Below are 72,089 nucleotides of genomic sequence, written 5' to 3'. Positions count from 1 at the left end.
ATATATAATAGTTATTATGCAGCAACATTATACAAGCACATTGTGTCATTGATTAGGAGTAGAATGTCTGCTATTTCAAACTGGTATGTACAATCATTTACACATTATTTTTTTGTGCTGTGTGACAGGTTTAATTTGTTTAATTTGATCTTAATTTGAATCAGTATAAACACACTGTGTGGAATGGCTTTATTTGCCGAAGCTATCCAAGTGAATTAAAGAATCAGTTCCTCATTCGTACTTTCACTGGACTTTGGATCTAATCTAAACAATGTGCATGTTGCAAGCAGCATTTGTAATATATATAAATACATTAAGTCATTACATATTACATAGCAAATGCTTTTATCCAAAGCGACTTACAAATGCGGATACCAAAAGAACAACAATATGTACTGTAAGTGCAGATGTCAAGTCTCTGTTAGCCTAACACAGTACACGTAGCAAGGTATTATACGTAGCAAGGTACACACACACACACACACACACACACAAATAAAACAAGTATATAGAAAAGAGAAAAAAAAACTAGAAAGCTAGTAGTTTTTTTAATTAAAAATAAGATAAATGGATGAAGTATAGAAGGGTCAAATAAAGATGGAACAGATGTGTTTTTAGTCGTTTCTTGAAGATGGACTCAGTTGCTGGGATTGAGTCGGACAGGTCATCCCATCAGGAGGGAACAGTTAATGAAAAAGTCAGTGAAAGTGATTTTGTGCCTCTTTGAGATGCCACAATAATGCATAGTTTACTTGTGCAAGCTTCTAGAGGGAACATAAGTCTGAAGTAATGAATTTAGGTGAAGGGGTGCAGAGCCAGTGGAGGGCAGCGGGGTGAGTTGAGCCAGTTTTTAAAGTGAGCACATAGTAATCGGTGCTACTTAAATATGTATATAAATTTCAGGATTTGGTGAATCTTTACGTTCTAAAATAAACTAATTACACAATATTGTTTTCCAAATAACGAGCTAACTCTCGACTCTCGACTCTTGGCTAAAGGAGCCACAAGTTAAACTGTGCCACTGATTATCCTGAAGTAAAACTGAACATTTTCACTTAATGTGACAGGGAAATACAATTTCATAAAATTTTCAATGGCCAATTTTCGTAAACAAGGCCTGTTAAAGAAAATTTACATTTCCAGAACAAAACCAAGTTTAAAACAGAACAAAATTTTAAATGTTTAAAATGAATAAAGTATAATGTAGAATAACAGTAAAATAATACATTATAATCATAAGCAGGGGTAAGCCACTGGCTCAACTTACCCCAGGACTTTTTGCTCAAATTACCCCACTCCTACAATTTTAACAAACTTGTATCATCCAGCAGTTTAGAACTAAAATTCTAGACTCGTATTATAACCTCCTAAAGTACAGATTTGTCTGTAATTTTTCATACACTAGAAGCATGAGTCCTTGGACATACAAAAATCACTTTTTACAGTATATACTGTATATAACAAACAAGTGGTCGCTCAACTCCCCCACAAGCTCAAATCACATTCTCCCCTAGATAGATAGATAGATAGATAGATAGATAGATAGACAGATAGACAGACACACATGCACGCACGCACACACACACACACACAGACAAGCAAGCCCAAAACAGTGTCTAATGATTACAATAAATATGTTTGAAACACTCTGCAAATGTCAGATGTCTAATAAAATTAAATATCAATCAACTTATGAAGTTTCTGATCTAGTATTCCCATCACTGATTTAGCCTTAAGTTGTTTAATCAAGATTAATTGGCCACTTAGTTTAGTATACTCTTGTGAAAAAGATGTGTGCTTAATTGTATTGAATGTGAGCTTGCAGTGTATTTAACTATATAGTATTCAGAGTAAAAAAAAAAAAACCTTCCTTGTGGATAATATATTAAAGAAAAAAAAAGGCCGCTTAAGTAAGGTTTAAAAGAGTTCACTTCCATATGTTTCTTAACACACTTAAGTGCATTTTTGCCCTTCATAATTATGTCAAATGAAAGATGTAAAGTAAATATTAAGCTTTCTTTAAATCTTTTTTTTTTTTTTTTTTCATGCTTTATTTTGGGTGTGTCGTCTAACATACTAAAGTACATAAAGTACTCGACTATTATTTAAACTCTTGTCTGTTATTAAATATTACATTTCAAGTTAATATATTTTAAATGTTCTAAATTACAAGTTCATTGATTCAATATTTATTATACAATCAAATACATGACACACAAGTTTGACCATGGATGACATTAAAGTACATTTTTTCGTTTACCAGAAATGCTTGTCAGTACATTCAACAGCACACTTTAACCATATTTTTAAAAAAAAATAATTTATGATATAACATATAAAGATATGTTTAAGTCCTTTTTAAGGAGGTCAAAAAAGTACTAATTGCATTTATTATACATTTAAACTATATTATTTTATTTTATTGCAATTATTCAGTTCACACTTAAATCTTTTAAAAGATTATTTCTGTGCTCTTGTACATATGCTAAAGTGTACTTCTTTTTAACAAATTAAACATGGTTAATTATACATATAAATATCTTTATCATCTTTATGTTTTTATACTTTTTCTTGTGAAATACTTGTTGCTTGCTTATTACCTACATTGTACAGCCTGCCATAACTTGCTGCTATTGTCCTGTCCCGGATGACAACCACATTCTTGCAGTTCTCCTCATAGCTGTAATTTGGTGACATAATGCCACACAAGGTGCAAAAAAGTAGTTCACTCTGAAGGTTTTGTGAAAGGACACATAGAAGACATAACAAAGACATGTCAAACCCCGACAGTCTATGGCACAAACTCATGTATTGAATGTTATGAAGTCAAAGGACCAGGTCAAGTGCATCATTTGAGACATGGCTTGAGTTCTCACTGATGATATCAAGCTTGATTTTAATCGATTATGTCCTGACTGTGTAGCTCTGTTACAGCTGAGTCCTGAGAGACACACTGCTCTTAATCATTTATTAAGAACAGCACTCATCAAAACATAGCACTGATAGCACATTATCTATAGCATTTGTTGACTTTGCACACACAAGTTTATTCTTGTTGATTGTGTTTTGCTAAAACGGTCCATGTTGGTCTTAAAGCCTGACTGAGTGTTATATGTTTTAACTATACTAGCTTGAGTTTCTCAAAAGCATGTTCGCATAGAGAGTGAAAGGCATTAATGTGTTGCCATATAAACATATAGCCATTCACCTGGAAAAGTTAAACATTCAGCCACCATTTACACAGATATTTATGGTGAGATACAGTATATTTCAGAAGCGCCAGTAGTTTTCCTCTCTCTGTTTTTCACATATTGGAAAGTCAGTTATTGCCTGGACAGCCTGCAATGTGAAGAACCTATTATATTCCAGCGGTACACCTTTAGAAAATTGCTTTGAGGTATTTATGTGAATCAATACTTTTTTTCTTATTTTCTTTTTGGCAGAGTTATTTTGCCGTGCCTGAGGTCAGCCAGCTGATTAGCATAAAGCAAATATCTGGACTCCTCACAATAAAGATTTACAGTAGACCTGCCATAAAAACAAAGTATGCCACATATGCCAGATTTCCATTAATGAGGCTGAAATATACAGCATAAAAAACGCTGTTTATAAACCCAGTGAAGAGTGAAAATCTCCTGGACACACTGCAGGTCATAACACTATAAACCATACACAAATTTACTGTACTGCTGATTTTCTGTTACTGAGCATTCATATTTAAATCTTTACAATTTACTCTTCTGAACAAATGAATGTGCCATATGTAACTTACAGAAATTAGTATCATAATTCATGTATATAATTCAGAACTATTTAATATATTCAGCTTGATTTATTGTCTTAAAAACAGTTTATGAGTGATCCAGTATCAATGAAACATAAATGATTTGACTCATCAGAATCAGAAGGAGCTATATTACCAAGTATGTTTACACACAAGGAATTTGACTAATTTTGACTCATAATGGCCTCATTTCATAAGAGGAACCAAGTATTATGAGTATCACAGTTTTCTAATCAAAATGCTGTCGTTTGCTTTAGTTATCTGTACATTATTCATGTCATTGGATAATTGGTAATATTGTATTAAAACGTTTAATTAAAGTTTATATTGAACTTATGTTGATGTTTTTCTCAATTCTTGAATGTACTTTCATGTATATTAAATCTTTTAACCTCCATCTGTTGCAGTTCTTTTGTGTTTCTTAATGCTTGTAACTAATTTGTGAGACCGTTCTGAGAGGTTTAAGATAGAGACCATGCCTAAATAACCTTTAAATATGCTTTAAGTTTTGATGTGTGCAGTCATGGTTGATTTACACAATAAGCTCTGCTTCATATCATATCTGGTTATCTTTCTGTATAGTGTCTTGTCTTTTTATTATTTTTTTCTTTCCTCCATGTGTTTATTAACGGAGGTTGTGTTAACTGATCTCAAGCCAAATTCACTTCTATCACACACACAATACATTGGATGGCTGAAATGCGGGGCAAAGTCCAGAGATTATAGTTCAGAGATAATATTGAATTTCTCTGACATTATGACTGAATACACAGTGTTTTGTCAGTTTCATTAAAGTCAACTAAATTATTTAATGTATCAACCCTACTACATTAGATTAGACAAGTGAAAGTAATTAAGTGAGTTCTCCCAAAAAATACAATTAAAATTCTTATAAAATGAAAAAGTGATCAAATTAGCAACACTGACATGCTGAAGATTATACTATTATATGATAAGTGAGTATGTTCTTAAATATTACAGTACTTTAAAATATCTTGCCATATCAAAAAATTATTGCATAGGGTGACATACATTATTTGTCACATTCATATATCAATATCACTAGGGGACTTATGCCCCAAATGTAGGGGTAAATGGCTACTCTAATTACATGATAAAAAAATTAAATAATAATAAATAATAAAAACGATATTTTGACAGCATACATGTTCCTGTAGCTCAATTGGTAGAGCACTCAAGCGCAAGGTTGGGGGTTCGATTCCCCGGGAACACATGAAATGTAAAAATTGATAGCCTGAATGCATTGTAAGTCGCTTTGGCTAAAAGCGTCTGCTAAATGTATTAATTTAATTTTTTAATTTAATTTAATTTAATATATTGCTATACATACTGTTTTATGTTGTAGGAAGCATTCGGAAAACTGTGTATTACTGTAAAATTATTTGTCATCCCTTGTGTAAAAGACGTTTACTAAACATTAGCTTTCTTTTTCAACAGAGTACTACAGTAATAATATTATAATATATTTTTATTAAATAATATTCTTAATGCGTGTTTAAGTGAAAGTGTATTACAGCTTAAATTTATTAAATGCGATAAATTAAACTTGAGTGTTTTTGACCCACATAAGTATATATTTATATGTAATTCCATATTAAAATTGTATTTAATAAAATGTATTCAATCTTAGGCTATCAATTTTTTAAAAATTTCCTATCGTGTGTTCCTGGGGAATCGAACCCCAAACCAATGCGCGACCACTTGAGCTACAGGAACACTATTGCTTCTATGACTATTACTTATATTATATTATACTATCACTATTACTTATATTACTTCTGTTGTCTTTGAAATGTGTACTGCTGCCTTTATGACCACTTTTATGGTCATCATTTATGCATGTAAGTGTACTTACAGTAGGTATAGAAAATAATAATAATGAAAAGAGCTGAGCATTTTAGTCCATCTGAAGACAACAATCCACTGTGGGTGGCAAAGCACTGTCTAAGAGTGGATTGTGTGCATGTGACAATAGTGTATCACAAATTCTCCACAAATGTGGCTTTTATGGGAGGGTTGCAAGAAAAAAGCAAAAAATATTTATTCTTTCTATACCCCCTGTAACTGTACTAAGAAAGTGAACCCTAAGTACACTTAAGTGGCTTATTATTCCAGTAATATTATAGTATCTGCAAGTGAAAAAAAAAGTATACTTTAAAGACATGAAGTACGTACATATGTAAGCATGCTTCATTTTCAAATGGACAGTTCTGTTGACCCGCACTGATAGATTTCAATGAAGTGTCTAATGACACTGTGGATGTCAAATCATTTGACTTATATAAAAGCATTACAATTACTAAAAGTACTGCATGGGGACAAAAATGAGACATCAGCTGAGGTATGAATGTGTTTTTTTTTTGGACAGGGTCTATATCAGGCCATGCATATATGAGGCAGGGCAGACATAATTCAACAGAAACCAAGCATACATCATTTATCTTTCTATTCCATGTGTACTTTGCTTTGAATAAAATGTTAATTACCTCTTGCAGACACATAATATGTCTAATCAGGATGTAGCATGTCATGACACAGCAGTCTAACTTCACTTCTAATAAATATGAATGGCACCTGCTACGATTCAGGCAAATAATCCAACAGCTTCATGGAAAAGATGAAGAAAGAGACTTGACAGGACACAGACAGAAGAAATGAGCTGTATTAACGAGCCTCTGTCACTTTAAATTTCTCTCTCCATCCACCACCCAATATTTGAGATCTGTTTTTCCCACCTTATTTTGTTTTTCTCTCCTTTGAAAACCCTTCTTATGTCCCAATCTCAATTTTTGCCTTAGGATTTAGTTCTCACCTGTCTCAAATGAGCAAACCTGCACTGAGAAATTCATTACTTATTTATAGGATGTCAAACAAGTCTCAGAGTTTTTATCCATATACGGTGTATTGGTGGTATTATACAGCACCAGAACAGGCACTCTAGGGTTAATACAGGATAAAAGAACACAGACGAGCACATTGTATATACATTTTTATCACCAACATTTAATATTTCTTAGTGCAAGACATAAACTTGTGGACTTCACAAGAATCGTGGATAACCTCACATAAACACAGTTTGGATCGTTTGATATATTTAATCATCTTTCTGTTTTGAACAACTTTGCAGAGTAATTAGATTGCATCTTTCATTTTGTGTACTTGTATCTGTTATAGAAATATTACACCACACTAATGAATAGAATACTAAATGGATTCCCTGAAATCCACTCAAATGTATTTAATTAAAGCTTACAGAGATCCAGCACCTGCTCTAACATAAAGCAATTATAGTGAATGGCAGTTGCATAAATACCAATGAAGGCAAGTGATAATGGAAGCTGAGAACTGATGTTTTCAGAGTAAAGTTAAATATTCACTCTGTGTTGTGAAATGTTCTGCAGAAGCACTTAATTTATAATGGGAGCTTGCACCATGTCTGAGCTTAGATTTTTGTAAAAACAAGGAACATTTAAATGTCGCATTCTGGAATAAACAGGATAACATATAAATCAGTGTGAATTACAGACATTTAAATAACAACTTGCTACTGACAAGTTATACATAAACCCATATGGCGAGGGGAGGATTAACAGGGGAGAACAGGAAGCACATGAATCAACATGTATATATATATATATTGAATATTGCAACATTATGAACAACGCAAAGTTTGACTGCACAAGCTGAACATGTAAACACAACAATGAAAAACATCACTAAAATCATGTATAATTATATAAATTTATATGCAAATCATGCATATTCACACCTGAAGAAAATGGTGGAGCAAGAGGCTGGGGAAAGTGAAACCGCAATAGTAGAAAAGTTAACTTTTTTTAATCTTCTTGTTGGGTTTATTGGTGGTTAACTAATGTCAACTAGCAGCATACGGTTACAAAAAGGTGTAGTGCTAAACAAAAGACTAAAGAGCTAGAAGAGGATGGTGATCAAAATGAGGAGTTTACTGGAAGACGAAGGAGAATACAGACAATATACTACACAATAGGTTAAGTTACACATTCACTACACTATAACAGCATTAACATAGACATTCACATTCAGTATACATTCAGAAGTGTTAATACAAACACGGACAAGGGAGACTGAACAGACCGGGTATTTAAACACACAGAAGGTAATGAGGGAACAGGAGACAGGTGGGGAATAATCAGTTAACCCAAACAAGGAGGAAGGTGACCAACTAAGGAAACAAATGTTCAAATGTTCAGATCCATGGTGGAGTCGACGGCGGGAGGAGCCATGATGGAGAAGGGGCCGACGACACCAGGGGGCCGACAGGCGGAGACTGCACCGGTGGGTGAGGAGGTGCTCTAACATAGCCGGAAATTTATATAATTATACATGCACAGCCGCAGAGCCAGGGTTTCGTTGAGGATCCGGAGGGCCTAGGTGGAGCAGAAGGCTCAGGCGACCTTTTTTTCCTGGAAAACCGCTGTGGAGCCGGAGCGACCGAGGATGGAGGTGGAACCAGAGGGAAGGAGGAGCCTGACAGAGCTGGAGGGATGGAGTGACGAGGTGAAACCAGAGGAATGGAGTCCTGAGGCGTCATATGGTCGACGACTGACCAAGGTGGAGCTGGAGGGACGAGGGAGCCCGGTGGAGCAGGTGGGATGCCAGGCCACGGTGGAGACGAGGGAGCTAAGAGCCAAGGCGGAGCCGCTGGGTTGAAGGACCGAGGAGGAGTCCAGGGCTCGGAGGCTGGAGGCAGAGACAGGGCCTTAACACGCCAAGGCGGAGGTGGAGACTGGCAGTCCAGCGGCGAACCATTGCGCCCAGATGGCACGTACTGAGGGTGAGCTGCTGGACTGACTGGCACCAGCAGGGATGACGAGGAACTGGCTGGTCTAGGAGGAGTAGGGAGAGGAAGGATGAGAGGAAACACAGGAGGATCAGGGCTGGACGGAACCAGCGGAAGTGGAGCAGGGGAACTGGCAGGTCTAGGAGGAGGTGGGAGAGGGAGGCTGGGAGGGAATACAGGAGACACAGAAAATACAGAGCTGGGCGGAACCAGTGGAGAAACAGTAAATTCAGGGCTGGGCGGAACCAGTGGAGACACAGGAAATTCAGGGCTGGGCGGAACCAGCGGAGACACAGAAAATTCAGGGCTGGGCGGAACCAGTGGAGAAACAGTAAATTCAGGGCTGGGCGGAACCAGTGGAGACACAGGAAATTCAGGGCTGGGCGGAACCAGCGGAGACACAGAAAATTCAGGGCTGTGCGGAACCAGCGGAGACACAGAAAATTCAGGGCTGGGCGGAACCAGTGGAGACACAGGAAATTCAGGGCTGGGCGGAACCAGCGGAGACACAGAAAATTCAGGGCTGGGCGGAACCAGCGGAGACACAGAAAATTCAGGGCTGTGCGGAACCAGTGGAGAAACAGAAAATTCAGGGCTGGGCGGAACCAGCGGAGACACAGGAAATTCAGGGATTACCTCCATAGACCAGTCCATTAGATCCAATAGTTGCTCCATATTTCCCGAGACCGAATACAGCTCACCCTCAGTCGCGGAAGTGTGGGCAGGGCTTTCCTCCACGCCCTCGATCTCCACTAAGATTCCCACGATGCACTGTGTTGCTGGCTCACACACCTGGTCAGTCGTGCTCTCGAGATCCTGCTCCCTGTCTGTGAATGGCTCGGGCTCTGCGGCTATGGTGGGGTCTGGCTCCATGCGGCATGATAGTGGCTGGCTGGTCTCTGGGTCAGGAGTGGGGCTGGAGATATCCTCTTCGGCGGTGCTGACGGTCCATGAAGAGCCATTTTTCTCCAGCACCCACTCCACGAAAGCGGCGAAATCCTCTCGGGGACCGTTCGCTGGTAGGCGTGCCTTACACCGCTCGCTCAGGCCGGTGTAGAAAAAGGAAGGGGAAGTGGGTAAGGCACGCCAGATCTAGAAAGTCCCTGGTATGGTCCTCCAGCGAACGGTCCAGTTGCTCCAGGCATAGGAGATGGACTGCTGGGATGGCCATTCCGGGAGAGAGACGAAAACAAAAATAAAAGAAAGAAAAAACGCTGCTAAATTAACTACACTGTTGTGGGTCCGTGATTCTGTTACAAATGAGGTGTAGTGCTAAACGAAAGACTAAAGAGCTAGAAGAGGATGGTGATCAAAATGAGGAGTTTACTGGAAGACGAAGGAGAATACAATATACTACACAATAGGTCAAGTTACAAACACATTCACTACACTATAACAGCATTAACATAGACATTCACATTCAGTATACATTCAGAAGTGTTAATACAATCACGGACAAGGGAGAACTGAACAGACCGGGTATTTAAACACACAGAAGGTAATGAGGGAACAGGAGACAGATCGGGAATAATCAAATAACCCAAACAAGGAGGAAAACTAAGGAAACAAAAGTTCATTAACGTGACACATACATTTATAATAATATTAATAATAATAATAAGTAATAGAATAATAAGCCCTTTCAGGGTTACATAGGGAATATAAAACAGTTGCCATGATAAATTTGTATTTGCAACAGAACTTTCATGCCAGGTGAAATTAATTTAGAGAGCCAAAACAGACAGTCCAACAGTGAACTATACAAGTGCACAAAAAAGTAAATAAAAAAACAACAACACACAAACAGAAAAAATAAAAGGTGGAAAATCCAAATGCATATATTTAAAAGGTGAGTATACAAAGTATGCTTGTATTTGCATTTGCTCGAGGCACCACAGTTGCTCTCTCGCTTTAAGCTTTAAAGGTGCACACTGCTATACTGCATAGTATAGCATACTGGATTGTGTAATATCATGGCTTCATTGATCTAACATCTTACATTTTTACACATATAAAATACATAACATTTTAGCACATATATACACACACAAAAACTGTATAAATAAAAAGCAATGGTTTCGCCAGGCCTCTGGTTACACTGCGCCGGTGTGGCACAGACAGTGATGTCATACATTGCCGCTGTTCTTCCGTATTGTCTGGCTGGCACACCATCTCAACCCGGAGGCCAACACACTGCATGATTTTCGGCTTTTGTAAGCCCAGGACAAACTGCATGATTGTTGTGGCGAGTGGGGCGGGGCCGAGAGGCGTGGGAACGAGGAGTGAGGCCAGGTGTAGCTCATCTCCAATCACTACACCTGGCCTCACTCCTCGTTCCCACGCCTCTCGGCCCCGCCCCACTCGCCACAATTGTCTGCTGTCGTAAGCTGGGCACACACTGTACATTTTATAATAGTTATTTACGATTGCTGCTTGTCAGAGTGGATGAACATGATCCTGATGCCACACTGTAGGAAATCAGATGTCAGACTGTACAACAGTCAAGGCGCGTTAAAAATGGACCCACGCAAAAAAAAAAAAAAAAATCGTGGCTCCTAGTCAGTTTCACTGTTCTGTGTACGTCTCAGCCTGCATCACGATGTAGGAAGGTTTGCATAATGCCACCCAAATATTCATGCAAAGAAAGAAGGCGTAACCTTTGATCCACACTGTTGCCGCCGGCGCGATGTTGTGGAGACGCTGTTCCGTTGTGAAAGCAAAAAAACTTTGTTTGGTCTTCCAAAAAAGGGACACATCTAGAAATCAGTGGTTAAATTGTATTTACAACACTGTTCCAGATCAGTTCAAACCAAATATTCAGATGTGTGCAGATCGTTTTATGGAGAACTGTTTCCTGATCCTGGTAGAGACTACAATGCCAGCTGTTCTGACTCACAGGGCCCTATCTTGCACCCAGCGCAATTGACTTTGTACACCGACGCATGTGTCATTCCTATTTTGCACCTGCGCAAAGCGCGCTTTTCCCTCCACAGAAGCACGTCGCTAAACTAGTGAATGAACTTGCGCTCCCTGGGCGGTTCAGCGCAAAAAAGGAGGCGTGTTCCGGCGCAAACAATCCCTGGTGCTATTTTGCTGTTCCATTAAACAATTGCGCCACTGACCAGAAAAAAACTAGTCTAAAGTCAGTGGCGCCTTGCGCGTTGTTCATTATGCTATTTTAAGGGCGCATGCTTGACCATAATGTATAGCGTGCACAACGCGCATACACTTTGCTCATGTAATCTACACAGATGCAACAGTTATTTTTGCAAATCATAAATTGTTACACTAAAAAAATATTAACACATGAGATGACGGAAATCATTGTGGTGTGCCACGAAGATGTGAAAAAATAGGCATAAATCTAGCTTACAAATTATTCAGGCGCCTTGTAGTAATTAAGGATCAGACCTGTTTGCCCAATAGTGGCAAGACATATATGTATATAAGGACATCTGACAAATTGGTTTGTCCGTCAAGAACCAGGAAAAAAAATAGATGAAACAATTGTGGCTATTTTCTCCCACGCCTGTTTAACCAACGCTATTTTGGGTGGGTTTCTCCCATCCCCATACAACACAACTTCTCTGTCTTTCACTGCTCTTACAAGAACATCAGTCTCCTCGGCTGTGAACCGCTCCTGGCGTGCGCCTGGTAAATACGCCATAATAATAGCAATCCATAATGGAACTTGCGCACCTGCTTTTAAAGGGAATGTTGGATGAGGCTCTGATTGGTTTATTTCACGTTACGCCCAAACCACACCTATGAATAATGAAGCTACTTCAGACCAACCCATTTTAGATTTGCGCCGGGCGCAAGAGCCATTTATCCCGCCGGGAAAATAGCAACAGCGCCGAGACCCGCCCACAAACTTACTTGCGCTTCGCGCTTTGACACTTGCGTTTCAGATCCTTAAAATAGGGCCCACAGTCTGTAAGTAGGTTTACATATTTAAAGGATTTACCATTGATGATTCAAACGTGAGTTTTGAGCAGAGTAGAGTAGGTGTTCTCGATTCCAGTCCTCACACCCCTGCTCTGCACAGATTTTGTATGTTTCTCTTATGGCTTCAGATGTTTGTTCTATTCAAACGTACTGTAAGTGCCCAAATCCATGAATAAATGTTCCGAAGTGAGGTAAACTTTGACAGATTTCACCTGCTCAGAGAGGTAGGGAGCAATGAACACTGTGTAGGAACCATGTCAATGGGAACACAGTTCATGCATGGAGCTCACTTCTAATGAGCTGATTATCTGAATCAGGAGTGTTAACAAAGAGAGACATGCAAAATATGCAGAGCTGGGGGTGCAAGGAATGGGACTGAGAACCCCTGCTGTAGAATAGCACTTGATGTTTTGCTTGTTGCTAAGTCATTTCTCTGATCAAAAATGCAGACATGGTTATATGTTCACACGGCATTATGCAATGTGGAAAAATACAGTATAAGTCATTACAATCCACTCCTACTGGAGTGTGAAAACGCCCCCCAGTGCAGCCCCCAGGATCTGGCTGAACCGACTCCATCAGCTGTGACCTGCGCCAGATACTGGCAGAACGACATCTGAAATTGCAATGGATTCGAAGAAGAAGATTACAATCCATAATTATGTCCCCACTGGATGCAAAAAATGCCTAGTTTGTAATGGGTTTTATTGTTTTTGTCTTGTCACCCCTGTGTTCTGACCGAGTCACGCATCACAGTATGTTAACAATTCTGTCACACGCTTGAGGCATTCGGCCAATTACAACGCACTGGATAGTTGGCCAATCAGAGCACACCTTGCTTTACACACCAATGAGCTTTGTAAAAATCAATGTGTTTCAGAAAGGCGGGGCATAGAGGAGCGACAATAATGTACAGTATGTGAAAAATAATGTGTTTTTTGAACCTTAAACTGCAGAAATGTCATGTTTATTACCCCTATGTTTATTGGTAGGTTTGGTTCATGTTCAAGTCAAGTTATTTTTGTATTTGTTCATGGGTTCAGTTCAGCTTGCCATCAGTGGACTCATTACACACTCCCACAGCATGATGCCCATCTGTGCTTTAACGGATAATAAATAAATAAATAAATGAGAGAAAGAGCCCTCAATCTTTAATGCTCTACCCTTTAACGAGAAGATTTATTAAGTTTGTAGGATCTGAAATTTTTCATTCAACTGTGGTCGTCCTAGATTTGGTATTTATTTGTTCATTAACATTGATCAATTTATCTCTTAGAACGATTATTGAAATATTGAGAGTTGGCTGCTGTGATGCATGGCGAGATTAAAATCAGATGTGAATATTAATTAGATGTTGTATCAAATGCATTAAGTGCATTATCATCTGCAACCTGAATTTTGCTTTGATAGAAGCTCCAGGTAGATCTGTACCAAAGCCTTCAGATATATCTTGTTTGGAAACTGATTTTGCTTCATAATTTCTGCTGAAATTGTTTTTTTTTTTTCAAGTGGCATCCACATCTGAATTTCCACTTTATGAACCCCTCCCCCCCATTTCATATCAAGCCAATTTAACAAAGACAAAGCTAGACATAATAAGAAAGAAAGAAAGAAAGAAAGAAAGACAGGAAGTAAGAAAGAAAGAAAGAAAAATGTTACATGTATGTGTAAACAAATCAAATTTAAAGAAGCAGTCATGTTTGTGTAAGGCTCAATGCAGGTGTATTTGGAATAAAATACAAGCATATTACATACCACAGAGTATATACTTACTATTTTTGAAAATGGGTGTAAAACAATTTGCATTATGTTATTTTACACTGGTATCAAAGAACCTATAGTTCCTTTTAGCCACTGGTGCCCAGTGAAAGTACTGTCCACTAGCCATGTAAGGCTACTGCAAAGTAGATGCTAAAGGATGATTTAATCCAAAATATGCAATATTCTGTCACTATTCACTTACCTTCATGTTATTTAAAACCCAAATGGCTTTCTTTTAGGGCAGCCAATATTAGCTGCCTTAAAAATTCTAAAAACAAAAACAAACACACACATATATATATATATATATATATATATATATATATATATATATATATATATATATATATATATATCTTAATGAGTAAGCTATTTAAATTGGCATGAATGCACCTCTAATACATGTTCATGACTTGAATAAGTAATTTGGCATTTCTGTTTTTTTCCACATTTATTTTCTTTTCTTTTCTTCTTTTTGTAGAGGGAGAGTCATTAGCAATAAAAGTTGCTAAAAGGCTACAAGGGTGCAAGTGATTTTATCCACATCCCTTCAGTATAAATTATGCAGCCTCAGCTGTCAACAAGCACCTTTGACCACTGTGTATTCTGTAGATGTGGACAAATTGTGGAAAACAAGCTCAAACTCATTATGCATCTGCTGGAAACAGATAAACATGAAAATGAGGCATGACAAATGAGGGCAGCTATTAGCTTGGAAATGAGCTTCATTTATTACAGAGGCTCTGGGAGAAAAGACCAACAGAAGGTCCTGAACATTTTGCTTCATTTGGCCTTGACCTCTTTTGTCTTGATGAATCAGTATCCTGACTGCTCACTCACTGCTGATCCAAGGCCGTATGTGTTGACAGATGGATGAAGCCTTGTGATAAGTAGAGATGAGAAAAACTGAGCACTGAGATGGCGATCTTTGGAACAATCCAGCTGCAGCCCACAGCCAGTGTTGCCAGGTCTGTGTAGAAAAACTGGTCCAATGGCCAATCAGAAATAGCCCAAAAGTAGCCCAATGACTGTATCCCAAATATCAAAACACAGTCACTGTTATTCCAGTTAAAAAACCTTATATCATAGTGATCATAAACACAGCTCAAAGGCATCTTACCAGTGATCTACCAGGGAATATACAATATTTCAGTACAAGCAATTCAGTCAAGACATAATTTATGTTATATGTCAAACCATTAACTTTAAGGGGGAAAATCAGCCCATGCACACTGTAACAAAAACCAAAATTTGACCAATTTTGCAAGGTTAGTGAAATTAAGCATTATTCAAAGACTTTAAATGAAATGCATATTTGCTGAATTAAAAATCATAGCATCTGTCTTTTTGTAAATAGAAGGCACCTTATACTTTGGTATACCCTCTGTTTAAATGTTCTGTGTAATAATCTATTAGTCAGTCCTGTTAAACAGTCAACTTAAAAGTTTGCTTCTAACATATCAGCCAAACAGAAAAAAACATTGGCTGATATGATAATTTAAAAAATGTATTGGCGCTATAATGGTCCCACTAGACCGAAGCTTTTTCCTGACATTGTTTAAATTATCAGCCAATGGATATATTTAAGTACAACATCCCTGCTGAAAAAAACAAATGTCCAAAACCAGTCTAAGCTGGTTGGCTGGTCTTAGCTGGTTTAAGCTGGTGCTTGTCTTCTATATATTTAAAATAATTCATTATATTCACTCATTAATAGATCAAATTAAGCCCGTTCTACATTTCTTTTAGTATAGAGAATTTAGTTTTACTCAGAAAATTGCTTAAATATTAAATGCAGTTATCCCATTGTTGAGGGCATTATATAGTCCAGTGCTTTTGTATGGAGTGGTAGGATGTAAGTTTGAGTCCAATCCTGTAGTTTCTTACAAAAATGTTTCTTACACAAAAGTATAAATAAATAAATGTAAGCCGTATGATATTGTTTGTTGCACTTAGCTTTACATGAAACTTTAAGTAAGCTGATGGAATTCTGCAAAGACTCTGATACTGTCATCTTCTCCTGCATGTCATTCTCTCTGACAGAAAGGATTTTTAAGACTGTAGGACTTCTCACAGCTTTCATGCCACAGAAAAATAGCTGAACGTTCACTCATAAAATATTCATCACAGGCTTTCCCTTCTCACCCAACAAAACACTTCATATCCTGTCCATGACTGCAGTCAAAACAGCAGGGGGTAAGGAAATGACACTTTAAGACACATATGATCATTTAAATCATATGATGCGGCTTCAATTTTTCCTTCCTTTTTGGAGTGTTACAAGCTGTTCATGAATAGATAAGCTCTTTAAAGTTGCAAAAACTAAAGTCTCAAATCAAAAGAAATATTCTTCATAAAAGTTAAGACTCGCCTTCCTAAAAGGCCATGTTTAAACACGCCCCCACATGCCTACTTCACTGTGTGGGACGATTTTATATAATGCCGGCCAAATGTTCACACAAAGAAAGAAGGTGAAACTTTTATTATCGCTGTAGTATTGTTGGCGCCGCCGTCATGTCGTTGTTAAAGTGAAACTATTCTGTTTGGTCTTCCAAAAGAGGACACAACTAGAAATCCGTGGTTAAGTTGTATTTACAACACTGTTCTAGAACAGTTCAACCCAAATATTCAGATGTGTGCAGCGCATTTTACGGAGGAACGTTTCCTGAACTTGGAAGAGGAGCCTACAATGCGTCCGTGCACAAAGGTTATTTCTATAAAGTGGGGCAATTCCAACTTTGCAAGGACAGTCTGGCGCTTCTGAATCACAGTCTGTAAGTAAGTTTTCACATTTAAAGAATTTGCCACCGATGATTCAAACAAGAGTGTTGAGCAGTGTAGAGTAGCGCTTGTTGTTAGTTGTTTCTTTGAACACAACATGATTTTTTGTTTAGGCAGCGCAATATGCAACGCAACACGTAAAATGACAGCATAAGTCATTATAATCAGTAATTATGTCCCCACTGGATTCAATAAATGCCTCGTTTATAATGGGTTCTACTAGTTTTGCCTTGTCGCAATCACAGTATATGTTGAGCTGCGTAACAATTTCGTCACACGTTTGAGGTAATTAGCTAATCACAACACTCTGGATAGCTGGCCAATCAGAGCACACCTCTCTTTTCAGAACGATGAGCTTTGTAAAAAATTACGACTTTCAGAAAGGTGAGGCATAGGAGCAAAAATAATGTTATTTTTGAACCTTAAACCGCATAAACACATTGCATTACACCAAATAGACAAAATAATGTTCTTTTTAGCAACGTCATATGACCCTTTTAAGCAAAATATTATAATTTAAAAGGTAATAAATGTTCAAATACCAAACAATTTTTCTTTAAACATATAGGAATATCCGTTTAATTTAGTACAGCATTAGATATAAAACATGCGACTATTATTATTGCATACCTTCTACATGAGAGGATAACAAAGATAATTTTAACGTTTTTTATTTTTATTAATTCAGTAAGTGTTTCAGAGTGGCTTCACATATCTATGACATGTCAATAACACATTCAATCATTAATCATGTCAGTTGAGTAGCTGTAGATTTAACTTACATTTATGCAACATTTTATGAATAAGGAATTGCATCAAAATTAGTTATTGATTTACCTATGGATAGCCTGTTTTAAATACATTTTTACATCGATTTATTTTTATTCAGTGTGGAAATATGCTTTCTGATTCACTAATTAATAAAGGTGTACAGTACATTTTAGAGCTGTCAGGACTGTCAGATTTTCTGGGAAATTGCATGTTTCCATCAGTCGTCCATATGTGTTCATGAATAAAGAAGATAATTTTAGCAAATTGGCAGCAGATTGAAGACATATTTTTGTCTTTTTATTTATTTATTTTACCTGTAAGCATAGGTAGAACATTACACCTCAAACCATTAGATTTATCTGCACAGAAGAGTAGAACCTTCAATTCACGTATAGCTCTAGCAGTTTTAGATTTCAACCTCTGTAATTAAAACAGATTTCATTAACATATAAGCAGAGAGGGTGATATTATATACATTATTACTATGTGGGTATAATTTTGTAATGGTGGTATGTCTTAATGTAAATTACAAAGGTATACAGTGTGAATTTATATATTCAGTGTAGATATACAATTGAGGTAAATACAAATCATATCCCCAAATTGTGAAGCTCTTATGGAGACACATAGGGCTCTCATTTCATTTCTGAGACCCCTTCTGGACACTTTAAAGCGGACTCTTTCTCAGGAAAAACATAGTGGAAGCTAAAGGCTTTCAAGAGAGTGGTACAATTAATAAAAAATAAAAAATAAAAATAAATAAATTATAATAATAATCACTTATGGACAGCAGTCCAGTCAAATCAAACAGCTGATGCTCTCAGTCTCATCTAAATGACAGATTTCCTCCATCGGTGACCCTTAAAATACTCCATCTTCTGCAATACTTTTGATTAATTAAGTGCATTTCTTGTGTAATGTCTTTTATGCAACAACATGCTTGTATTACTTTATATTATTGTGCCCAGAAAACTTAATTACACATCTTACCGTTAAATAATTATATTGGAGAACATTGCCATATCTACATTCCCCCCATTTTTAAATGTTTTTTTTTCTCTCTTCCATCATCTCTCGCCCCCCTCCTTCTCTGGGTTTGTATTCTGTTTCTTATCTTGTCTCCACTCTGACTGTATGCATTTATTATTTATCCATCTGATTTATTTCAAAGAAATCCTAAAAAAGCAGATCAGAGCTGCACGGCACCTGATGCTTTATTCATGGACTAGTGCAGCTTTCAGACGACCCGCTGGCACACGGCCTGCTCTTACACAGCTCCCTGTGTTTCCTAATATACTGTCGAAATCTTGCACTGTGACTTACATCAGCCTCAGCAACATCCATGCTGTCAGTAAAAGCGTTTCGCTAAACACAACTGGCAACCCCAAATTCAAAAGGCATGTTACAACAGAGGGTAAATATAAAAGTCTTCTCCCTTTTAGCAGGGACAGTTGTTTTTCATAATTTTCTATGCGCTTTCCAACCCATTAGCCATTTCAGAACCATGTTGAGAGCCACAGTTGCTTAGAAACAATTTACACAAGTCACGCATGAAGATAGAAGCTTAGTACTCACCACTGTTTACCCTTCCCTCTGTATGCAGTACACTGCTTGTGTCCTGACCACAGAAACACACTGCTAGCTTAGTGGAGGTATGTCACCTGTGGAACGACAGCAAAGAGTGTTTCAATCACAAAATTGAAAGATCTCTCAATATTTACTTGTGCTCATTTCAAAACCATATGCTGAAATATAACACTCATTAAATAAATTAGATGTTCCAAAGTTTCAGGTAATTAGATATATTTAAACATATATAAATTAGATAAATATATAATGTATAAATGGTTAATGGGAGAACATATTTCCTTCATATCATTAAAAGCATTTATGATATGTTTAAATATATATGTATTACTTTAGTACAATTAAAATGTTATTGTAATAAAGCAACATATAAGGTATAGTAATGGTGATAATGATGCTAATAAAAAGTAATATGGTGACATTTTATTAATATGTAAAAATATTTAGACATAAAATCATACTTTATATATAAAATAATGACAACCTCATGTATTCCCAGAATGGGGCTGAATATGTTTGGCAGGTCCTAGACAAGCTGAGGGAATTCCATCTGTATCTCAAGGTGGAAAAATGCAATGTTCCTTGGCTAAAACATCAGTTCTGAAGACATTAAGATGGACGGGGGGAAGATGAAGCTGTCCGCACCTGGCCAGAACTCCAGAATTTACTTGGTTTTTCCAATTTCTACTGCCGGTTCATCAAGAATTACAGTTCAGTCATCTCTCTTCTGAAAGACAGCCCCAAGGCTTAGAAACCTGAACCTCTAGAGCAGGAGCGGTACTCTTACAGCAGCAGGGAAATCCATCCCGACTCCATCCATGTACCTTCTTTTCCAAGAAGCTGTCTCTGGTGGAGTAAAACTACATTATTGGCATTTGTGAACTCCTAGCCATCAGCCGTTTGACAGTTTGAAACATCCTTTACTCACCATCATGTCGTTTCAAACCTGTACTTGTGGAACATAAAAGAAGAATTTTCTTAACCAAGCTGATTTGGTTACCAATGACTTTAATTGCAGGAACACAAAATACACAAAATTCTCAGTTTATCTTCTGTTATTTTCCATGGTTTATGTTGTAGCCTTCACATTTTTTTCTTTCTAGTCGATTATTTTCTCATTTAACACAGTAATGGCTTCAAATTATCTTTTGGGAGTAATTTCACAGCCATATATATATATATATATATATATATATATATATATATATATATATATATATATATATATAGATATATAGATAGATAGATAGATAGATAGATAGATAGATAGAATAATATCCTTGTACATAATGAAAAAAGCACAAAATATGTTGAAGCTGGCAACTGCCTTTAAATCCACTTTAGCCTGAGAGTACTTTCAGTGAAAAATAACCATAATTATTTGTGTAGAGAAAACAAGACTAACCTAAAATAAGAGAAGTCAAATCTGAAATAATTTCAGTCCAAATCCTTTGAATTTTGGAATTGTATTGCTGTCCAGTCCAGTTCAGAAATAATGTGGCTTGCATAGTTATGGTTAGATCTAAACCCTAGTATAAATAAATAAACAAATGCCATACCATGCCATAATTTATTTAAAATAAATGTATTTCATACTAGGTATATTCAAACCCATTAACATTTATTGACATATCACTTAACACTTCATGATATAAAAATATAATTAAACTTTATTTGCAGTATTTTGTTTATTGCACAATACACATTTCTTAATATTATGCCTAAAAGAATATATGCCTACAAGGATTGTATGGTCTCTGTATTATATCAGTCTTTAAATGCAAGAAATTTAAAGTGTAGCTGAAGTATACTTGCAATGGTTCCACTTTAGCACAATCAGACATATTTAAGTATATCTTCAGTTGGACCTTTCGCACAATTAAGGTGCTTAAGCAAAAAAGTAATTGTTCCAATTTAGCAGACTGTAATTATAACAGTTTAATATACCAAAAATACAATGGCAGGGCATTTTTATTGAGCCCATAAATATGTAATTGTATTTGTAGTACACTTAGCACAAAATAAATGTATTTCAAATACATTTTAGTATTTTTTCCCTGCTAGTTTTTCATGATTTTAGACCTCAAAATGGAACTGTGCTAATGTTTAATCAGTCAAACAATATGAGACTAAACGTATCTGGGTAACATCCCTACTGACAGCATAACTAATAAGTCTTGCCAGGTCAGTTAAGGAGTACAAACCTTAAATGCTTGACAGTGGTCCTGAATATAAAATAGGTCATAACATTATCCCCGTAAACCTGTGAAAAGAAAACACTCTCTATACTGTGTCTGTGTGCATATGGCTCCTTATCTAATTTATTTTCAAAAAGGCAATACGCAACCCACACATCCTGAACGGGATTATAAGGGAGAACTTGAAACCTCTCTGTATACCTGAAGGACATTTTGTTAACATTAGTTTGCAAGAGGAGTGATTATCAGCCCTGTGTGTTTGCAGAGCATGTGGGCCGTTACAGACATAGTGGGACGTTCTGAAGGACGGGCCTTTTACAGAAGATAAGACTGGGGCCACCATGTAAGAATCAGTCAGATATAAGCAGGATATTATCATTCACTGCCTCATTGTTTAACAACATTTATCCATGCTTCTACATGTGTGCTGTTTTAGTTTGTCTAAATGCTTCAGATAGGAGGACAAACACATCTGTTGGCCAAGTAATGCTATTAGTTTTATCTTATGGGGAATTTTTAAAATACTCTATTTAAAAGATAATAGGGAGGTGGTTTTATTGCTTTTAAGATCTGAAATATAGTGTGAAATTTCAGATATAATTTTTCCTGCATTAGATGATCATAAACATATGGTCTACATTATTAGTTCGTAAACATATGGTTTCCGGTATAGAATGCATGTGGGTCAAAAAATATACAACTGGATGCATATTATTTATAATGCTAATTGTTTTTCAATTAAAAATGCAGTATGGTTATAATTTAAAATTGTGTGTGTATTGTGTATTATTATTATAATCACTTTCTGTAAACTAGAGAAATTAATAAAAAACACTAATAATACATATTTAGCCTAATATTAATTATATTAATACTAATTTTGGGAGGAATTTCAGAGTCATGTGAAACAAATAGGAATTTATTATTATTATTATTTCAGTTATTGTTTTTTTTTTAAGAGTAAGCCAAAAATATGTTTACTCTGCCCCCTAGTGTAGAAAAAATGGCTCAATTTACATGTCGTTTGAAACCATACCATTCCGTATGCACAAAAGTATAATAATATTTTGCATTTGTATTTATTTATTTATTATTTTTAGAGACTTAAATATAATATATAAATGGCAGAATTATAGATGTGGGATTTGTAACACTACTTCGGCTTGACAGTTTGTCACAGGCTGGGACTTCCACAGTCCAAATACGGCTGTATAATGTATGAGTAGTTTTGACTACAGCGGCCCACAGTCACTGAGGTAATCATTTCCCTTGCGTCAAAATTCCATTCTCACCAGGCAAGTTTTTCATTAAAGACTCCAGCCACAATTGTGTCCGATTGGTCCGAGCCGCGGGCCCAGTCTATGAAACGCGTCCTGTGATTGGTCGATCGTCGAGGTCCACAACAGTATCCCCGTTTTGATTGGATAGCCGCTTCGTTATCTTGCTACCATGTAGCTAGGTTGGCTCTAACGTAGGTATTAGTTTAATACATAGATAATTTAGCGATATATTAATTTATTAATATTTGTACAGTTAATACGTTAAATTAGTGTGAACAAAGCATGCGAAGGGTGACGCTTTTTGTCAACGGAACCTCCAAAAATGGCAAGGTGAGTGAACACACGCAGTTCACGTTTAGCCTGTAACTCCAGTAAGTGTTGAGGGGACAGTGATGAGCTGTTAATGCATCAAACCTTCTGTTACTACATCTCACTTTATGTAGTAAAGATACAGAAATCTATTAGATTGGATGACAGTCTAAAAAAAAAATCAGTTATCATGTTACTCCTGACGAATATGAGTAAGGCCATAAGAGCTCGCTTTACTGTTATTTTAACGTCACTGTTTATTATACGCCGAAATTGCATTTTCTGTATTGTGATGACACTACCAACAACAACTATATATATATATATATATATATATATATATATATATATATATATATATATATATATATATATATATATATATATATATTCTAATTGTTATATTTTTTAAATGCCTAGTAATAGTGAAAAATAGAAGTTATTTTATTCACTCCACACGTTATCAATGCAAAAGCTTGTAATAATTACTATAATAAAAAGTGATTGTAATTATTGCAAGCATTACAATTTTAATAGCTTGATCATGCATTTGTTTTTGTTTCTTTTGCAGGTTGTAGCTGTTTATGGGACTCTGTCTGATCTTTTGACAGTCGCCAGCAATAAATTGGGAATCAGGGCTTGTAACCTATATAATGGGAAAGGTGGTCTCCTAGATGACATTGCCCTCATCAGGTGCATAGCATTGGCATTTTTCAACTAATAATTGGTCATTTAGGAAAGACAGTGTTGGGAAAGTTATTGAAAAAATGCATTGCTTTTCTCAGTTTGACTTGCTTTGAGTTTAATGATTAAAGTGAGCCTTGTACTTGATTCTTGAGTGGGTTAAGCAAATGATATGCTAGATGAACTGAATTGTGTATATATTCCACAGAGATGATGATGTGCTGTATGTGTCAGAAGGAGATGCTTTCATCAGTGAGTCAACATCGTTTTGTTTTCTGCTTTATTCCACTTAAAAGATTGGGGTCATGAGATTTCCAGGGAACACAAACAAATAACAAAGATGCCTTTCTTAAAAGCTTGAAAATATATTTTCATTGTTCAGTGAAATGGGAAGTGTGCTTAGGTCAGTGTGTAAAACAATGAATGTGTTTGTGTTTTAGACCCTCAGAGTGATGGGAAAACGTCAGAAGACATCTCAGGGTCGCACACCGATTGGCTGAAGCTGAATATTGGTGGGCGGCTTTTTACAACCACTAGGTAAACAAACACATGCATCAAGGGTTTGCTGTCTTATTGGCTTAAAATTCCTATCAAGTTCAAAATATCAAGTTCTAATCTTTCATTATAATTATTCTTAATATATAATCTAAAATATAAGAGAGAGGAAATAAAGCAAAAGGCATGCATGAAAGGCTGTGATTTGAAAATGGTTAAGGTGTTTTTAGGCAAGAAAGAAACTGTCTTAACCATGGGAAAATTAGCAAAATATGTGACAACAATATACCAATTAATATATATATATATATATATATATATATATATATATATATATGTGTGTGTGTGTGTGTGTGTGTGTGTGTGTGTGTGTGTGTGTGTATGTATATGTTTGGCACAATAATATAGATTGAGCATAATAATATAGAATTCTAACATAATAAAATCTAGTCTCTGGTGTGCATGTCACCTTTTGTTAATTGAAATAAAGATGAAATAATGATTCAAACACTTAATAAATAAGAAAATGAATAAAACAAAAATGCAAATAAATAAGTTTAAGTTCTAAAATAAATTGAAAAAAAAAAAAATCATGCTAAATAAATTCAAAGAAAAGCTAATTCAAGATATGAATACTAAATAATAAGATAACACTAGTCTGCAGATGCTTAGGGCTGTGTCCTTGCGATGTGACTAATCAAGTCTGATCTGTGGTTTCTTCTTATTTAAGGAGTACTCTTGTGAGTAAGGAGCCTGACAGCATGCTGGCACACATGTTTAGAGAGAAGGGTAAGATGAGTTCACGTTCACTCACTGACTGCTCGAAGCAGTGTTTGTTAGGCTAGTTCATCAGGTTGTGAATCAGAGTTCTTTCTTGATCTGTAGATGTATGGGGTAATAAGCAAGATGAGCGAGGGGCTTACCTCATTGATCGCAGCCCAGAGTACTTCGAGCCCATCCTGAATTACCTGAGGCACGGCCAGATCATTGTCAATGAAGGAATAAACTTACTCGGTGAGTGACGTCTTAATGTTACCGAAGGCAATCTCGGATGATAGTTCCCATCTAGTTTATTAGATGTACATTAGATATTAAAGTTAGTATGTTAGATGCTGTATATTTGAGCCTGAGGTGTAGATTGATGCAATAAGACTACACTTGGTAAATCACTGCAGTTCAAGGTTATTTTTTATTATAATGCAACAGCAATAGTACTATAATAAAATGCTCCTTCTTTATATAAATAATAATAACGTATGAGTGTGTCCATATCCTAAATAACTTTCATTCTAAAGTTATTGTAATGTTTATTTTTTTACTTTTTGTAGGAGTACTGGAAGAAGCTCGATTCTTTGGAATAGAACAAATGGCTGAACAGCTAGAAGTGGCCATTAAGGTAATCGAATAGAAGTGTTTGTGTTTATAAATGAAGTGTTTCTTACGTAGAGTGTAAATAAAAGCTTTGTGTCGTCAGCTTTTTAAGACATGCTCACCAAGGCTATCAAAAATACAGTAAAAAAAAAAACAGTAATATTGTGTAATATAATTACCATTTAAAATAGCTGTTTTGTATTTTTAATATGTTTTAGCATATTGTTTGTGATCGCAGAACTGAATTTTCCGCATCATTACTCCAGTCTTCACTAGCTACAGTATGTTTCCATCAACCTGTTTTCATGTGCAATTTGAAGTATAGCATCAGCAATGAGTGATGGAAATGCTACCTTATAAATGTTTTTATGCTTGCTTGAGTGTTTTTTTTTTTTGTACTTGTGCAAAAAAGGGTTAGCGGGATAATCGTGCATAAAGAAAAGTCCTGACTAAGCAGTGGACTGATCTTGTCGCACAGCATGTGAAATGTTGTTTTGATAATTCTTAAAAGCCAGAGCAAATTTTTTGTAACGTTAGAAATCTCTTTAATTTTCCATTTGATCAATAAAATATCTTAATGACTCCAAGCAAGGTTCTGTATATACATATATTTATTCATTTTATTAATCTTTTTTTTAATTTTATTTTCCATGACATGCAGAATTCTCATCCACCTGAAGACCACTCTCCACTCTCCCGGAAAGAATTTATTCGGTTTCTGCTAGCTACGCCAACCAAAGCAGAGCTACGCTGTCAGGTATAAGATGTTTTTTTTTCTGTAATTCTTCAGACGTGTGTTTTAGTCAGTTTGATGTGGGCATTAAGGTGTCTTTTTTCCTCTTTCCCTCTCAGGGTCTTAATTTCAGTGGAGCGGACCTTTCTCGGCTGGATTTGCGATATATCAATTTTAAGATGGCAAATCTGAGCCGCTGCAATCTGACCTATGCAAACCTGTGCTGCTCAAACCTGGAGAGAGCGGACTTATCTGGAGCCAACCTGGATGTGAGCCGATCAAAACTTTTTTTTGAATCTCTTCTTCTGGTTTTAATCCTTTTGTACTGATATAAAGCCTTGCCTGTTCTCCAGGGTGCTAATCTTCAGGGCGTGAAGATGCTCTGCTCTAATGCGGAGGGAGCGTCACTGAAAGGATGTAACTTTGAGGATCCCTCTGGGCTAAAGGCCAATCTAGAAGGTAAAACTGCACACAGAAGCCATTGTTTAGCATTAGAAATAAAATGACATACATTAGTCATTGCCAGCGATGTGTCAAAAGTACTGATACCATGTCGATACTTAAAATGTAAAAACGTAACAATACCAGGCTTTCTGCAGTACTGGTAGTACCAAGTACAGGCCTGATTCTGTAGCGGCTAAGCTATCTCTGAAGAGCATTAATAGTTTCTATTAACAACAAATTTTTACAACTTTGAGTAATGCAGCCAATCACAGGCTTGTTTGTTGAGCGAGTGGACGCAACAGCCAGTCAGAGGCTTTAAAGTCCGAATCCACTCAATACACCAGATACCATTAACGACAGACCTACTGTGAGCTCCGCGTTTGCTAATTAATGGTATATGCTTTTGTTGAAGCCATCAGTTGTCATTATTTTAACTTCTGTTTTCAATCATCATGAACTACATCAAAAACTACACGACCCATGATACTGTAGAAGAGTCCCATGACCAATCAGAGAGTCACAGCGAGCAAAACCAGCTCTTTAGCTCCGCCCACTCAGTAATCCTAATTTGAATAATATATAATCATAACCCAATCATAATTTGAATAAAAGTTGCATTTTTCGTACTGTTAAGCACACGCTGGAAAGCCTCAGGAGAGCTAGCCATTTAAAAATGTGGGACTGAATCTGAAATTGTGATGTTTGACAGAAATGACTATAGCAATGGAAAAAAATCTGATCTGAATCAAAATAGATTTACTTTAATTTGATCTTTTTAATGCAATGTCTACATAATTGAACAATACTTGAAGGCTACATGATAATGTAACTTATTATTTACTTATAATTATATAATTAACCGTTTTTTTGCCAAATTGTTAAATGAAAAAATATTAAAATTGTAACGGTTTTTTTTTTTTATAGTATACCGAAATTGGAATAGAGAACTGTGGAATTTTACTGGTATTTGTTCTGGCTACTGACATTGTGCTTTTGTGACAACGCTACTCGCTGCTCATGAAAATGATGCCACATTAATGTTGCATTATCATGGTTTTTGTTTTGCAGTTGGTTAATTCGTGTATACTCTGTGCACTTTAGGGGCTAATCTGAAAGGAGTTGACATGGAGGGCAGTCAGATGACTGGTATAAACCTGCGTGTGGCCACGCTGAAGAACGCTAAACTGAAGAACTGTAACCTGCGTGGTGCTACATTAGCCGGCACAGATCTCGAGGTGAGACCTATCCACAGATCTAGCCACATTCCTGATGTAATAACCCTAAGAAAATGACAAATGTTTTCTTTCATGTGTGTGCAGAACTGCGATCTCTCAGGCTGCGATCTACAGGAAGCCAACCTGCGTGGTTCAAATGTGAAAGGAGCCATCTTTGAAGAGATGCTGACTCCACTGCACATGTCCCAAAGTGTGAGATAACCAATTCGATTTCTCCCTGCCCGGCCACCTCACCAGCCAGCTATTCACAGCTCTCCGTTTCCCAGACCCCCACTTTTCGTTTCACGCTCTTGTGAAACCGTATGCAATATTAGCACTTGGTTTGCCTTTGAGCTTTACTCTCATGCACTAGTGCACATCCAGGGTCTGTAGTCACGGCCAAAAATAGCAAAAGCTTAGTGTAGAGAATCCAAATATTGGAAAATGCCATTTGTCAAACCAAACTTGTTGCTTTTGAACTGTTCAGTTTTACCGAATGTATACGTTTCATGTTGTGTTTGTCTCAAATAATGAAGTCAACATTTCAGTCAATCAAATATTCAACCAAATATATCTGTAGTATTTTAGATTCATCAATCAATTGTAGGTGGTTTATGATAAGGCTTATTGCTGCACAACTTACTACAGGCGAAACAAACTCATAATAGTAGCTTTTTATATGGAAAATACCTTAAACATCTCATGTAACTGACAGGCCTGGTTTCAAATATGCAACATAAGCATATGGCTCTTACATATTCTGTTTTCACATTTACATGTAAACCAAATTCATTGTTTTGATTTCTGATTTGCCATTGGTTGTTTAATCTACCTCCCTTACAACCCGTTCTAGTTCATTTCATAAGTTATTTTTAGCTTTTGAAACCATGCAGTCATGCAAAGATTTCAACCAAATGCAAACCAAGTTTTACTGCATTTTTTGCAACACCTGTTAATTCTTTAATAACTGTGTAATAACACTTAGCCATATGTTAATATGCACAATAATTAACCAGTGGTGCCAATATGCTGGTTTTTAATATCACTATATGGAATGTGTAAATGTTTCATTTTTCAGATTTCTTATTTTGCCCATATTTTCTTTCTTTCATTGATGAAGTGACATTTTGAAGTGACCAACCCACACCCAAAAATGTTTGTGATGTTTATCATATCACTATCAAATCCAGTGCTTCCTTATTTAATGTTTGTCATGATATTATGTTTGTTCATCAATATCGTTTCACTTTTTGTTAACATTTTGAACATATAAAGCACTAAATTAGGACTTGTACATTCATATCCAAAAATGATGTTTGTAAGACTGACAAAGTAGCACATTTATGAAATGCAACTTAGGTCTAAGTGCTGCTCAGTTATTGCATTATAATATCAACTGACCTGGATTATTTGTTGCATGGTTAAAAAAAAAAAAAAAATCAAAACCTAACCATCTCGGTCAGAGATTTCTGTCAGTGGCTCAGAGTTATTTGTAATACAACATGCTGTTATTTTCATTTACAAATGTTATTGTACTGTAGGTACTCTATCAATCCTGTTTAACGAAGGCAATCAAAATAGACTTTGGCACTTGAAGTGTGATTGTCTATGTATATCAGACCCTTGTGGAAAGGGTGCTAGCTATTTATTTATGTATCAGCCTGTATTTATGTAAGTGGTGGAGGGGATGATCTTCCTATTCCCTCTTTACCAAACTTTGTTGCACTCTATTACGGAAATGTGTTTCCATAAATAGACTGTTATAATCAAACTCCTGTTGTCTGTTTTTTATTCTTTTGGATATACATCCTATTGGAATGATTGAAAGAATACTGAAAAAAGTACTCAACTGTTTTAAATATTATTATTAATAATAATAAATGTTTTGTTGAGTAGCAATTCAGAATACTAAGTTAAAATGAATTCTGAAGGATCATGTGACTGAAGACTTGAGTAATCATGCTGAAAATTCATCTTTAAACACAGGAATAAAATACATTCTAGAATATATATACAAACAGAAAGCATTTATTTTAAATAGTAAAGATATTTCACAATATTTCTACTTTTGCTGTATTTCTGATCAAAAAAATAAATAAATAAAATAAATAAATAAAATAACTTCAGAGGAACTATTTCCTGTGGTAATCAACGGCATGCTGTCAACAGAGCTTAAGCTATTCTTAACAGAATATTTCCTTGAAGTCTTGTTATGTTTAGAATTATTTTAGAGTGAACAGGAAACATTTTATGAGAGGGGGTTCAGCGAAAAATCGGCAGCTGTCAGCAGGAAGTGGCTGTCACTGGCAGCAGGAAGTGGCTGCCAATAAAACCGGATGGCAGCTGTCGCTAATACCCGGAAATTGGAGGAGGCTGCCGGCGGCAACAAGACAAATAAATAATTATATACACTTATGATTATGTTTAATACTTTTTTAAATAAGTATAAAGGTCAGTATTGTATATTATTTGATTTAAAATATTGATCAAATATAAACAAAGAAATAAGATCATTTTGCTGAACATTAATTTCCAGCTGAATGTTTATGCATGCATGTATCATTGTTTGTGTGAAATAAAACAATTTATATTTATATACGAGAGTGGCACTTACTGGGTGTATGTTGTATATTTATTATAGGCTATATACACAAATGACTGAAAAGAGAGAAGTCTTAAGGACCTTTATTTAAAATCATAATTTGCGGTTATATTTGTAGTATTTCAAGAAACAACTATATATATATATATATAGTATAAAGTAGCTGTTAAATTTGTAACTGGGTTAGTAAGTTGTCAAAGTCAGTGCTTTACAATGTAAACAGTATAAAATATATCCAGTAAGCAAGCAGACTAAAATATCAATCAGAATCACTAACAATCTGGAGGTATTTTCAAGACTCTTAGATCAGAACTGATGAGGTATACGGAGTTACTTCTCCAGCATCTTGCATGAATCACTGTAAAACCCAGGGTGGATGTGCATCTCTCCTCATTTTCCTCTTGCAACATGGTCAAGTCAAGCATCGTTTATATAGTGCTTTTAATAATACAGATCAAAGCAAAGCAACTTTACAGTATTAAATAGGAAAATAGTGTGTCAGTCAATAATGCAGAAGGACATTAGTAAACTCAGTTTGTAGTCAGTTTATCATTCAATTCAGTGATGTCATCCTTCAGCTCGGTTCAGTTTAAATTAAATAGTATCTGTGGAATCATTTGCAATCATGTCAATGATATCACTGTAAATGAAGTGACCACAACGAAGCAAGCCAGAGGCGACAAGGAACCAAAACTCCACTGGTGACACAATGGAGAAAAAACAAGGTCTTTACAGGGGATCTGTATCTGGGCTCTAGTTGTCCTGGTCTCCGCTGTCTTTCATGGATGTAGAGGTCCTTTCTAGGTGCTGATCCACCATCTGATCTGGATACGTACTCGATCCAGGTGACTGCAGTGACCTTCGAATAAGAAAGAAACAGATTAATATAATTGAAGATGTTAATATATATACGATGTTTGATAGGGAGCCAGTACAGGGTTTACAGAACTGGGCTAATCCGGTCATACTTCCTGATTCTAGGAAGAACTCTAGCTGCTGCATTTTATTATTCATAAGAAAATGGTGACTTTAATACCCAAATTGCTTTATTAACAGTAGACATGCATGCACAGCCATATTAATGATTATTCCCATTGCATCTTGTCATCATGTACAGAGCAGTGTTTACATTTTCATGCATAATTTGCACACCTGGTAAGCAGTTGTTGTAAACCTCATCGCAGTGTCTGCAGGGTGTACATTTTGTTGAATTCCTGACATGGCTTAGACTTGTTCTCCATTTTGTTCCACCTGTATATTGAGATGAGGAGCATGAAAACAGCATTATTACAAAGATAAACATTCAGACATGGAAACTGAGAAATGTTATGGCACCTTTTTAAACCTCTAATCAAATATGTAAAAGATACTCAGCTAAGCCAGCTGGATTGTGCCCTCTTTCAAAAGGAGTCTGTATACAGTATAGCAGACTTCTGAATTTGGAACAAACCAAAGACGGACTTAATAAAGTAGCATCACCCTCCTCCAGGATCACGTAAAGAAGAATTTCCAACAGGACAGCATCTGGCAACTATTGGGTATTACAAAAAAAAAAAAAAAAAAAAAAAGGTGTCAGTGCCATGGTTTTGTCTCAAGATGCACATCAGTAATGTTTTTTTTTTTTTTTTTCTAAATGCATGTTTACAAAAGCTACTTCAATGTTCTAAATTTAACTACAGCCTAATCCTGGCTTAATCCAAGCCCTGTCTGTGAAACTAGACCTAAAAGTTATAAGGAATTATGAACCAGTCCATTATATTTTGTATAGATAAAAAAAAAAAAAAAAAAAAAAAAAAAAAAAAAAAAAAAATTGTTTTGCATTCACATGCTTACAACTTCAACTGGTACACAGAACAGTTCTGCACATGCATAGTATTAGATAAAACACACCTCAATAGGCCAAAAAAAACAAACTTCTTTTAAGAAATGTATATCACACAATCTCCTGAAAGACTTAACATGCACAAATATATGGTTAGTGTTGCAAATTTATCTTCTACCATTCCAGTCAAACAACATTCTTTTATATTGTTCAAAAGACTGTTAACACGCTAACAAACGTTAATATTTAATGGTACGTCAAACGTAATTTGAAGTTAATGGTAGGCCCCTAACAAGGTACACAAACAACGTTGCTACCACTAATTAGATTTCATTGAACAATTAAACCAAAGTAGGCACCAAGTCTACCAAGTCGTCCACCAAGATAACAATTAAAAACAAACTTACAACGCAAAAAAACATTAATTACTCCGATGACCAATTTCTGAACTTACCGTTTGATCAATCGCAACCATTACTGAAGCGTTTGGGTGCAGTTATATCTGATTGGTTACGCCCACGTTGGTCGATACTGATTGGCTCCCACCGAATGGCAGGTCCCGCCTACCACCCGGCTGCCAGTTACTGCCTTCCGGCTGTCAGTTACTGCCTTCCGGCTGTCAATGGCAGCCACTTCCTGCTGCCAGCTGCCGATTTTTTATCTGAACCCCTGCTGCATTTTATTCAGGTTTTCTGTCTGTCTGCCTCTCTCTGTCTGTCAAAATAAGGTGGACAACCAAACGGCATATATGTGCTCACAAAAATATTTATTATTATTATTATTTTTTTTACACTAAAACCCTAAAAATAAAAAATAAATTAAAACTAAGCCAGCGCAACCAAAATCCATGGCTTTTATTTTGAAAGCCGTTTTTTTATTGTTGTTGTTGCGCGCAGAAGCTGCTCCGCTTCACAGCCGCTTTTTCTTTCCCAACCCATGTGCAGGTAATGACAGTTTTATACACACAAAAACAGATGTTCGTTCATCAAAACTCATTAAACAAAACGCAAAAGTGTCTATTGTTCGTCTGATAACCTTGCATATTTACTTGCTAGCGAAATGTGAATAACAGCTGAACGCATTGTCACTAGTGTCCATAACACACATGAAGTATCATGTTGGGCGTATCTGTGATACTTAATACAGTTCATACCAAATAAACCTCGAATGGGTTCCCATGGAAATCAGTGCACCTGTAGTGCACATAGCTCAACAGCAAGCGTCTATCAGACTCTAGAGGAGATGGACTTTGAGAGAGGTACATAACTGCTTGCATGTTCATACACACACACACACACACACACACTCATATACAGTATATAATCATATCACCTCATACTGGCATATTAGAAAGATGTGGATTGTTTGCTTGTAGGTATATGGTCAGCTGCAATGGATGGAGATGTGGAGAGAGTCCGGACATTTATCAAAAAAGGGATTGATCCAAATGTGAGGGACCGGGCAAACTACACTGCTTTGGTTTGTTCATGTTATAATTCACCATTAATGCAAACAGTATTAATTATGATCATTTCATATTGCATAACCTATTCACAGGTACTGAGAATATTTATTTATTTGTATTATTTTTGAGCAGCATTATGCTAGTCGAGCAGGTCAGCTGTCAGTGTGTGAGTTACTCCTGGACTGTGGCGCTTGTGTGAACGTCCAGACCCGTGGTGGGGCAACCCCGCTTCATAGGGCGGCTTACTGCGGACACCACAATGTGCTCAAGTTACTGTTAGACCGTGGGGCTGATCCATGTCTGACTGATGATGATGGATCTACAGCACTTCATAAGGTACTACAGCTCGACATGATGAATTCTTATGTAGAGCTTGTTTTATTAGTTGCATGTTATTTGATGGCAGTTTCTGAGTGTGTTTGTGATTGTATGTGCACACAGGCTGCTGAACAGAAGCATTTGGTGGTTTGTGAGCTGCTGGTGAACCGCTTTCCAGCCTTACGGGTTATGAAGAATAAAAGATCTCACACATCTTTCGATCTCTGTCCAGAGAATGAGTCCCTGAGACCACAATGACCTGATCTTACCGTCTGTAATGCCTTTGGCCTTCTCCTGAAAGAATATGAAGTACTTTTTCAAAAGCTAGGCTGTGCTTTGTAAATAAGTGTGTCTTTTGGTTGGAATGAGGCATAGTTACTCAGGTTAATCTTAATAGTCATTTCTTCAAGAGTTAATCCACTGCTATTAAATTTGACCAGATCAACAAAAAAAGGTTTGAATCAATGGCAGATTTAGCTTGGATGCCAATGCTTGTCAATTTGACATGGAGTGACCAAGTTTGAGAGAAAACTTTATTTTCCAGTAGAGGGTGATAGAGTCCTGTTAATGCAGCATTTCATAAGGAAACCTAGGTTTGATGCCTCGGAAGAACTTTGATAACTTAATAAACAGCTGTTTACATGCCCAGATAAGTAAATATGAAGATGATGCTTTGTATAAATTAACAGTGCAGATCAATACAGATGTCACTACAGAGCAAAGGGGCAATGTTTTGTGTGTTTGTGGTTCTGTGTGCTTAGGAATGATGTGTTGTACTTGTAATTGACCAAAACATTTAGAATATCTGATATACAGATGTTTTGTATCATAAAGGTCATCTTTAGATAGGTTTCAGAATTACTTATATGCATATAAATAATCTGATTATTGTTTATTTGCACAGTTTTACCTCTAATTCATAATACTTCTTTCACTGGCATGTCTTTAAATGTTTCCCGTAAAGCTCAGTGGGTGTAATTTCCAGAAAAAAAGAAAAAAAAAAACAGCAAACTCGGTAGGAATTTGGTGAGGGTGGAGTGAAACATAAAATCTTCTCGCGAGTCTCTGCTCATTAATTTAACTGAGTTTCAGTCGAGTCGAAAGAAGAACAGTCAGATCCCAGTGGTTTCATGAAAACCAAAAGGATTTATCTTATAACAAAGAGAGAATAGTCCAGTGACAATTTGGAAGGATAGAACAAGGAAAATGTGAGTAAATTGACTCTTAACATGTTTTTGAAACGTTTTAGAGAGTTTTTCTAGCGTCCTAACATTTTAATATATATTTAATAAAAAGTAGTACGATACGCAGTAATCCGCATATTGTTGTTTTCTATTCATGTTTTATTTTCTGTTCTTGTTCACTCTTTGCCTTACACTGTGCCTAGGATTATTTTCATTTTCTACTATTTGTATTGGTTTATTTGTCTGAATTAGGAGAACCAAAAGATGTCCTCGTTACAGTGTTTCATGGAAAATCATTTTTGATGAAAAAAACAAACAAACAAAAAAACGCTTAAAGCTACAGAACTTTATTTATTTTCAGATTGGCTCTTTGTTATGTGGGTTGTGCACAGACCAAATTATTGATTTAAATAAGCATATTTCTATATGGAATCATTTGAACGACACATTTTGTAACTAATGGTATTTATTATATACAACAAATAAAAATGGATATAATGTGGTAGTTCACAAAGAAATAAATACCTACTATATGTGCCTTACTTTAACACAAAAAGGGAGATGTTAGCTTTTGTCACCATTCACTTATATTGATAAAAAAATTATAATAATAAACACAAAGAAATTTGTAAGTAATGATGAAAATAAAAATATCCTGGTGTACTATCCATTCGAAGATATACACAAAAAATAATGGACGATTATGCACTGGTGGTCTTAAAGAAATGTGTAATAGCAAATTAAAGACAAGTAATGAAACTCAAAACTATAAAACAAGCTCCAAACAGTTGTTTGCTGTTATAAGGCCAATGTTTTCAACGTTTGGAGTTTGTTGTTGTGTTGTGAAAAACGTTGAATTAATTTGTATTTTTAATTAAAGTGCAATTAACATTCATTATGGTACATACACTATTCTAGCAACAATCAAGTGTTCTTGTCCCCGAGTAATATCTGCATAGATCTGATTCTGAAAGGGAACACATAAATTAGCCATCCATATTCAAGTAAAGAGAAGTCTCTGGTTGGTGGAACTGGAAATGACTTCGGTTCAGGTTTTCACAGCACCTCTCCTGTTTCTTTGTCTTCATGAACTGCCCTGAAATACAACTCAAACGGTTATAGATGTTTGCTGGCTGTGTTTTGTATTAACAAATGTGATGTTTATGCTTTTAAAATGCTGTGCTGGAACATTAGCCAGTTGCTACCAAAATACAATGTTGTGAAAAGTTTTGCGTTTGCTGGGAAGTGTTCTAATGCATGTGTGATAATTCAAACTATTCATTCATTATAGTACATATACAGTACATTTGACCGAAGGTGTGACTGTGATGTCTGACAGAGGAGACGTAAAGCATATTTTTCCTTAACATCACTTAGAAATGCAAGAAATAGACAACTCATACCGTGCAAAAGCTGTCACTGGGGCGGTACCCTTTCAAAAGGCATACCTTTGTACCTAAAGAGTTCATATAGCACCTTAAAAGTACATATTAGTTTGTACTTTTGAAAAAAAGTTTGGAAGAGAAAAGGTAATGGAAAAAATCAAGAATGAGAAAGAACAGGAAAGAGTTCATCAGCCTGGCCGTAATAGCGGGAGTGGGCGGTCAGAAAATTTGGCGGGAGGCCCGCAGGGAACGGTGGTGTGTAGTAGAAATGGAGTCAACACAAGAAGTGGAGAAGAAAATTAAAGCTGCTATTTACTTGACAAAATCAAGGCAAGTCAGAAATCTGGAAACAATTCTAATCTGTCACTGAATAAAGGGAAAGAGTGATTTCCTTTTCTATGCGTTTGACCAATAACAAATTACACTTAATTATGTTCCTGTAAATTAACAGGAAATTACTGGCAGCAGGGTTACCATTATTTTCCTGTTATTTTAACAGTTAATTCCTGTTAATGTTTTTTTTTTTTGTTTTTTTTTTACAGTGCACTCCCCGTAATGTTTTTCAACAGGAATTTACTGTGAATCAGAAAAAAAAAACAGGAAACAACTGGCAGCAGTGTTACCATTATTTTCCTGTTAAATTACCATTTATTTGATCTCCATTAAATATTTTCATTAATTTTAGCATAGTAACGTGTACCACTGATTGTTATAGACATATTCTAGCTTGAGTTGATACAAGAACAGGAATAATCCATTTTAATTGTAATACAAACACTGAAAGGTAAATACTTACAAATGTCGGCACACATGGATCAGACCAACCACAGAAATATATTGTATATCATGTTCATTGCTGACATCTGTGGTCACTGGATGGAAAATAACAACTACGTCTGTCTTAAAATAGCAAAGACACTTGTGTTTGGCTTTGCGCTGCGTCGGGGCAAGATAGGGCCCTAAACCTCAACATTTAATGTTCCATGAACTGCTAAATTTCAACTAAAAAGACTCAGACCAAGGATATACACTGTGACTCCCGGTCACATAAAAATGTTACACATAGGCTCAGATTAATCACAAACAAATCTCATTTTCTCTTGTTCTTGCTTTAAAAAGTAGCAAATACATTTGTAAACCCAAATACATAGTTCATTATAACACAATGCTGAACCTCAACACTTTATGTAAACCACTAAAATTCAGCATTTTTGAATGCATTCAAGCCAATACTTAACACTTAATGGAACTATTCATCAATAAAGAGCAATAAACAAAAACACAGTTACTGCTTAGACCACTAACCATTGTCTCAAAGCACACAATGAGGATCCTTTGCAAAGTCTTGGGTCTGTATATGAGAGAGAGAGAGAGATATGAGTTCCATAATTTCACATTTTTAATCCAAAATTATCACATGGCTTGACCTAACAAAAGCTCATTTTAGAAACAGAGAACAAAACAGACAGAATAACATAAAATAATAGAAAGTGTGATGAGTACAATTTATTGATCTTTAAAAGAACAAAAAAAAAGAATGGCAAAAGAGCATGGAAGAGGAGTTCAGCATTCTATCTTTAAAAGGCAGTTGGGAATGAACATTAGAATGAATTTCCCCAGCCTCCTGGGTCATTGCTGTTTGAACAGGTGCAATGTACAGGTGCTGGTCATATAATTATAATATCATCAAAAAGTTGATTTATTTTAAGTGAAACTTGTATATTATATTAATTCATTACACACAGACTGATATATTTAAAATGTTTGTTTCTTTTTATTTTGATTATAACTGACAACTAAGGAAAATCCCAAATTCAGGCTTAACTGGTTCCTGACATTACCCCCCCCCCTCCAGGGTCTGCGCCAGCGGACCTTTCTTTCTAACTTCGTGAGGGTCTGCCACGAGGACGTGGAGCCTGGAGAATCTTGAGGCCAACACCATGGTGGAGCTGACAGTGGGAGGAACCAAGGGGGAGCTTTGACAGAGGGATTGGGCGACACCCCGAGGCCGATCCACGGAAGTGGAACCATTGTGCATGGTGAAACTAGTGGAGCGGAGAGCTCGACTGACCAGGTCAACATCGCAGGCCTGGAAGCCCAAGGTGGAGCGGCTGGATTGCATGCCTGAGGCGGAGCTGAGAATTCGGCTGACCAGGACAACGATGGGGCAAGCGAGGACAACAGGGTAACCGGAGGAAAGGAGGAGACTGGTGAAGCCAAAGGGGTGGAGGGTCGAGGCAAAGCCGGAGACCCAGAAGTCCATGGTGGAAGCTGAGTGATGACCGAACAAGGTTTGTCTGGATGGACGAGGGAGCCCAGAGGATCCCAGAGATCCTTGGGCAGATGGGCCTCAGTGGAGCCAAAGGGATGCAGAGCCAGTGCAGTGCCAGCAGGCTGACAGGCTGAGGTGGAGACATGGGTCTGGAGGGCCAAAGTGCAGCAGAGGACTTCGCGCAATACTGAGCTGGTGGAAGGGAAGCCTCTTCAGGGCCTGACGGGAGATCGGGAGCCTCTTTGGGGCCTAACGGGAGATCAGGAGCCTCTTCTGTGCTTAACTGGGGATCGGTCTGGAGGGCCAAAGTGCAGCAGAGGACTTCGCGCAATACTGAGCTGGTGGAAGGGAAGCCTCTTCAGGGCCTGACGGGAGATCGGGAGCTTCTTTGGGGCCTAATGGGAGATCGGGAGCCTCTTTGGGGCCTAACGGGAGATCGGGAGCCTCTTCTGTGCTTAACTGGGGATCGGGAGCACACCATGGGCCTAACCGGGGATATATCAGAGGAAGATCTATGAACGGGACCAGAGCTTCTTGATGTATTTGTTGGTTGCTGTCAGAAGAGTCATCTACCGGATCCCCAAACACTTCTCTAAAATGGATAATGAAATTTTGTAATGAAGAGGTGATCGCAGTGTCTTGAAACCATAGCGTTTTAGCCTATCTTAATGCGGCTCCAGATGATAAACGAAATCTTGGATCTTTCCATGGGATATTGGGGAGCGTGTTGTTCGAGAGCGAGTGAACATTGTAGCAGAAACCTATTGAAATCTCCCGCCCGGCCTGAGAAGAGCGCTGGTCGAGAGACGGTGTCCGTGACATACACCAGCGTGGGGGCGGGGTTTGCGGAAGCACTGTCTTTGCGCTGTGTTGGATTCATAGCGGTTTGCGTCAAGTCTTCTGTCAGGACATAGACGAGAGCCAGAGGTAACTGAATCCAAGCACAGTTCTTTATTTACAAGATAGTGAGAGTCGGGTAAGTAGACAGTGTTTTTCAGGTGCAGGTTCGTTGCAGATCACACAGTGTGAAGTGAAGGAAGGTGAGTAAGTCGTTTACAGAGTTGTCAATGCCACTCAATCACAGTTCGCTAACCCTTTTCTCTTTCACAGATCACTCTAAGAACCGGAGGATATCAGGCAAACACAGGAGACTCGGGGAATCGCTGGATTTCAGGCCACAGGGTAGTGCTCAAGAATCCTGGAGAGAGTAGAATAATGACACAGAGGTTAGTGTTTAAAAGGTAAGTATACTTTATGTCAAAGGATCTGTGGTGCATCGGATGATAGCAAGATAACATTCGATGGTCCGTTCCTGTTGGAGGCTTGACCCTGAACTGGGGCTGTGGTGAGTGATTTATAGTCCTTTTGATGAGGTCGCTGATAGTGAACATGTGTGGGTGATTAGAACTTGACTGGTTCCTGACACAGTTAATGGGCTTTAGTTAGGGGAACCCAAGACTATAAACTATCCCTCCCAATCGCTTCGCACACGTCCCAGAAAAAAATCTAAACCACGTCTCGGCACAGTAACCTCGGCAAGATGCTCAGCAGCACTCGCATACAAAATTCCCCTCTAACAACAGACCTCATACCTTTATTGATTGCCTTAGAAATACAGCACAGGTGTTTGTCTTTTTCCCCTAATGAGACACAAGGCAGAAGGCTTAACTCTACATTTCCCTGCGACCTTGATGGACTCAACTCAACATCAGAAATCTGACCTAGCTGACAACGCTGAAAAAGCGTCACTAAACTGGAGGAAGGTATATTACATAACTCTAACATTAGAGACTGCATTCAATGTTCAGGCTACCAATAACTTACCCCGACAATACATCATTTTGACATGGTTCTACCAAGCCCACACAATCCTTTCTATCAGGCCAAACATGTGTGCATGCCTCAATCACCACCTCTGACTGTGCTGGTATTATTTTTTGTTTTCCCTGTGGCCAGTAAATAGCACTTATCTGTCCTGACCCATCAACAAAGTTGAATAAGTCCTCGGATCCAGCAAGCATTTGGTTCACACCTTAACTTGTACTTCACTTTCTACCCCTAAAACTTGTTTCTACTTATTTGTATTTTTTATTCTTTTATTATGTGTTTTATGTTCTGTCGCTGTCATTCTGTTGTACTGCGGAGCTTCTGTCACGAAAACAAATTCCTCGTATGTGTAAACATACCTGGCAATAAAGCTCATTCTGATTCTGATTCTGATCATGATAAACAACCATCTACAGACTGTGTCAGCACAATCCTCCCATAGCCTTTAATTACATTAATTTCAATAAATCCTGGATTTGATGACCCATTCAAGTCTTTGACAATAAGCACTCCCCTTTTTGTTATTACTTTGCCGCATATAATTAAATCCACCTCAGTGTACCCAATATATGAAATAACTAAACCATTCGCAGCTAACAAATTAAACCTCTGAATAGGTGGATAATCAGTGCAAAACAGGGTGCCGGTGAGGGAGAACACGTTAACAGAGATAACAAGAGGGGCAGAGAACATTCCTGAGAGCCACCAAAACAGAAAGCCATGTGCTCCAGGACAACAAAAAGCCTCAGACCCCACCGAAATCATGACCGTACCCCCTCCACCAAGGAGCGCCACCAGGCTACTTAAGGGAGGGGCTTACCATGTCTCCAGCAGAAGTCATCAATCAGCGACCAATCCAGAATATCCCGAGGCGATACCCAACTCCTCTCCTCCAGACCGTAGCCCTCCCAGTCCACCAGGTATTGGAAACTCCTACCATGATGACGAAGATTACCAAGGTCCTTAATCCGGTTGCGATATGGCTCAAGTTGGTTCCCTCTCTTGGTCGGGTGCACCCTGTTTTTCATGAGCTGTCTCCTTCGTAGAGGGGAATTTGGGTAAGGGCACAAAATGAACCATCTTAGATTATCAATCGACCACTGTGAGAATAACAGTGTAACCTCTCGAAAGGAGTAAACCAGAGATTAAATCTAAGGCAATATGTGACCAGGGATGAGAAGGAATGGGCAGGAGTTGAAGTAGACCAATGGAGGGACAGTTAGAGACCTTGTTTTGGGGACAAACGGAGCAAGCTAATACAAACTGCCTGTCATCCTGGCCCATAGAGGGCCACCAAAATCGTTGGCGACAGGTGATCCTAGACTCATGATCCTACTGAAAGACCTCAGGGCGTAGCCCTGCTGTCATGAACAACCGACCTGCCGGACATTTGACTGGTATTTTCTCCCCTCGTCTGGCCTCCTCCACCCGCCGCTCAACGTCCCAGGAGAGAACCTCTACCACCACTCCCTCAGTGAGTATAGTTTCAGCAGGGGCCTGCTCTCCTGATTGCTCGAACTGACGAGATAGAGTATCGGGCTTTGAGTTAAAGCGATCAAAAAAGAGTGCCCAGCAAGCCTGGCGTGGACTCAGCCGTCTAGACCCACTACCAGTGACGCCACTCGCACAAGGCCAACCTCATCGCCAGCAGCTCACGGTTGCCAATGTCGTAATTTCATTCTGCAGGTTTAAGGCGACTTGAAAAATATGCACAGGGGTGGAACTTTTCATCCCTACAGGAACGCTGTAAAAAGACTGCACCTTCCCCAATTTCAGATGCATCCACCTCAACAATGAATTGCCGTTCGGGATCTGGAAAGGAGAGAACAGGAGCAGAGATAAATCGGCACTTTAAATTATCAAAGGCCTCCTGAACCTGAGCGCTCCAGGTGAACGGTAGCTTGATGGAGATGAGCGCCGTTAAGGGTGCAGCTACCTGGCTAAAATTCCTGATGAATCACCGGTAAAAGTTGGCAAAGCCAAAGAAATGCTACAGACCCTTCCTGGAGTTGGGGACTGGCCACTTGGTGACAGCCTTGACCTTGGCCTGATCCAGCTTAATCTCCCCCGCGGAGACTATAAAGCCCAGGAATGAGACAGACTTGGCGTGGAACTCGCACTTCTCCACTTTGACATAAAACTGGTTCTCCAGCAGCTGTTGGAGGACCTGGCGCACGTGCTGAGTGTGCATCTGAAGAGATGGAGAAATACACAAAGACAAATCGCTTAATCATGTCTCCCAACATGCTATTGACCTTGCCCTGGAAGACAGCAGGAGCATTAGTAAGCCCAAACGTAAGGACCAGGTATTCATAATGTCTCGTGGGGGTATTGAAGGCTATCTACTACTCTTCGCCCCCAGGAATGTGGATGAGTTTATAGGTGTTGCAGAGGTCTAATTTAGTGAAGACCTTGGCTTCCTGCAAAATTTCAAAGGCAGATGACATTAACATCAAGGGGTACCTGTTCTTTGTAGTAATGTCATTAAACCCTTGGTAATCAATGCAAGGACACAGAGAGCTATCCTTCTTCTTGATAAAGAAGAACCCAGCGCCGGCAGGGGAAGACAAGTGGCGAATGAGACCGGCTTTTAAGGATTCTTGAATGTATGTGACCATAGCCTCTCGTTCAGGACCTGACTGGAGAAGTGCCTGGGAGGAGCTCGATGGCACAATCGAATGGCCGGTGAGGAGGCAGCGAGGTGGCACGGGACTTGCTGAAAACCAGCCACAGATCACAGTACTTCCCCGGGACCCCAGTGACGTCAGCAGCCTCAACCTGCAACACAGGAGACACAGACAAAGGAGGAGAGGTAGCACCAAGGCAACATGCATGATCCGATTGACTCCAAGACACAATCTGACTGCGGGACCAATCCACTTGATGGCTGTGCTGAGCCCACCAAGGGTGCCCGAGAACAAGACTAACATGAGGGGACTCCAGGAGGAACAACACAACCCACTCACGAGGCTGACTCAGGCTGACCAGAGAGGCCCCAGACAGTGACAGGAGAAGAAAAAGGGATGGCAGAAATGCCCCAGCCCTTAGCAGTGCTGTAGTCCAGGAAGCTGGCTTCGGCGCCAGAATCAATAAGGACATTGCAGAAGTGGGCGGAGGCTTGGTACATGATGGTGGCAGAGAGCTGGGTACATGACTTAGGGGAGATAAGAGGAGAAGCACCCACCAGGACTCCCTGGTTGACTAGTGGGCCGTGGCTTTTAACGGACCAATGTTCCCTCTAATTTTTTTCAGCACTGAGCAAATTCTTTTTTTTCTGAGCGCACATTTCAGTACTGTGAGCAATTCGCAATCGCACGACCTGCCGAAAATGACTAAGAGCCTGCGTTAGCCAAAGAGATGACAGCAAATGCATCAATATATTTACAAGGTTGATATTTATTCAATATCCTTTATAATGGTTGGACTTTGGGAAGATTTTAATGATGGTGTTTTACCAGTCAGTTTAGTTGAACTTAAAGGATCTTTGGTTGATTAGGTTTCAATAAGGTTTAGAGAGGTTATTATGACTGGTTCACTGGTTATTATGACTGATAATGATATATATAAAAAATAAAAGTATCCAAGATGTTTAGTCATTTCTCAGCAGGTAAAACATTTAAGTGGAACTTCAATGAAAGAAAAATGTGAATGCAGTGCTTAACAATAATAGGCCTATTAAATTGACATGGTGTAAATTTTCCTAAAGGTAGCCTATATAAACAATTTAATAACCGCAACAAACTAGTGCAACACACTAGGTAACAAAACATGTTATTTGAATGTCATTGAGGACGATAGGCCTATCTGGCTATGTGGCTCATCTTGTCTGCAGGCCTATAGAAGACACATCTCTCCAAAGAACAGCATCTGAAAAACAGGTTAACCAAAAGAGAAACATAATTTCTCTTCAAAACACAAAATCATTTTTACATTAAACAACTGCAAATATACTAAAACAGAATTAACCTACATGATTCAATGACTAAACATAATTATGTCAAAATGTTGTTGCAGTAATCAAGATCACTTTGATCTTTATTAGGCCTAATAGGTCTAATTGAAAATATTGGAAATAAATTTCTACCTCAAATCTTCTCTCGTCTGTCTTTGTCCCCTTTCCAGTGGTTGTAGACCTTGTCAAGGTCTATAGGACCCTCTTTTTGCCTTGATTTAATTCTCATCAGTTGGTCCAAATGGAAAACTTCAAGGCGGTTGCGCGATTTTGTCTTAATGGCATTCATTAGACTGAACCCGCGTTCACAGTCGGCGCTGGATGCTTGGAATGTGCCACAAATGTCAAGAAGTTTTGCCAGATCTGGAAAATGCTCACTTTTCAGGGACCAGGTTACAATCTCAGAAAATGATCTGAGCAGTCCGATTTTCCTTTTTTCATTAACCATGAACTTGAATTCGTTGTATTGTTGACAAATGCGCCCCGGGACCGAATCGTCTGCTTCATCCATAAGCGCTTCAAACTTCTTCGCCAGACTGGTCACGTCATTCAGCCCATGATCAAATTCACCAACTGCATGATCCAACGTGTCCGGCTCAAACGCAGCCCACTCTTTGAGCTCATTTTCAGGGAAGCGGGCATCCAAGTGCTCACAAACTTTATGGACAAACAGAAGAATGTCCCGTGTGTTCACTGAACTCTCACTTTCCAAAACTGTGAGCACTCGTTTTCCCCAGTGAACTCGCTCTCCTAAATATTGCGCTCGTAGTTTCTGTATTTTCGCTCTTGCAATGCAGTGCCCATCCATGACCGTAAGATTACTGCGCTGTAAGCAGGTGCACAGCTGAGCGAGTTCCTCAAGCACTTCTGCTAGCACAGTGATTGCAAATTTGTACTTGGTGTCGGTTAGTTTTCTATGACAGTATTTCGCAATGGGGTCAGAGTCGGCATCTTTTGCACAGTATTCGGTCAAAGCGCTGAAATTTCGCAAAAAAGCGTGCACAGCTTGGTAGCGTGACAGCCAACGCACTTCATTCAAAGGTCTAAAAGACAGCGAATCCACTTCTAAAACCTCTGCCATCTCTGTGAATTTGGCTTTCTTCACAGATGGTCTGCAAAACATGGAGTATACTGTCCGGACTGGCGTTTCTACCTCTTTCATTATAGGGACATCTTTCCATGCGTCATCGATTCCTAAGTCCTCCCTATGGGCCACGCAGTGTTGCTCAGTCAGGTGCGGTACCTGACGCTTCAGTAAAGCAGCTAATCCTTTATGTCTGCCTAACATGACAGAAGCACCATCTGAAGTAAACATGACCATTTTGTTCATGTCTAGCACATGGTCTGCGTAGAACTTGGTAATGGCATCAAGGATGTTTTCTGCAGTGCATCCTGAAAGCTGAATGATTCCAGCAAAAACTGTCTTGTAACTGAAATCAGTTTGCTCCCGAAACTTAATGTAAAGCACAAGCATCTTATGCACTGAGATATCGGTACTTTCATCCACAATTAGTGTGTGGACACGAGCATTTCTTATGCTGCTTATCATCTCAGTCTGCACAACTGAGTTGATGCATTCCACAAATTCAAAAGCATAATTTTTGCTTCTCCAACTCTGAGGTAGGTCGACATATTTTGCCATGTGATCGTGTATATCCTGAACTGATAACATGGACATGTTGGTGTTAATTGCTAGCATCACATTGTCGATCAATATTTTTATTTGTTCAGGGTCGGATCGTGCTCTCTGAATTCGTCTCTCTCGGGATTCATTAGTTTCGGTGAGAATTTTATCGATAGAGTTCCCATGTCTAAGTCTTAATGTTTTCAATGCGTCTACATGGACTTTCTGTGTCAGATGACGCTTAAGGTAATCAAGCTTCCACTCGGACCAATGTTTCCCCCGAGCGAACTCTCCTTTCACTTTGGCCTCCGAGCAGAATTTGCAGATCACGCCACTCCTTTCTTCATATCTAAATATGTCTGACAGTTTTATCCTACCTGGACCATCTTTTGTGTCAGTTTGGACTATTTCAATCAGCCACTCATGTTTAAACGTTAGGCAGACCTTTTTCTGGGGCACCTGCTCTGCCTTTCTCTTCGCCATGTTAGCCTAAGCCTACTGTATGACTGCTGGGGCACGCCAAGAGTAACCTAGGATACTTGTATGTAAACATTCTAACGTACATCGGGCTTGGTTGTCATATCTCAGTATTTTAAATGTTTATTACATCGCCTTGATAGTCAGATGTTTAACCCCTGGAAAAAAAAAATTGTTCGTGCGGTCTGAAAAATGTGCGCGGTCTGAAAAATCTATTGCGCGACTACTTCGACTGGCCTGCGCGGCCGCGCACGCGCGCAGCTTAGAGGGAACATTGGACATGACTGAGCAAAGTGGCCTGGCTTCCCACAATAGAGGCAGAGGCCCTGCACAAGCCTATGTTGTTTCTCATGGGCAGATAATTGAAGTCGTCCCAACTGCATGGGCTCAGGTGCCGTCAGGGACGGGATGCCGAAACATAGCCCGCAGCACCCCCTCATTCCAATCGCAAGAGGTCACTAGTGTCTTAAACTGGATGGCATATTCAGTCACAGAACGGCCACCTTGACGGAGCCATGCTAGTTTAGATACAGCCTCATCCTCCTTAACAGAGCAATCAAAAAGCTTAATCATTTCACAGCAAAATTCCTCAAAATCCGAGCAGAATCGGGCTCTTGTATCCCAAACGACCATCACCCACTCACAAGCGTTTCCTGTCAGCAGTGTGATGACATAAACAACCTTCAAGCACTCTGTAGTGTAATGATGTGGTTGCAGTGCGAATACCAGCGTTCATTGAGATAGAAACGCCCGACATGAATTCAGATCTCCATCATACAAGGGCAGATTGTTGGCGTGTGGTTCGAGTGAGAGGCTGGGGAACCACCGAAGCAGCAGACGACAGAACATCTTGCAGTTCGCGGAAGCGGCCACATAACTCAGTGAGGGTCTCTACCTCCTGAGCGGTGGATGAGAGCTGGCTGGCTTGGTGGCGAAGGAGAGCGCCTTGATGAGTGATAGCCGACTGAACAAAATCCTCACCTGATGGATCCATCTCAGTCTGGATCCATCTCCGGTCAGTCCGTACTGTCAAAAGCAAGACCAGGATCCAACAGCAGGTAAATTAATATTAAGGTTTATTAACAAATAAAACTCAGAAGACTTAATTGAAAAATAAAAAACAAGGCTGGGTGAGAAACATAGTGTAGTGTTGACTGCGGAACACCTGGTAGGCCATCAAAACAAAAAGCCATGTGCTCCAGGAGAACAAAAAGCCTCAGACCCCACCAAGATCGTGACATCAACATCTTTCAATATGCCCAACTTGTCTGCAGCGGCGACAGATAGGTCTACCCTGATGGTGAAATTGGTCTGAACTTTTTCATCCTCCCCTGGATTCATACCTAGGTCTTGCACTTTCACTGTTAGGCAATAAATTCTGTTCTCCTTCACGAACTTCATTAATTATTCCAACCACCATTTTCTTTATTTTTCCTTTTAACTGCAAGAAAACCTCCTGTCTAATATCCTCAACCAATTTTGCTTTATCTGGGGCTGTTAACTGTAATGTTATGGCCAGCGCCGCCGCTCCCACCACGCGCATCACGCACCGTGCGTAGGGCACCAAGTGCTGAGGGGGCACCAAAAATAGCCTAATGAATTTTTTTTTTATTCCGGTATTATTTCATTAGCCTATATAAATATTAGCCACATTTTAGCCATGTATATGTAACAAAAAAGGGGGAGCAAGAAAGATATTTATTTAATAATTGCTCTAGTATAGAAAGTGTTTTTGCGTATCATACCAATCCTGAAAGTTATAAAAAAAAAAAAAGAGTCCCCTATTCTCCATTAAACTTTTGACACCAAAGTGTTCCTATCACAAAAGGAAACATAACCATATTTGCATTTGTTGCTTGACTTTGAGGTAAAGGAGAACTATCTGTTCCCTGCTGCTGCTCACTGGATGTAGAGGGTAATTGTGCATATTGTGTAGTTGGCATCTTCCTTGCTATTGCCCAATGTCCAGACTGCCAAACTATGCTAAGTTGTAACACTCCAAATAAAAGGATTACAGAAAGAGGCCAACAGGTTTCTAACTGGATGAAATTAATTTGGGCCTCAGTAGCCAAGGAGACTCAAGGAGGACAAGCACACAACCTCAATGAATACAAACAAGGCTTTTATTCTTTTATAATAAACAATTCATATTAAAACCTCAAAAGGGCAAAACAGCATGTTAAGATGGATGTCACATATAGTTAAAAGTGCATTTGACAAATCACAAGTTACAAAAAAAAAAAAAAAAGCAATGAACAAGCAGAAAAGTATTCAGCAGGGTTTCAACACCTTAAAATTAGTTAATGTGGCATTATACATAATTCCATTACACAGCAAACACCAAAAGGTACAAAAATCCATAAGTGCATCAGTTAAATCAGAAATTTTAAATTCAATACACAACATAAGATCAGTCAATATGTGCCAAAACCATTCTGGCTAGCTACTAGGCGTTGTCAATATAAAACAATGGCACATGAAAGATAACCTGCCCCAGGCCCTGTACACACACACACTCACGATTACAATCACGATTACAATCACACATACAGTACAAGTATATATATATATATATATATATATATATATATATATATATATATATATATATATATATATATATATATACACATACAAACCCGAAATAAAAACACAATGCAATGATGTGCAATCCCAATTCTATTTTATACCCCTTCCCCTACCCCTCCGCCTACCCCTTCCCCTTGTCCCTTAAATCAGAGTGTCAAGGGGTGGGGGAGGATATATTCCCCTAAGGATTGGGACATCACTACCATGATGTCACACGTCATCAGCGTTCGTCGTCTAGCTCTTACAAAACACACATATACTGGTGTGCATTAGAGCCTTTAATTACCATTCTGTATTAATGAGCTGCTTACTGACACATACACACATTTCTGAAATCACGCAGCTCACACATCCAGGAGAAAATGAACTTGTCAACGCTGCCCTAAGACTTTTATTAAATACAGTTTAAATACTGAATCGCTACATTATATTTTCCAGCGACAAGAGGATACAATCGCTGTTTTTAAAGAAACTTTAAGTAAACAGACGCGAATACACACAACCTCAATTTCTCTCTCTCTCTCTCTCTCTCTCTCTCTCTCTCTCTCTTTCTCTCTCTCTCTCTCGAATAGGCAATATTTGAGAAAATGGTTTAGCGATTTCTAATTATTGGGGGGATTAGTCTATGGCAGTTATTGCCCTGATCAGACATATGCTGTAACACTATCATGCAGTCTGTAATGATATGACGCAAGCAAATATCAGCGAATTTTTGCAAACATTTCTTTGAGTAACATGACCGTTAATATGAACTCACAAATGAATGTAACATAAAACAAATAATTACTTTTCGTTAAAATCTTTATGCCAAAAAAGCTTACATTTATGTGTCTTTTTGTTCGCTATAGCAGCCATATTGCCGATATTTTTCATACCCCTTCGTTTGAAGTGTGGTCCCGAAAAATCTTCGTTTGAAGGACTATCTGGCCCTTCCCCTTCCCCTACCTCTCCAACCAAAAGAGAATCGAGACAGGGGAAGGGCTAAGGGGTAGAATTGGGCCTTAAACTGAGAAAATGTATCATTTTAAGGGAAAAATAAGTTGTTGTTAAATTTCATGGCATCAACACATCTAAAAGAAATTGGGACAAGGCCATGTTTCCCACTGTGTGGCATCCCCTCTCCTTTTTATAACAGTCTGCAAATGTCCAGGGACTGTCTTAGGTCTTCTTTGTCACATCTTCCTTCCTTATGATGCGCCAAATGTTTTCTATGGGTGAAAGATCTGGACTGCAGGCTGGCCATTTCAGTACCCGGATCCTTCTTCTACGCAGCCATGATGTTGTAATTGATGCAGTATTCGGTCTGGCATTGTCATGTTGGAAAATGCAAAGTCTTCCCTGAAAGAGATGACGTCTGGATGGGAGCATTTGCTGTTCTAGAACTTAAATATACTGTACCTTTCAGCATTGATGGTGCCTTTCCAGTATCGTAAGCTACCCATGCCATAGGCACTCATGCAACCTCATACCAGGTTGCATGAGTGCGTGCTTCTGAACTGAGCGCTCATAACAACTTGGGTTGTCCTTGTCCTCTTTAGTCCAGATGACATGGCGTCAGTTTTCCAAAAAGAACTTCACATTTTGATTCGTCTGACCACAGAAAAGTTTTCCACTTTGCCACAGTCCATTTTAAATATGCCTTGGCCCAGAGAAAACGTCTGCCCTTATTGATCATTTTTAGATATGGCTTCTTTTTTGACCTGTAGAGAGTCTTAGCCGGTGAATGGCATGGTGGATTGTGGATTGTGTTCACCGACAATGTTTTCTTGAAGTAATCCTGAGCCCATGTTGTGATTTCCATTACAGTATCATTCCTGTATGTGATGCAGTGTCGTCTAAGGGCCAAAGATCACGGGCATCCAGTATGGTTTTCCAGCCTTGACCCTTACGCACAGAGATTGTTCCAGATTCTCTGAATCTTTGGATGATAATCTGCACTGTGGATGCTGATAACTTCAAACTATTCAATTCTTCTCTGAGAATCTCCTTTCTGATATTGCTCCACTATTTTTCGCTGCAGCATTGGGGGAATTGGTGATCCTGTGCCCATCTTGACTTTACCAACTGACCTTATAAGTTGCAAATTGTTCCTCCATCTGTCCAGCTATTGTGAATGTATATATTGTTTTTTATTTATTATGTTTAAATTACATCTAATCTAATTTTCTAATTTTAAATTCTATATTTTCAGAGTTCTCTGTGTTTATTTATTTCATGGTAAAGTTATTTCCTAGTTAATCGTTTGTTGCATGTATGCAGTAGGCCTAGCCTGCATTTAAAAACTGAGGTGCCACTAGTTGCGGTTCTCTTTCAAGCATTAATTTCGGTGTCTCACTATGGGATACATACGCCCCTTCCGCATATTCCTCAGAAGCCCAATTCCATTACGCCAGCCCCAATTGGCTGGCTGACATGACGTTGCATCAGGTAGTGGCTCCCTCCTCTCTGTAAAAAAGGAGCGGCGCAACGTCATTATGACATTCAAAAATCTCTTCTCGCTTCACACCAGATGCCTACCCAACTCTGATAGCTATCAACAGTGGGAGCCAGCAGCCTGTCATGGAGAAAAAAACATTTCCAAATGCTCCACGTGAAACTTTGGCGTTCCGCCCTTTTTCTATCGTGTCTAAAGATTTTGGTTAATATGCACGAGGGAGAGAGAGAGAGAGAGAGAGAGAGAGAGAAAGAGAGAGAGCGCTCTTGTAGTTTGAAGACTGTGAGTGCATGAGCGTGCGTGAAACTTTGGTGTTTCGCACTTTTTCTATCTTGTTTAATAATTTTGATTAATATGCACAAGGGAGACAGAGAGCAAGAAGCGCTCGTGTTGTTTGAAGACTGTGAGTGCGCGCGCGCAGCCGGGGCTCTCTCTCTCGTACGTGCCCTGTCAGTCGCAGCAGTCATTCTATTCTACATCACTCACCGATCAAATAAGTCTTTGACAGCCGCCAAAAAAAAGATCAATGCATAAAAACCCCTGGATTGGTTATATAATGTTGGACAGAATGTTGATCCGGCCATCGCGTATATTCAGCGCACATAAGGTAAACGTTTTGCAAACGTATTTTAGAGAAATAAAAACAGGTCGACGAATGGATGCGCATATTTTGCGTCTACGTATTTTTTGCGTCAACATCATCGATGACCTCGACGCGTTGTACCAGCCCTAGAGCCAAGTTATTTGGTCTTAAACTAAAGCCGTTTCTCAATAACCTTACTTGTCTGTACTTGTGTTCTTGTGGACTTGTGAAACGTCATCAGTCGCTGCCCAAGTACTGTTCCAATTCAAAGTTCACATCTAGCCAAGTCCAGTTCAAATCCCCCGATGTGTTCTTGATCCGCCCCTTTTACCGAGGATGCATCATAGACAGGTAAAAGAAATGGACACAGCAACCCCATTGGAACTCAATTGAGACAATTGAGCGTTTTTTAGCACTTCCGTTTCTGACGCGCAGACTCAAACGAAGCTTGACGACGCAAGCAACCTGTCTGACAGATTTAAATCTTCTAGTAGCTGTGCGTGCAAACTGCTATCGTTAATCTTGCAGAGACGGCGAGCTTGAGCGGGGAGTTCTTTGTCGTGAGTGAGCAGGAGTAAGTATTCTGATTAATTATTTTGTATAGTATTTTAAAATGTAACGCCAGTACGCCATATTAAGTTAATTGCCTGCGAGCTTCTCCTCCTGTCTGTACGGTAATGCGACAGAGAGCCGAGTGGTTATGACGCAATCGTTAGCCTATTTTTTACAAAAACTGTTTATACGGGTCCATAATGTAAGTGACGCCAAAATGAATGGGAGTCAATGGGAATGCTAACGCAAGTGAAGTTCTGCTAAAAGATGGCAGCCCCCACCCGACTTCAACTTCCGGTCGAGTTCCTTGCCCCCTGGGATGCATGGAGAGGTGACTTGTGCGGACTTGATATGGGTCATAACCCAGAATTCAGTTCGAACCAGGTTTGCATCAATGGCAGAGTTGTTTTATCACAAAATGTAATTTAATTCTAAGAGTTTTGATGCAAAATGTTGTTTAAACTTCGAAGCTACTGTCGAATTTCAACTGTTTTCCCTGCTTTTTTTATTTAAATTGTAGCGGAGTTTGTTTATTGCTAGATTGTTCTTAATGTAAAGAGTTGTTTCCACATATTTTATTTTAAATTACATAAATATAATCACAGTTGTAATGTTATATTAATATGTTTAATTATTTTTAAAATAAAAAAGAGGCAGTTGTTTAATATTATATTCAATTTCATTATAAATATAAAGTGTAAATAATCAAGAGTAGGTACATATTAGTTTTATAAATACTATATTTAATATATTGCAAATAAAAAAGTAGTTAATTCAAGTAAAGCATGCAGGCCTATTGCATGCTGAGTGACGTTATCAAGTATGTCGTTCGATTTGTAGAATGACTAGACTTACGTCCTCCCGTCCTCGAGAGTTCATTCTTCTGAGTCGAACTTGGCAAGTCCGAACTCGGAAGGACGGAAGTCCAGACTCTGCAAACTTGGTATTGAGAAACGCCTTAAGCCTTCTATCTTGTGATTTTATTTCCTTTCAGGAACCATGTTGTCTTTTCCCAAAGTGATATTGTGAATGCTACTCTAAACAGAAGACAATTATAGCTATTTTTATAAATAATTATTTTTAACAAAACAAATGCTGGCATAGTAATGGTTGTGCCGGTGTAAAAAAAATAAAATAATTATATATATATATATATATATCATAACCTCCCTAGTGTGTGTGTGTGTGTGTGTGTGTATATATATATATATATATATATATATATATATATATATATATAATTTTAAATACATTTATTTCATATTAAGTATGCTTAAAAACAATTCAAATATTTATTGACATATCACTTAAGACTTAGTGATATAAAATTATAATTTAACTTTATTTGGAGTATTTCTTCATTGAACAATGCACATTTCTTTATAGTTTTTAAATGAAAGACATTAAAAGGTACCTGAAGTATACGTACATTAGTTCCACTTTAGCACAATAAGACATACTTATATCTTTAGTTGGACCTCGGCACTACTTTCACACAATTAAAGTACATTAAGCACAAAAGTAATTGTTCCAGTTTAGCAGTCTGTAAGTATAACAGTTAGTATACCAAAGGTACACATGCAGAAAAATATGTACATTTATTTATAGTATACTTAATAAATGTATTTCAAAAACATTTTAATATTTTTTTTTCACTAGTGCAGTAGTATAATATTTTACAATGTAGTCAAATCCAGATGTTTACATTCATGTCCCGTAAACTTATTTCCAACTGAATATTCTTTTTCACTCATAAATGTCACATTACACAAGATTTTTCATGCTGTTTTTAACCACTAGTCGTTATTAATCTTATTTATTGTTTTGCTCTCTCTTTTTCCTCTTCTTAAGAATCTTTAAAGATGATGATGAAGACCGTTTTGCTGCTGATCTCAGTACTCCTAACTGAACCTCTTCAGTCCAAGGGCAGACCATCCACACAAGATGAGAGTCAGTTTTTCTTTTGTTGTATTATGTCTCAGTTGAAAATGAGTTAATTGAAGAAGTGCTTTCTGACAATGTCCTGAATTTAGTAATGGTTCAGATAAAACATCTAATGCAGAGCAAGTGTGCAAACGAGATTGGAAACACTTCACAAAACAAACACTATCAGGGAATATATAGAAATAATTTGAAATTGTTTGCTTATCTAGGACAATTAATTTGAATTATGAATTATTTTAATTGGTAAATTATGTTGCCTGAATTTTAATAGCCTTGATAAATAACTAACTTCTTGCACCATGTTCTTAGCGTTAGCCCTGGTCGAGCCAATGCTGTACACTTTATATCCGGGGGACAAACTGGAGCTGAGCTGTCAAGCTGTAGAGGAGATACAGGAAGTGACCTGGACTAAGGACCACGTTCCACTGGTTGATGGAGAGCGCACCCGCCTGCGCAACCATCAGATGGAGATTGAGACAGTAGAGCCGGCCGACTCTGGTCTGTATGCATGCTTTGCTCAGGGACCCAACAGCAACCATACAGATTACTTCAATATCAACGTTACAGGTGAGAAATTATGATTTGGGTTGATTTTCATATTGTTCACAACAACAACATTTTAACCTAAATTTTTGTTCTTGATCAGATGGATTGGCTTCCTCAAAAGACAATGAAGAAGATGAGACTTCCTCAGAAGACACCAAGCTATCAAGTGACCAGAAACTGCTTCGTGAGTTGCCCTCCTCTCTTAGTCAAACTCTGTGTGCTCCAAACTCTGACTCAAAGAGCTGCAAATGTCAATAACAGTATGAGTTCTTCAAGAAATTGCTAGGATGATACATGATGAACTTTTGTTCATTAGACTGAAATTCTTCATTTCTTTATTAATCTTGGATTCCCAAGGGCATCAAAACAATCAGATGGACCAAAACTTGCAACCAACACTCAAATCTCACGCACGTTTTGGTCACATTTGTACAATCACTCTCCAGGAACGTACTCTTGTGTTGTTTTGGAGTAATGTTCTAAGTCATAGTTTTACAATGAGGAAGTTAAAAGTCTAAGATCCATTGAGAAACAACTGTTTTACTGAAGACAACCAAGCACAAACATGCATGAACTAAAGAAGTGACTTCCAACAAATAAACAGAAAAAAAGAACACCAAATGTTTCAGTCCATCCCGGTATTGTACACATCATAGTTTCATTTTGACCAGTTTCAAATGACCACTTAAATTTTTGTCATTTTATTTTATGTACTTTCTGTCTGTTGTTCAGCAATGGCGCCTGTCTGGGCTCAGCCTGATAATATGGAGAAGAAGCTCTACACTGTTCCTGCCAGCAAAACCGTCAAGTTCCGTTGCCAGGCCAATGGTAACCCTACACCAACAGTCAAGTGGCTCAAGAACGGGAAAGAGTTTAAGAAAGACCAGAGAATAGGAGGCTATAAGGTGAGGACAACTTGATGTGACTGCAGACACAGCACTGAAATGCTACACTAAGTTGTATGAACCACTTCTGTAGTACTTTTTTCCTACTTTTAGTATATTCAGTCTATGGTTGCTTTATGCTATACTTTTGAAAAAAAAAAAGCAGAATGGACACTGTCATAAATGCACAAGTCACTGGCATCATAATTCAGCTGCACATTAGAGGTCTTTTATGCTTTTCTGAATTTCTTAAGTTTTGAAGTTCATAAAGCTTTTGGCTTGAGAAGAGGCCTGTATAAGTGGATATGAATATGGATGTTTTCCTGCTCTCCACCATGAAACTCCATGTCTCTTTCCAAAGTGACCTGATGGAGATTTTCTGCTTAAAGGGGTCATGAAAGGCATGTTTTAAATGCCATAATGTTTCCTGAGGTGCACTTAAATCAAACGCATTTTAAATGGTAATTTCCTACCTTGAATTTAGCCCTATGATCATAATGTTAAGTTGGAAGGGGCGTGTCTATTGTGAGACTTCAAAGTAAACACCCACTGTTATGATTGGCTAACATCTTTGCATATAATATGAGCATTGCACATGGAGCTCTTTGAAAAACTTATTCTATGACAGCTGTCATGATTAACTAATCATGAAAAGTGCTGATCTTATATATTATATTTAGAACTACACCTGTTGCATTAAAGGTTGTAGCACTGCACTGTAGCTGAACACAGTCATGTCTAATAAGCACACAATGATCTGCTTAGGGCCGCACAATTTCTGCAGGCTCAGCAATCCATTCATCAGAACACAGTTAAAACATGATGTAAATAAGAGACTCGTTGAATAGTGTAATCAGTGTCAATGATTATAACAGGAGTTTTGACAGACATGCAGAAATTAAAAAACTGATAGACTTGCACTGACTTGCAAAGATGATCTTTGATCGATTTCTGTATATAAAATCATCACAGTATAGATAACAGATGATTTTCACACTGCTAACAGAAACAGTTTGAAGTTGATTGTTTAGTCACTCACTGGATTGATTCACTAATGCATAAACAGCAAAAGCACTTTGTGACAAATAATGTCTCTAGCTTACATGACCCCTTACATATTACACTGAACACAGCTCATTCTGAAGTTTGCAAATGTATGTATATGTACTCAATTTTGAGGAAAATATATATTGTGATATATATCCATATATTTGTATTTATATACATCACATAAAGTAATAAATCAATTAACAAGACATCCAGTTGTCCAAAAATCCAAAACTTTTCAGTACTTCTTTTAAAAAATGTTATATACCATCACACATATTTATATCAAATGTATAACTATGCAAACAATAAAGGGAGATAATTTGTTCAGCATTATGCAAACCCAAGCATTAACTTTTGAAAAAGAAACTGATTGTTTCAAAGCTAAACCGTAAAAATGTAGTGCAATATTTTTTTTGTCTTCATTGCTTTAGATATTCGTTTTCTATGTATCAATAAGTTCTGACTCAGAATCACTTCTTTCTAGTCTTGTACATTGCGGTGTAATTTTAACACACACACACACACACACACACACACACACACCCACACACACCCACACACACACACACACACACACACACACACACATATATATATATATATATATATATATATATATATATATATATATATATATATATATATATCTTTTTATTTTTTTATGCCCACATGGAATCTGCATTGATTGTATTTCCTGATATGTATTAACTAATTCATATATCTTATTAGATATGTGTATATCTCTATAGATTCGAGAGCACATGCGGACCATCATAATGGAGTCGGTGGTACCGTCAGACAAAGGCAACTACACCTGCCTGGTGGAAAACAAACACGGCAGCATCAATCACACCTACCAGCTGGATGTAGTCGGTCGGTCATATATATGTTTTTTTTTTTTTTTTTTTTTTTATAAATATCAGTTTTTTATGTTAACTGGGGTCATTTCTAAGTAATGTACCTTGTAAATTTTTCTCTGTGTGTTTTATTCAGAGCGTTCACCACAAAAGCCGATTCTTCAGGCTGGGTTGCCTGCTAACCGTACAGTAGTGGAGGGGAGTGACGTGGAGTTCGTCTGTAAAGCCTTCAGCGATCCTCAGCCTCACATCCAGTGGCTGAAGCATATCGTGGTCAACGGAAGTAGATTTGGCCCTGATGGACTGCCATATGTTCGGATCTTGAAGGTAAAATGGACCCACTTTATATTAAGTGGCCTTAACTACTATGTACTTACATTTTAATAATAATTTAGTACAATGTACTTATTGTGTACATGTTTTTACATTGTACTTATATTATAAAAAACTACATGTAATTACATCTGTATTTAAGTTCTGTAATTACATTTATAATTACACTGTTGACCCATACTTTACACCTAAACCCACCCTTAAACTTACCCATACCTCCAACCCTCTCCCTAACCTTACCCCTATCCCACCTCAATAGCAGCAAAAGTGTTTTACAATACAATATGAACACAATAAGTACAGTGTACTTATTTTTGTATGTAAGTACATAGTAGTTAAAGCCACCTAATATAAAGTGGGACCGGTAAAACCTATTTAACCAGTCTGAGATGGTCCTATGTGTGTTTCAAGGTTGTTGGCCAATTAAATTTAAAATTCTTTATTTTTGTTGACAAAACATTGTTGTAACAGCTCAGAATTGTCCAATATTTCATAATCCTACAGTTTGTAAAAATGAACAAGTAAACCTGCTGTCAAATTCCCCAAAGACATCCACTGTAAGTGTATATAAATACATTAAAGGATTAGTTCACTTCCAGAATAAAAGATAACTGATAATTTACTCACCCCCATATTATCCAAGATGTTCATGTCTTACTTTCATCAGCTGCAAAGAAGTTAAGATTTTTAAAGAAAACACTCCAGGATTTTTCTTAATTAGATTAGATTAGATTCAACTTTATTGTCATTATGCAGAGTACAAGTACAGAGCTAATGAAATGCAGTTAGCATCTAACCAGAAGTGCAAGAATATAGTGTTTTATATACATAAAAGTGCAGAGTAAGTAAAGCTATGATATACAGAATGTACAGTGGAGTTGCTATATACAGTATTGAGCAGAGTATATACAGAGTATAAATATGAATTCAATGTAGATATTGTATGTACATTATGAACAGAGCAATGAAGGATTATATATACATTATGAATAGCAGGAACGTGAGAACAGTGGTAATAAATACAGTTGAATGAGTGTGCAAAGTATTGTTGAACAATCTATTATATGCAAAATAACAGTAGTGCAATGATTTTTTGTAGAAATAGTCTACTGTGCTTGTACAGTAACCACTTAGACAGTTTATAGTGTAATGGATTTAACCATGTGCAGTCTGTGCAAAATATGAGTAGTGCAATACATGTATGTAAAGTACTGTGACCAGTGCAGTAAAAGAGCAGGTGCAGGTTATATAGGTGGTGCGGCATTCAGAAGTGTCACAGCCTCAGGAAAGAAGCTCTTCCTGAGTCTACTAGTTTGAGAGCGTAGGCTTCTGTAACGCCTGCCGGATGGAAGGAGGGTGAAAAGTCCATGGTTAGGGTGAGAGGCATCCTTGATGATGTTTCTTGCCCTGCCCAGACAGCGCTTCTGATAAATGTTCTCGATGGATGTTAACTGGGTGCCGGTGATCCGTTGAGCAGTTTTCACCACCCGCTGGAGTGCTTTGCGGTCAGATGTGGAGCAATTGCTGTACCACACTGAGATGCAGTTTGTGAGTATGCTCTCAATGGTACAGCGGTAGAATTCAGCAAGGATCCTGGGACTGAGGTGAACTTTTTTAAGGCTCCGTAAGAAGTAAAGGCGCTGCTGAGCCTTTTTGACCAGGGTGGAGGTGTTTAGGGACCAGGTGAGGTCATCTGAGATGTTGATGCCAAGGAACTTGAAACTTGATACACGCTCCACTACAGCTCTGTGGATGTATATGGGTGTGTGTGCATGATTCCTAGTCCGCCTGAAGTCCACAATGACCTCCTTTGTCTTCTGGGTGTTTAGTTCCAGGTTGTTGGTGGCACACCACACAGCCAGGTGCTGCACCTCATCCCTGTATGCTGACTCGTCGTAATCCTTGATCAGACCTACCACCGTGGTGTCATCTGCAAATTTGATTATGGTGTTGGAGCCATAAACAGGAACGCAGTCACGGGTGAATAGGGAGTACAGGAGAGGGCTCAGTACGCAGCCTTGTGGCACTCCAGTGTTCAGGGTGATGATGGAGGAGGAGAGGTTATCTAACTTAACAGACTGAGGTCTGTTAGTCAGAAAATCTAGAATCCAGTTGCAGATGGGTGTGCTGATTCCAAGATGGCTGAGCTTGGAGATCAGCTTGGAGGGGATTACCGTATTAAATGCAGAACTGAAGTCTATGAACAGCATTCTCACATTAATATAATGGACTTCAATGGTGGTCCAAATTAGCAGTTTCAGTGAAGCTTCAAAGGGCTCTGCAAGATCCCAGCCGAGGAATAAGGGTCTTGTCCAGTGAAACTATTGGTCATTTTCTTAAATATATAAAAACTTTAACTTAGATTTGAACAATGAATATATGTGCTTAGTTGAAATTTACTCACAGCTCTGTTTCGATTTACAATCATAGACAATAATCATATAATAAACTTGTTTTGAATTCAAAGTTGCAGACCAGTTACAAATGTGTAAAATGACTTGCACATAAATTCAAAGCCAGGCACAAATGTGCATTATATACAGTATATTTACTTTTGCACTTATGCAGCTCAGAAAGCATCAAAATGCATAAGTAACAGTTATTGTAAAACACTGGAAATCCTTCACCCTGATATGTAAATATTACATTCTTGGCAGACTCTCATTATCTATTTCATAAGAGCAGTAAAGGCAGGGGCCTAACAGTGACACTGGGTTCTAAAATCATTATCCAGAAATGCTCTTTTTTCATCTGGTAGGTTTTCCCAAAGCTGTCTGGCCTTATTCTGTCATTCTTTTCTCTATAGACTGCAGGCGTCAACACCACGGATAAGGAGATGGAGGTACTGTTTGTCAGGAATGTGTCTTTAGAGGATGCTGGAGAGTACACCTGCTTGGCTGGAAACTCTATAGGCCACTCCCATCAATCTGCATGGTTGACTGTCTATAAAGGTATCATTGTTTCTCATGGTACTATGTTTGTTTAATTTATTCTTTCAGTCTAGCAGCATTGATTTATTTTTTCAGTCTGACTCTACTGTGAGCTGAATTGGTCACATGACTGGTGGTTTTCATAAAATCAAAAATATGTTGTATGCTAGTTTGATTTTATGGAAGGCACAAGCTATTATGTTTGAAGAACTGTATGAAAATTGTGGTTTAATAGAACTATCTATCTATATGTGTGTGTGTGTGTGTGTGTCTGTGTAGTTATTCTTCATACGCTATACACTAATGTTCAGCCCCTGTAAAATCATAATATGAGCTAACTGCCAGGTTCCTGTCATTTCAGCATTATCCTCCAGTCAAGCTCCAGCCGTCCTACGCCTGACTTATGTACTGCCATCTGTCCTGGTCTGCATGCTTTTCCTAGTCATGGTAGTGTTGTTTGTTTGCTTGTATTTTGAGCCAAATAAGCCTCGCAATTTTCTCTGCACCTGAGGCCTCATTTTCACCTTCCACAAATTCGGACATACTTAAAAATACAACATGCTGTTTTTTCTTCATTTACAAAATGTTAATGTAGGTTGTGATGAAAAGTAAAATGTTTTCTATGAAAGACTTTTGTATTATTATATTTGTATTATTAGTTTTTTAAATACATCCTGCAAATTGTGTGTGTGTGTGTGTGTGTGGTTCAGGTATACTCTACATCAGGGGTGCCCAAGCCTGGTCCTGGAGATCTACCTACCTTCAGTTTCCAGGACCAGGGTTGGACACCCCTGCCCTACATTATGGGGACAAAATATCCCCTCAAAGATGGCAATATCTAAAACCCTTGTGGGGACATGTTGGGCAACATGAGGAAAGGAGCCAATTCAAGTTTTTATTTGTATTTTTTTTTATCTAAAATAGGAAAATGTTGTATGTGATGGATGGTTTAGGCTTATAGAAAATACCATTTGTACACTATAAATCCAGTACACCTATAAAATGTCCCAATAAAACATGGAAACCCAACTCGTGTGTGTGTGTGTGTCACTTTTAAACTCAATGTTCCAATAAAATATAATTTATACAGACAGTAAGTTGGAGTGGTGTCTCTATTTTCTATCATTTGGTTATATAATTTCAGTCCTCCGCAAACCTGTGGATGGCAACAGCTCCTCCGAGTTCAGGGCAGCCGACAGGAGTCACCCGTTCCCTGTTCCTACCCATCATGGTGGATGGCAGCAGACTCTAGCCTCAGGCGAATGGCAGTGACTCCTCCGCTCCCTCAAGGATGGTATCTGTCCCTCCACAACCCCTTGAGTGTCCTTGAGACTGCTCCACCATGCTTGATGGCACCGCAGATTCCCCACAGTGGCAAAAGCTCTGAGAAATTAGGGGATTTGTTTCCACTGTTATGCTGATAATAATCAACTATATATAGGTGCATCTCAATAAATTAGAATGTCATGGAAAAGTTCATTTATTTAAGTAATTCAACTCAAATTGTGAACTTGTGTATTAAATAAATGCAATGCACAAAGACTGAAGTAGTTTAAGTCTTTGATTCTTTTAATTGTGTTGATTTGGGCTCACATTTAACAAACAAACACAAATTCACTATCTCAACAAATTAGAATATGGTGACATGCCAATCAGCTAATCAACTCAAGATACCTGCAAAGGCTTCATGAGCCTTCACAATGGTCTCCCAGTTTTGTTTACTAGGCTACACAATCATGGGGAAGACTGCTGATCTGACAGTTGTCCAGAAGACATAAATTAATACCCTTCACAAGGAGGGTAAGCCGCAAACATCCATTAAAAAAGAAGCTCGCTGAAGAGTGCTGTATCCAAGCATGGTCCATATAGTCCCTAATATATGGCAATGTGAAAGCAGTTATTTTAAAAGTCACTTTTTAAAGAAGCTGGCTTTTCACAGAGTGCTGTATCCAAGCATGGTCCATAAAGTCCCTAATATATGGCAATGTGAAAGCAGTTATTTTAACAGTCAGTTTTTAAGTTGCCTTATATGTCTAGACGACTGGGTACAGTGTGACTGACAGCTTACACATTTTTCTTCGTGACTCCAAGAAGCAACTCTGGTTCTACTTGCCAGGAGTAATGAAAGAGACTCGAGACTAATGGTCTAAAGGCAGTGTGGGCTTGGCGATTAAATATATCTCAAAGATAAGTTAATCTTTGAAAACTCAGCACTTAAATGTGTGTTCAGTGCTCAACCAACTTCAGACAGTCTCAGGCAAAGACAGATGCAGTAATGTAACACCTCCAAGACAGTCTTCACAGATGGCACAGATATCCTAATCTGTAGAAAAGTGCACTTCCCACATGATCAAAACAAGAATTAGTTGCCAATTAATTAACTGAGAGCAGCTCATTTAAATCTAAGTATTCACTCTTGACTTCTTGAACTATCTATCTATTGAAGCTTTTTTATTATACCATGCTGTAAATCCCCCTTTTTGGGTGGAAGAAAAAATACATTGTTTTCATGTGTCTTTAAATGCAAATACTATGGTGGCTGAGAAGTGCAAAACAAATCACAATTCTGAAAATAAAATGACAAATAAAAGAAAACCTAACAATTCCGAAAACATTATAACAAGTCAGAAAGCACAACAATGTCAGGATATAGACGAGAGACAGAGGTAAGTGAATCCAAGCACAGTCTTTATTTTCAAGATCACAAGTGGAGGTTAAGTAGTTAGTGATTTCAGGTGCAGGTTCGGTGCAGATCACTCAGTGCGGGGTTGAAAGCAGGTGAATACATCCTTTGCAGATATGTCAAAGCCACACAGTCACAGTTCGCTAATACTTGTCTCTTTCTCTTTCAGAAGCAGAAGCTATCAAACAAGCTCGGAGAAAAAACAGAAGACTCGGGAGATAGCTGGATTTCAGGTAAATCTCGATTTCAGACACCAGACCTCCACACTCCGAATAACACACTTCTTTGGGTTGGCCATAAGATTTTGTCCATGAGGCGCTGAAACTTGGCTTGTGCCCCCCAAAAAAGGAAGTGACAAATTGGTGTAATCCGAACAGCGTTGTGAAGGCTGTTTTTTTCTTTAGATAATGGAGATAAGGGTGAAGACCAAAAATGTGTTATTTTGATATTACTTATATTTATTTTTGAAGTTTTAGTGCATGAGTTATAGTTTACTGCATGAGTTAAAGTCTGCATGAACACGTAGGATCATGTGACAGACACAGGGAGAGGAACTAATTTTGACCATACCAGAATGTGTACATGAAGGAACGTGTGTACATGTAATGTGTTCCACTGATGCATAGGGTGGTTTCTTCTCTCCACCAATGTATGTATGTATAAATATACCAACTGATGTTAGCATGAAGCATACATTCTATTTTAAACAAACCAACAGGTTTCTGTAGCTTGTAAGGAATTTGGTCAGTGGTATATAAGCTATGGTCACTGTTAAAGCCTCAGAGAAACTGAGAAACGGAGAAACGGAGAAATGGAGAAATGGAGAAATGAACATACTGCTGGCAAAGACAACAAGTTCTACCAGAAAGACTCGGGAGATAAAATTATGCACGAATCATACATTTATTGACAACTCAGCAAACATAATTATACATTTCTTTGGCGGAAGGCCCCATCCATGGTTCGTAATCCGAGGGTAGCGAATCTGCATTTCCTGCCTGAAGACGAAGGCAGGGGCTCAGCCGACCCCCCTGGAAGGTAAGGACAGGACCATCCTGGTGGTGGTGGGGAGGGTGGAGGTTGTTGTCGCGTCGGCATCTGCGAACTCAAACATGTGTAAGTACGATCTTTTATACCGAAGTGTAAAGACGTGATTGGATAATGATGAAGGTAATTAGTGACGAAGTAATTGAGTCTTCCTGGCAGAACTTAGGCTAAAGTTTCCATTTTCTCTCCTATGCCTGATACATATGTCAATAAAGATTTTTGACAAGGCAACTGGTATTCGGCCCTGTGATTGAATTGTAAGGGGACAAAGACTGATTTTAGATCAACAAAGGGGATCTGCCAATATCCTTTTGTCAAATCCAGTGTCTAATAAAATTGAGCTGTACCCAGCCGATCAAGCAATTCATCAACTCACGCATTTTTGCTCGAATTTCAACACAGCATTCACCTTGGGATAATCCACAAAGAATCGCACAGGCTCACTCAATCACTGTGGGACTCCTCTATTACTCCCATCTCTAGCATTGCTTCTAATTCTGTCTGAACGACCTTTTTTGTGTTCAGGCAAACAATATGGTTGGCTGCGAACCACCAACCAGACTCAGACTCAATATGGTGCTGGATGAGGTCGGTTCGGCCAGGCAGGGGCGAAAACACATCCGCAAAAACGGCGTGTAGCTTGGCTACATCAGTGAACTGCAAGGGCGAGAGGTGATATCCCCCAGGGGCCAGAGCCAGAGATTGAGATTTAATATTGGCCTCTGGCCCGAGATCATCCTCCTCACATTAGCATCACTGATTACTCCTCAGTCCATTTTTTAGGAGGTTGAGGTGGTAGATCTGATGTCCTCCGCCCCTGTCTGTATGGATTACCTCATAATTAAGATCTCCAACTTATCATGTGACCTCAAAGGCTCCACTTGGCGAGTAATTTAGAGCTAAACGTAGGCAGCAATGCAATAACTTTCTCTCCCTGTGCAAATTTAAGTAGTCTGCAACAAATTCTCCATCGACAGCTGCCCCAAGGTGTGAAGTTTTGTTCTCAGGTCCAGCACATTTAGAATTTTATTTCGGCTTTCTGAAGGTCCCTCTTCCCAATTTTCAAGCAGCACATCCAGCACCCCGTGGGGCTGCTATCCATAGAGAAGCTCGAAGGGGGAAAACCCAGTGGAGGCTTGCGGAACCTCCCTCACGGCGAATAAGAGGGGTTCCAGTCACCTATACCAATTCTTGGTGTCCTTTTGAACGAACTTCCGAATCATGGTTTTTAATGTGCAATTAAATAATTCCACCAGCCCATCTGTTTGTGGGTGATAGATGCTGGTGCAAATCGACTTAATGGCCAACAATTTGTACAGCTTGTGTAACACACATGACATGAACGTTGTACCTTGATGGGTGATAATATCTTTTGATATTCCCAATTGGGACATTAATCGAAACATTTTCGTTGAAATGTTGCGCCACTGCTTCCGGGTTGCATTGTCCACCAGCACTAATGCAAATCGATGCATGCATGCTGATTGTTCTAAAGGCCTGATGAGGTCCATACCAATTCGCTCAAAGGGGACCTGCATAAGGAGAGTGGGCACAAAGGTGCTTTTGGGGAGGGTGTTGGATTTACCAGCTGACATTCATGACAAGCTTCTCGTGAATGCCCTGCCTAAAAAAATCGGGACATGAGATGATTTAGTGTCACCGTCTGTTCCAAATGTCCCACCATCGGATTACGATGAGCCGCCTAGAATAACATTTCCTGATGGCTTTTGGGAACTAACAATTGGGTTGTATTCTGCTTTGTCTGAATGTCTTTTGTCCCTCGATACAACCGCTCTTTTAAAATAGCAAAATAGGGGTAATAAAGCAGACGTGCCAGTTGGAGATGCTGACCATCGATGGATTGGACCTGCTTAAATGCACGTTTTAAGGTGTCTTCCTGGGACTGCTCCAGGGGAAAATCATCATTCTCTGTAAGGTTTTGACTCTCATCTCGACCCGATGGGACCCGACAGGTACGGTCGTGTTTGGGCTTAATTTATAACATTTTACATGGGTTTGGGCTTTCGCTCTGGTTTCCGTGGTAAATGGGGGGGGGGGGGGGACTCTGTACTTAGTTTATACATACATATTATGTACAATAACAACAACCCAACCCCATTTATGCAAACCCAACCCAACCCAACCCAGTCCATTTAGTTAGGAATTTGCAGGCATATTTTTTTCTTTTTATTCGCCATGTCTCTTCTTTCTTCCTCTTCCCCTTCTTCTTCTTCTTTTTCAAGCTATCTTTTTTTTTTTCTTTCTTTTTTTTTTTTTACCTATCATGGTAAAATTAAATATTTTTTGTATTACCTATATAGATGTTCTCGGGATTCCCAATGAGATAGTTTGTGATCTGACAATCATAAACTGATGCAAATTACAGTGTCATATGCCATAACATTTATTTACCTAATCTCTCACGTTGAAGCGACTCCGGCAAATCAGCTGTTCTCCCGTAGTAGACCGTTAAAGTAGAACGTCACAAAGTAGCAGTTAAATTCGCGCATGCGCAATATAACGCCAGAATGGCGTTGCCGTTCCACCAGAGGCTGTTGCTAAGTCCCTATTGTTCGGTCTGAAACGGCGCCCAGTGACGGATGGTGTAGCAATATTCTTGTCCGGGTGGAAATCGGGAGAAAGGTCGGCCCGGGAGATTTTCCGGAGGGGTTTGAAATTCGGGAGTCTCCCGGAAAATTCGGGAGGGTTGGCATGTATGCGGTCATGTGATGTGTTTCGATTAGCGTTAGATATTATGCGAAAGGGGTGCCGAGTAGAGAAACGGAGGCTTGCCTCTGCTGGCGATTATGTTTTGGTTGCACCAGAACTAAAGCAGAGTCTGAGGTGTGTAAAAAGTTTTGACCATGTTAATAATGAGAATAATGAACCAGTGGGTTATATTGCTAGACGCACCATCAGTGAGCGCAGGAACGCGCTGAAGCCATCTACAGTGGATTCAACTATTTTCCATTAAATATTAACTGAGTCTTAAATCATAATGTAGACGGAGTACACTCACCTAAAGGATTATTAGGAACACCATACTAATACTGTGCTTGACCCCCTTTCGCCTTCAGAGCTGCCTTAATTCTACGTGGAATTGATTCAACAAGGTGCTAAAAGCAATCTTTAGCAATGTTGGCCCATATTGATAGGATAGCATCTTGCAGTTGATGGCGATTTGTGGGATGCACATCCAGGACACGAAGCTCCCGTTCCACCACATCCCAAAGATGCTCTATTGGGTTGAGATCTGGTGACTGTGGGGGCCATTTTAGTACAGTGAACTCATTATCATGTTCAAGAAACCAATTTGAAATGATTCAAGCTTTGTGACACGGTGCTTTATCCTGCTGGAAGTAGCCATCAGAAGATGGGTAAAAAGTGGTCATAAAGGGATGGACATGGTCAGAAACAATGCTCGGGTAGGGCGTGGCATTTAAACTATGCCCAGTTCACACTAAGGGGCCTAAAGTGTGCCAAGAAACAGCTCGTGCAAATTGTAGCCTCTTTTCCTATTTGTAGTGGAGATGAGTGGTACCCGGTGGGGTCTTCTGCTGTTGTAGCCCATCCGCCTCAAGGTTGTGTGTGTTGTAGCTTCACAAATGCTTTGCTGCATACCTCAGTTGTAACGAGTGGTTATTTCAGTCAAAGTTGCTCTTCTATCAGCTTGAATCAGTTGGCCCATTCTTTTCTGACCTATAGCATCAACAAGGAATTTTCGCCCACAGGATTGCAGCAAACTGGATGTTTTTCCCTTTTCACCATTCTTTGTAAACCCTAGAAATGCTTGTTCGTGAAAATATTGTGAAATACGATCAGTTTGGCACCAACAACCATGCACGCTCAAAATTGCTTAAATCACCTTTCTTTCCCATTCTGACATTCAGTTTGGAGTTCAGGAGATTGTCTTGACCAGGACCACACCCCTAAATGCACTGAAGCAACTGCCATGTGATTGGTTGATTAGATAATTGCATTAATGAGAAATTGAACAGGTGTTCCTAATAATCCTTTAGGTGAGTGTATATAGTCTAATGTTGGCATTATTCTTTTATTAAATTTCAGTTGCTAGTGGCAATTTTTTTGTTCTCAATTTCGTTATTGTCAAATACCCATTTTAATTTAGAATCTATGTTAATTTTATATGTTAAGAAAGACTAATGTTTACTGGTGTGTTGGCCTATTTATAGGCCAAGTGTATGCATAAGCCTATTCAGAGTGCTGAGATGTTAAGATGTTACAGAGAACTTATTTTTTTCTTTCTTCAAACTTCCAAGTGGCCTATAGCCTATGCTAAATGCAGAGCATGAATTCTGAGTATACAGTAGGTCACTATACTTGGCTCTGTGTCAGTCACTTTCACTTTATTGTCAGAATGAATAACATTACATTTGAGTTTGCCTTTGATTCAGAGTCATTATGCTTCAGAAAATACGAGTTGCGTCTTGAAAGTTATAGTTATAGTAAACTTTGTTAATATTGATAAAAAAAAAAAAGGTATTTTGTGTTATATTTCCACTTGCCGTTATCTTAAAGTTGCTTTGGGTTTGTGTAAAGGTGTGTTGATTTATTATACTATATTTATAAGATTATATTTATTTGAATGTTTTATTAATAAAAATTCCATTCAATTTAATCTAAAGTACATTCAGCTGATACACCCCTGAAAGTTTATATAATAAATTTAATAATTTGTCTTCCTGGCACTGAAGTTATGTATTTATTGTAATGACCTTAAAAAGTGGATACAGCAGTGGAGAAAAATTTGCATATTTTTACTCAGCAATAATACATTTATAGTATATTGCTTGTGTGTTTTAAAGACACTCATAATTTATTTATTTATAATTTTTTATGTACTCGTAATACAAAAAAGTACACTTTAATATGACTAATCAAGCATGTAAATAGGTATATACTGTACTTAAAGTGCACTAAGTATACTTGAAGTTGTTACAATTTAGCACAAAAAAGTACACTAAATACACTTAAAGTTATACTTTAGTATAGTTTAATTATAACTAAAATACATTTAGTTAAAAAAAAAAATATTTGTTTCAAAATAGCACACTTAAACTAATCATTAACACACACCTAGAGTTTACTGACAGTTAGTCTGGCTGCAAGTATACTTTTTTTTTCACTTGGGTGGCCTTTGAAATGTTGGTCCACTCCTCTTCAATGGCTGTGTGAAGTTGCTGGATATTGGCAGAAACTGGAACACGCTGTCGTATACGCCGATCCTCAGCATCCCAAACATGCTCAATGGGTGACATTCCCTTCATTTAGATTGTCTGATGTACAGACGTTTTGTATCATAGAAGTCATCTTTAGTCAATGAAATAACATATTAAAAATGAATAAAGATAAAAAAAAATGCTTATGTTCACTAGATGTGTTCATTATGTTCATTATGGTTTAAATAATTAGTACAGTAATCAAATTACACTGTAATTAGTGAAGTTAGAATGTAATTAGTTGCTAGTACTTTTTAATAATTAGAGTGACTTACCCAGAACTGATGTTGATACTTTTATATCAATCATATATAATGCTTCCATTGACTAGCAGAATCATGCACTTAAACAAATAATCTTCCTAACCAAACTTAACAACCACAGTGTTTATTGTATTTTCTCTCTTTTTCACTGTGATTTTTATGAAATTTCATTGAATTATTCTTAATATATTTGACTAAATTCGTCACTTAAATGACCAGAACACACAAAGGCACTTGATACACTCTGTTGCTGCTCCGGAAAAACAAACTGCATCCACTGTTCATGTAACGCTGGGTTCTTGGGGGAGCTGAACACGTAAACTTTCCCTTGTATCCAAAAATGCACTTATTTGGAGGCATTCTTGAACAAATCCTACGCAGCGCTTCTGACGATTTTGAAGCGGTCATGTGCGCAGTCTCACTCTCCTCTGGTCAATGTGTGCAAGGGCGCGCTTTTCCAGGAGAAATGTTCATATAAGGACTTCCGTTCTCGTGTACGTCATTAGATCCACGATCGAAAAAAAAAAACAGCCGAAACTTGTACCAACCCGGAAGTAAGATTTTCGGCACAGAAATTCTCAGTCATTCTTGTAAATTATTTTTTCAAACTTTGGCCATGTTTAGCATGAGAATTCATCTCTTTAACACTGTGAACAACTCTGAATACACGGAACACCATTGTACCCTTCAAATATTTGCAATATCCTAACAAGAAAAGAAGGCTAATTGTTGTGTTTAAATGTTTTGCCGCTTGCTTGAGCGACTTATTATACAAACCTAGAAGTCAAATGCATGAATAATATGTTGTTTATATTTATTGAGTTTAAAGTCTATGATTATGAAAGATAGTTACTGTTCTGTGATAAATCACAATGCTGAAAAGGATTTTCCTTTTTTTTAATGATTTGAAAGCAAAATAATAAACACATTGTGTTTGTGGACTAAACAGACGCGGATCAGTAGCGGAGTGCAAACGCGTCCTGTGTGAAAGCAAAATGAGTCCGTGCTGCTTCTGCACAAATAAAT

The 72,089-nt window shown here is 38.3% G+C and overlaps 4 protein-coding genes across 6 annotated transcripts in view; all 4 read left to right on the top strand.

The window, feature by feature from the left end:
• Positions 1-482, top strand: part of LOC113043379 (neuropeptide Y receptor type 1-like) — a 12,932-nt gene extending 12,450 nt beyond the window's left edge. The window contains exon 2 of the mRNA XM_026202712.1: positions 1-482. This exon is cut by the window's left edge and continues 2,443 nt beyond it. The gene's annotated coding sequence lies outside the window, so the exon portion shown is untranslated.
• A 22,609-nt stretch (positions 483-23,091) lies between these two features.
• Positions 23,092-29,968, top strand: LOC113043378 (BTB/POZ domain-containing protein KCTD9-like). Its single transcript, XM_026202711.1, has 12 exons — positions 23,092-23,280; positions 23,831-23,952; positions 24,152-24,195; positions 24,384-24,480; positions 25,169-25,227; positions 25,324-25,452; positions 25,767-25,834; positions 26,471-26,566; positions 26,662-26,811; positions 26,896-27,001; positions 28,088-28,221; positions 28,306-29,968. Exons 1-12 carry the CDS (start codon positions 23,233-23,235, stop codon positions 28,420-28,422), a joined length of 1,170 nt encoding a protein of 389 aa, XP_026058496.1. The 5' UTR covers positions 23,092-23,232; the 3' UTR covers positions 28,423-29,968.
• A 3,551-nt stretch (positions 29,969-33,519) lies between these two features.
• Positions 33,520-35,927, top strand: ankrd39 (ankyrin repeat domain 39). 2 transcript variants are annotated; one of them, XM_026202706.1, is made up of 5 exons: positions 33,520-33,568; positions 33,771-33,882; positions 34,000-34,103; positions 34,222-34,425; positions 34,531-35,927. In XM_026202706.1, exons 2-5 carry the CDS (start codon positions 33,792-33,794, stop codon positions 34,663-34,665), a joined length of 534 nt encoding a protein of 177 aa, XP_026058491.1. In that variant the 5' UTR covers positions 33,520-33,568; positions 33,771-33,791; the 3' UTR covers positions 34,666-35,927. The 2 variants fall into 2 exon arrangements, with proteins under 2 accessions (XP_026058491.1, XP_026058490.1); XM_026202705.1 differs by having other exon boundaries at positions 33,528-33,568; positions 33,680-33,882.
• LOC113043354 (fibroblast growth factor receptor 1-A-like) lies at positions 35,483-62,857 on the top strand. 2 transcript variants are annotated; one of them, XM_026202684.1, is made up of 10 exons: positions 35,483-35,615; positions 55,138-55,236; positions 55,540-55,797; positions 55,877-55,960; positions 56,509-56,681; positions 58,460-58,583; positions 58,704-58,894; positions 61,707-61,851; positions 62,541-62,597; positions 62,691-62,857. In XM_026202684.1, the coding sequence occupies exons 2-10, from the start codon at positions 55,149-55,151 to the stop codon at positions 62,747-62,749; spliced, it is 1,179 nt and encodes a 392-aa protein (XP_026058469.1). In that variant the 5' UTR covers positions 35,483-35,615; positions 55,138-55,148; the 3' UTR covers positions 62,750-62,857. The 2 variants fall into 2 exon arrangements, with proteins under 2 accessions (XP_026058469.1, XP_026058468.1); XM_026202683.1 differs by adding an exon at positions 62,192-62,277 and having other exon boundaries at positions 62,541-62,857.
• Positions 62,858-72,089: the final 9,232 nt, after the last annotated feature.

This window comes from Carassius auratus, chromosome 25, assembly GCF_003368295.1.
Source record: "Carassius auratus strain Wakin chromosome 25, ASM336829v1, whole genome shotgun sequence".
NCBI classification, from domain to species: Eukaryota; Metazoa; Chordata; class Actinopteri; order Cypriniformes; family Cyprinidae; genus Carassius; species Carassius auratus.
The sequence above is the reverse complement of the archived record's forward strand: the minus strand, read 5'-3'. Positions and strand labels throughout refer to the sequence as shown.

What these genes read in the sequence shown, in the direction of transcription:
- ankrd39 (XM_026202706.1), top strand. Translation starts at nt 33,792, where the DNA reads ATGGGTTCCCATGGAAATCAGTGCACCTGTAGTGCACATAGCTCAACA. An exon ending in GGGCAAACTACACTGCTTTG is followed by an intron (nt 34,104 to 34,221) that starts GTTTGTTCATGT and finishes ATTTTTGAGCAG; the next exon opens with CATTATGCTAGTCGAGCAGG. An exon ending in GATCTACAGCACTTCATAAG is followed by an intron (nt 34,426 to 34,530) that starts GTACTACAGCTC and finishes ATGTGCACACAG; the next exon opens with GCTGCTGAACAGAAGCATTT.
- LOC113043378 (XM_026202711.1), top strand. Translation starts at nt 23,233, where the DNA reads ATGCGAAGGGTGACGCTTTTTGTCAACGGAACCTCCAAAAATGGCAAG. An exon ending in GAACCTCCAAAAATGGCAAG is followed by an intron (nt 23,281 to 23,830) that starts GTGAGTGAACAC and finishes TTTCTTTTGCAG; the next exon opens with GTTGTAGCTGTTTATGGGAC. An exon ending in AGCTAGAAGTGGCCATTAAG is followed by an intron (nt 25,835 to 26,470) that starts GTAATCGAATAG and finishes CATGACATGCAG; the next exon opens with AATTCTCATCCACCTGAAGA.
- LOC113043354 (XM_026202683.1), top strand. Translation starts at nt 55,149, where the DNA reads ATGATGATGAAGACCGTTTTGCTGCTGATCTCAGTACTCCTAACTGAA. An exon ending in AAGTGACCAGAAACTGCTTC is followed by an intron (nt 55,961 to 56,508) that starts GTGAGTTGCCCT and finishes TCTGTTGTTCAG; the next exon opens with CAATGGCGCCTGTCTGGGCT. An exon ending in CATATGTTCGGATCTTGAAG is followed by an intron (nt 58,895 to 61,706) that starts GTAAAATGGACC and finishes TTTTCTCTATAG; the next exon opens with ACTGCAGGCGTCAACACCAC.